The 71667-nt window shown below is 35.5% G+C and overlaps 7 protein-coding genes and 3 long non-coding RNA genes across 11 annotated transcripts; 5 read left to right on the top strand and 5 right to left on the bottom strand.

Annotated features, from left to right (window-relative positions):
• The first annotated feature begins 26501 nt into the window (after positions 1-26501).
• On the top strand, positions 26502-28909 carry LOC105278078. 2 transcript variants are annotated; one of them, XR_893724.3, is made up of 2 exons: positions 26502-27449; positions 28404-28909. It is a non-coding gene; the product is annotated as an uncharacterized LOC105278078 (long non-coding RNA). The 2 variants fall into 2 exon arrangements; XR_893725.1 differs by lacking the exon at positions 26502-27449 and adding an exon at positions 27456-28138.
• Positions 28910-37903: 8994 nt separating this feature from the next.
• Positions 37904-39586, top strand: LOC105278079 (translational activator of cytochrome c oxidase 1). Its single transcript, XM_011336896.3, has 4 exons — positions 37904-38084; positions 38311-38557; positions 38819-38978; positions 39123-39586. Exons 1-4 carry the CDS (start codon positions 37904-37906, stop codon positions 39321-39323), a joined length of 789 nt encoding a protein of 262 aa, XP_011335198.1. The 3' UTR covers positions 39324-39586.
• Positions 39587-39766: 180 nt separating this feature from the next.
• LOC105278080 lies at positions 39767-43024 on the bottom strand. The gene is made up of 4 exons (XM_011336897.3): positions 42673-43024; positions 42391-42513; positions 42132-42306; positions 39767-41854 (listed from the first exon to the last, which is right to left on the bottom strand). The coding sequence occupies exons 1-4, from the start codon at positions 42743-42745 to the stop codon at positions 40018-40020; spliced, it is 2208 nt and encodes a 735-aa protein (XP_011335199.1). The 5' UTR covers positions 42746-43024; the 3' UTR covers positions 39767-40017.
• A 507-nt stretch (positions 43025-43531) lies between these two features.
• On the top strand, positions 43532-47664 carry LOC105278081 (caspase-1). Its single transcript, XM_011336898.2, has 4 exons — positions 43532-43912; positions 44435-44694; positions 44858-45163; positions 45505-47664. Exons 1-4 carry the CDS (start codon positions 43836-43838, stop codon positions 45753-45755), a joined length of 894 nt encoding a protein of 297 aa, XP_011335200.1. The 5' UTR covers positions 43532-43835; the 3' UTR covers positions 45756-47664.
• Positions 47413-50587, bottom strand: LOC105278082 (ADP-ribosylation factor-like protein 13B). The gene is made up of 8 exons (XM_011336899.3): positions 50156-50587; positions 49999-50069; positions 49709-49842; positions 49423-49538; positions 49035-49211; positions 48753-48933; positions 48599-48629; positions 47413-48519 (listed from the first exon to the last, which is right to left on the bottom strand). Exons 1-8 carry the CDS (start codon positions 50212-50214, stop codon positions 48185-48187), a joined length of 1104 nt encoding a protein of 367 aa, XP_011335201.1. The 5' UTR covers positions 50215-50587; the 3' UTR covers positions 47413-48184.
• Positions 50588-52020: 1433 nt separating this feature from the next.
• LOC105278083 (pyrroline-5-carboxylate reductase 3) lies at positions 52021-53625 on the top strand. The gene is made up of 6 exons (XM_011336900.3): positions 52021-52268; positions 52356-52609; positions 52679-52760; positions 52821-52957; positions 53027-53238; positions 53332-53625. Exons 1-6 carry the CDS (start codon positions 52178-52180, stop codon positions 53399-53401), a joined length of 846 nt encoding a protein of 281 aa, XP_011335202.1. The 5' UTR covers positions 52021-52177; the 3' UTR covers positions 53402-53625.
• On the bottom strand, positions 53382-55058 carry LOC105278084 (pre-mRNA-splicing factor 18). The gene is made up of 4 exons (XM_011336902.3): positions 54902-55058; positions 54534-54812; positions 54021-54449; positions 53382-53906 (listed from the first exon to the last, which is right to left on the bottom strand). Exons 1-4 carry the CDS (start codon positions 54962-54964, stop codon positions 53670-53672), a joined length of 1008 nt encoding a protein of 335 aa, XP_011335204.1. The 5' UTR covers positions 54965-55058; the 3' UTR covers positions 53382-53669.
• A 7076-nt stretch (positions 55059-62134) lies between these two features.
• LOC105278094 (THAP domain-containing protein 4) lies at positions 62135-63108 on the top strand. Its single transcript, XM_011336910.3, has 3 exons — positions 62135-62399; positions 62505-62761; positions 62861-63108. The coding sequence occupies exons 1-3, from the start codon at positions 62326-62328 to the stop codon at positions 63004-63006; spliced, it is 477 nt and encodes a 158-aa protein (XP_011335212.2). The 5' UTR covers positions 62135-62325; the 3' UTR covers positions 63007-63108.
• A 152-nt stretch (positions 63109-63260) lies between these two features.
• On the bottom strand, positions 63261-65436 carry LOC105278086. The gene is made up of 2 exons (XR_893728.2): positions 63586-65436; positions 63261-63486 (listed from the first exon to the last, which is right to left on the bottom strand). It is a non-coding gene; the product is annotated as an uncharacterized LOC105278086 (long non-coding RNA).
• A 1292-nt stretch (positions 65437-66728) lies between these two features.
• LOC105278087 lies at positions 66729-67705 on the bottom strand. Its single transcript, XR_893729.3, has 2 exons — positions 67121-67705; positions 66729-66847 (listed from the first exon to the last, which is right to left on the bottom strand). It is a non-coding gene; the product is annotated as an uncharacterized LOC105278087 (long non-coding RNA).
• Positions 67706-71667: the final 3962 nt, after the last annotated feature.

The raw sequence follows: 71667 nt of genomic DNA, 5'->3' as shown, positions 1-71667 counted from the left end.
ACTGGAACGCCGTCAAGAGAATATTCAGATATCTGAATGGAACTCGAAGTATAAACCTAGAGTTCACCAAGGACGACGTGGATCAGAACCAAAGCATTGTTGGATACAGCGATGCAGACTGGGCGAGCGAAACAGACACTCGGAGGTCGACCACCGGCAACATTTTTGTTTCAGGGTGGACCGATAGTCTGGCAGAGTAAGAGACAGAACACTGTGGCGTTGTCGACTACGGAGTCGGAGTATATGGCTCTGTCAGCAACGTGCCAGGAAGCAATATGGCTTAGGACTCTGGCGGATGAGCTACGCTTATTTCCAACCGGAGAACCCACTGTCATATTCAGCGACAATCGAGGAGCAATAGAGCTAACCAAGAACGTGGGATACAGACCACGAACAAAACATATCGACGTGCGGCATCACTTTCTTCGGGAAAGAGTCGAGCGCGGTGACGTTAAAATAGAATATGTTTCTACCGATCAGATGATTGCTGATGCGCTTACAAAAGGATTATATAAGTTAAAGTTTATGAAATGTGTAAAGCGCATGGGTTTAGTAGAGTAGACCGTTTTTGTTTGTACGTTGCTTATATTGTTTCGTCCATGTGGGGGTGTTAAGTAGTGGGCGGAAAATATAACAAGGGACTTTATGTTTAAGTTGGCAGCGCGTAAAGTTTTCGCGGTTATTACGGAGGTTGGCCCCCTCTCTTTTATATGGTTAGATTCGTTCGTTCACTCTTGGCGGGATCATTTCGTAAAAGTGTATTCTCAGTTTTATATAATAAACGTATTTCTCAGTATTACAACTCTGCGTATTCAAGCCTTAACATTTATGACATCGTAAGGGTGTTCGATTAGGCGAGATGCGTCTTGACGTCGATGTTATTCGACAGAACCGGATGACTCTCGAGTGCGGCCGAACTCAATTCACCCGGAATTCAAATTAAGGCTCGATCTCTTTCGCCCCTCTTCGTCACGTACTTCCGCTTCTCCTTTCCTTCTTCAATTCTCTTCCTCTTGTTCCTTCTCGTCTACCTTGCTCGCTTTCCTCTCCTCCGCACCGATGAATTTCATTACAGTGCGTGTCTCAGCCGGAATGTATCTGCACACACGTCGCTGCATTTATGCATGTCCGCATATAATTCTTGATCGCTTTCCTGGCACATCCATTCTTGCACTGCTTATGCTTTCTTTGTAATGTTGACGGACCGCATTCGCTAAAAATTATTTAGAGAACGCTAAGATAGAAAAAAAATCAATATTGAAACGCGAGAGATGAAGCGTATATACAGGGTGTCCCAGAATTATGTATGAAGCTCTCTCGTGAGCGGATAGAATGCATCGAACTGAGAAGAAAAGTCCTTTGCCATTTTGAAATTTTCGCAATAGTTAACGAGTTATTAATTATTAAAAATCGCTATATTAGTCCGGCCTACCGCCGAATGCAAGCGCGCGGCGAGATGCGACCGCCTAGAGATCGAGGTTGCTACACTGAGAAAAAAATGTAATTGATCTTACGAAATGTTTTGTCACGGGCTGCCAACAAAATATATACTTATTTCAACAAGTTATATATTGAATGAAATATATAATTGTTGGATTATAATTCTCATATGTGTGATTACACATCCATATCCATAATCCAAGAACTACATATTTGTTTCAATATATAACTTGGTGAAATAAGTATATATTTTGTTGGCAGCCCGTGACAAAACATTTCGTAAGATCAATTACATTTTTTTCTCAGTGTAGCAACCTCGATCTCTAGGCGGTCGCATCTCGCCGCGCGCTTGCATTCGGCGGTAGGCCGGACTAATATAGCGATTTTTAATAATTAATAACTCGTTAACTATTGCGAAAATTTCAAAATGGCAAAGGACTTTTCTTCTCGGTTCGATGCATTCTACCCGCTCACGAGAGAGCTTCATACACAATTCTGGGACACCCTGTATATACGCTTCATCTCTCGCGTTTCAATATTGATTTTTTTTCTATCTTAGCGTTCTCTAAATAATTTTTAGCGAATGCGGTCCGTCAACATTACAAAGAAAGCATAAGCAGTGCAAGAATGGATGTGCCAGGAAAGCGATCAAGAATTATATGCGGACATGCATAAATGCAGCGACGTGTGTGCAGATACATTCCGGCTGAGACACGCACTGTAATGAAATTCATCGGTGCGGAGGAGAGGAAAGCGAGCAAGGTAGACGAGAAGGAACAAGAGGAAGAGAATTGAAGAAGGAAAGGAGAAGCGGAAGTACGTGACGAAGAGGGGCGAAAGAGATCGAGCCTTAATTTGAATTCCGGGTGAATTGAGTTCGGCCGCACTCGAGAGTCATCCGGTTCTGTCGAATAACATCGACGTCAAGACGCATCTCGCCTAATCGAACACCCTTACGATGTCATAAATGTTAAGGCTTGAATACGCAGAGTTGTAATACTGAGAAATACGTTTATTATATAAAACTGAGAAATACACTTTTACGAAATGATCCCGCCAAGAGTGAACGAACGAATCTAACCATATAAAAGAGAGGGGGCCAACCTCCGTAATAACCGCGAAAACTTTACGCGCTGCCAACTTAAACATAAAGTCCCTTGTTATATTTTCCGCCCACTACTTAACACCCCCACATGGACGAAACAATATAAGCAACGTACAAACAAAAACGGTCTACTCTACTAAACCCATGCGCTTTACACATTTCATAAACTTTAACTTATATAATCCTTTTGTAAGCGCATCAGCAATCATCTGATCGGTAGAAACATATTCTATTTTAACGTCACCGCGCTCGACTCTTTCCCGAAGAAAGTGATGCCGCACGTCGATATGTTTTGTTCGTGGTCTGTATCCCACGTTCTTGGTTAGCTCTATTGCTCCTCGATTGTCGCTGAATATGACAGTGGGTTCTCCGGTTGGAAATAAGCGTAGCTCATCCGCCAGAGTCCTAAGCCATATTGCTTCCTGGCACGTTGCTGACAGAGCCATATACTCCGACTCCGTAGTCGACAACGCCACAGTGTTCTGTCTCTTACTCTGCCAGACTATCGGTCCACCCTGAAACAAAAAAATGTTGCCGGTGGTCGACCTCCGAGTGTCTGTTTCGCTCGCCCAGTCTGCATCGCTGTATCCAACAATGCTTTGGTTCTGATCCACGTCGTCCTTGGTGAACTCTAGGTTTATACTTCGAGTTCCATTCAGATATCTGAATATTCTCTTGACGGCGTTCCAGTGCTGCTTTCCGGGGTTCTGCATGTATCAACTCGCAATTCCAACTGCGTATGCTATATCTGGTCTTGTTCCTTGACTAGCATATAGCAGATGACCAATTGCTTCTCTATAGGGAACTTTAGCCATGTAATCTTTCTCTTCTTGATCTGCCGGTTCCATTTCCTTGGTCAACTTTATATTCGGATCAGTTGGTGTCGAAACTGGATTACTGTTCTCCATACTATATCTGGTAAGTACCTTTTTAATGTAAGCTTCTTGGCTGAGCCATATCTTTCCTGCCGCTTTATCTCTGCGAATGTCCAGTCCTAAAATATGCTCCGCTTCGCCGAGGTCCTTCATCTTAAACTTCTGGGTAAGTATAATTTTAATTTTTCTCAACTTCTCTTCATTGTTCGATAACAGCAACATGTCATCCACGTATACTGCGAGATACACTACATCTTGTCCATCTTCTTTAACATAAGCACATGGATCTGCCTTGGATCTTCTAAATCCGATTTCTTCTAACGTCCTGTTTAATTCAGCATTCCACATTCCTGGCGCTCTGCTTCAATCCATACATTGATTTTTGCAGTTTCCATATTTTTCCTTCTTCTCCCGGTTTCACCAGTATCTCCGATGGTCTTACATATACCTCTTCTTGTATATTACCATGTAAGTATGCAGCAGTCACATCCATTTGATGCAAGTGCCAATTACTTCTAGCTGCTAACGCACAGAAGAGACGAATTGTCGCAGATCGTACTACAGGAGCGTAGGTGTCTTGAAAATCAACACCTTGTTCTTGTACGCAGCCCCTGACAACTAATCTTGCCTTGTATTGTGGTTTTCCCTGCAGATCTCGTTTCTTCCTGAATATCCATCGTGTGTCTAAAATTTTCTTATCCTTTCGTGCGTTAACTACCTTCCAGGTTCCACATCCGACTAAACTTTCGTATTCCCTCTTCATGGCTTTGATCCACTCTGGCTTATCCACCGACTTCAACGCGTCTTCAAGATTATTCGGATCTTCTATGTCACTACACAACGTCAGGTAAGTGCAGTAATCATCCATTTTTCTAGGTTTACGTTGTCTGGTAGACCTCCGAGGCATATTGGTCGTTTCTGCCGTTGTCCTTTCTGTATCTTAATGTACTTCACCTATACTTTCTTGATCTTCTTCATCTTCTATGCCTGTAGAACTTTTGTCATCTTCTTCTTGTAGTGAATGATACTCATCTTGTTCTTTTTCTTCTAACGTCGATTCGTCTTCAAAATGTATTATTTTTTCCTGTTGTTTTTCTTTGTACTCTTCTAAGAAAACAACGTCTCGACTGCTTATCACCTTTTTCGTAGATGAATCCATGAACCGGTATCGTTTAGAGTCTTCACAATATTCAACGAAGATGGACTCCTTTCCTTTGGGATCAAGTTTTCGTCTAAGCTTTTTGGGAATGTGAGCATACGCTCTGCAGCCAAAAACTTTCAAATGCTTCAGACTTGGCATCTCTTGCGTCCATAATTCTTCTGGCATTTTATTCTGTATACTGGAATTTGGAGATCTGTTTAATAAGTATACGGCTGTCGCTACCGCTTCCGCCCAATATTCCTTAGAAAGTTCCGCCGCAAACAGCATACTTTTAGCTCTTTCCACTAAGGATCTATTTTTCCGCTCAGCAACCCCGTTTTGCTCTGGGGTATACCGAACAGTTAATTGATGTCTTATTCCATTGTCACTCAAATATTTATCAAATTCTTTATTCATATATTCTAAACCGTTATCTGTCCTTAGTGTTCTAATTCTCATACCTGTCTGATTCTCCACGAGCTTCTTAAAGGTTATAAAGGTCTCGCAAACTTGGCTTTTTTCCGTCAAAAAATAAACAAAAGTCTTCCTGCTATAATCGTCCGTGAACGTTAGGAAATACCTTGAACCACCTATTGACGTGGTCTCCATCAGCCCGCATAAATCAGAGTGCAACAACTGCAAAATTTGCGTTGACCTTCGTTTGCTTGATGTGAATGGTTCCCTGTGTTGCTTGCCTTTAATACATGATATGCACGGCTGTACACTTTTGTCTTTGAAGTTTATTCCAACCTCTGGATTCTTGATGAGATCCTGCATGCTCTTGTAGTTGAGGTGTCCTAACCTCTTATGCCATAGTTCTGCGTCCTGTGGTGTAGATGCAAAATACACTCTTTCTTTTGGTGTGTCTAATTTAAAGATTCCATTTTCCATAGACATGGTTGCCAGCTTGCTTCCATCTTGATCGCTGATGTAGCTTTCCTTTGATGTAAAAACTACAGATAAGCCTTTCTTCACCATCTCGCTTACAGACAATAAATTAGCTGCACTTCCTGGTACATATTTCACATTCCTTGCTGTAATTTCTTCGATTCCACTCTCTGTCAATAGCGGAATGCATACGTCACTTATCGAACTGACCGATATAGCTTCTTTGTTAGCCACTGTGATATTTAAATTCGCACATTTGTGCTGATTTTGCAAATTAGATTCTTCATTAGTTATATGAGTCGAAGCGCATGAGTCTACATACCAACACGTGTCAGTAACTTGCTTCGAAGAAGACAACAATGTAATGAACGCTTTAGCCTTTTCTGTTACTTTATTTACAGGCTCGGTCCTGATATTACTCTCCGTTGTCTCTTTTTTCTTAACTTTGCTTCTACACTCATTCGCAAAGTGACCACGCTTATCACATTTAAAACATTTGAGACTCTTTTTCTTATTCTGAGCAATAAAAGCTGTATGACTATTCGTACCTTTTCCAGCTTTGTGATTCTTAACTTCTTGTAATATCTTAATCTTGATTAAATCCGCTGTGACACTCATACCTGAATTCTCAATGCCCATTATCATGGGGCGGTACTCGTCGGGAAGTCCTGCGAGCAGCAAGGTTCCTACTCATTCATCCGGAACTAGGAGGCCGAGTCCATTCAGCTTGTACGCAGTCGTTATTATTTCGTTCACATATTCCTCTACAGAGCCGCATTTGTCGAGTTGAGTCGTTACCAATTTCCGAAGAAGACTTACTTTTCTTGTGAGCCCGTTATCCTCAAACACCGTCTGTAATCGCTCCCAGACTTCTTTGGCCGTACTCGCTGACTGTATATGTGAATAATTGATCGGATCCACACAAAGAATTAACTTGGATTTTGCTTTCGCCATCTTTCGTTCGTCGGCTTCGGTGCCTTCTACGCACCCCCACATGTCCTCATGCTCGAGGTACGCTTTCATAGCGAATTTCCAGGCGGGATAATTTTCACTCCCTTTCAATCTGTCGATTGCCGGGATTCCGTGTGTTGATGACTGTGCCATGGTGTTGTCTTTCTTCTTATACTCGTGCACGGTTTGCCTAACCTCTACACGCGACCGTCTACCGACACAGCACACAACTCTCAGCTCACGTAACTTCTCGTACTTGCAATTACCTTGCTCGACTTCACCCTGGGCCCATAACCTGTTAAGGCTTGAATACGCAGAGTTGTAATACTGAGAAATACGTTTATTATATAAAACTGAGAAATACACTTTTACGTAATGATCCCGCCAAGAGCGAACGAACGAATCTAACCATATAAAAGAGAGGGGACCAACCTCCGTAATAACCGCGAAAACTTTACGCGCTGCCAACTTAAACATAAAGTCCCTTGTTATATTTTCCGCCCACTACTTAACAATAAATCAAACAGCTCGTGTGTCCGCCTGGAGCTTGATAGTGCAATCGCGCGACAATTCTATCAATCCGCGACGCAGCTTTCCAAATGGTCGTCAAATCATCCGCTGCAGAATTTTTAGAATTTAAAGTTTTATAAATAAATAATCGTTCGATATATACATATATCGGTCCAAGGGTCAGCTGTTATTAATATCCTCTAAAAATAATTTTAATTTTATATACCTCTTCTGTTTGCTCTGTATATTTGCAGCGATATCGGACAGCAGCATTCAATGACATGATTAGCAGCCATTCTCGCGCGAGGGAAAATTCGATATTAAAGCAAACGCGACGGCTAAAACTCGCGCATTTCGCCAGTTGGAAGCTCGTCAGCGCAATCTCTTGACATTGTGACACACGAATTTGCATGTTCTATTCTCGCGGTTGTGCCCGATGACTAACACTCCACCCGCGTGCATCTATCGATCCACGAGCGCGCAAGTTGGCCGTGGTTGTTTTGCTACGTGAATTCATCATTAATCCTTGCAGTTCGATTATCCTCGCCATAAGCGTGCTCGTCGCTTCGCTTCAATTACCCTCAATTCCGATATGTTCACCCTATTGCACGTCAGCCGAGAGGTCGGATTTCTGGAAGCGTGAATCTCGCGTTTCTTTCGTGCTCCGCTTTAACGAGAAACCTCAACAGTTTTCCGGTAAATAATTTTCTTATAGCGCGAATAAATAAAACTGTAAAAATTGCAAAAAAATTGTGATAGTCTCGGTTATTTAAATTGTTTCACATTTGTGCTACAGTCATTGCAAATTTAGAGAGCACTTTTTACAGCTTGTCGATATATGTGCATGTGGATGTGTACGCGGATATACACACTCGTACGAGTGAGAATTCTCGGCCAAATAACGCAGACCAGAGTTATAACAGACAGAGGAAGAGGAAAGGCTACTGTTGTCGGCACAGTCGCTCGACTCTTCCCCTGCGGACCGCGGCGAAGGACGAAACTACTTCAAAGACACGAGTGCAACACGATGTCGCAAATTAAAGCGGAACGACGGCCAAGAGGCCACGTTCACCTCCTTGCTTCCTTGTTTCAAGAAACCAGTAGACTGGCTCTCTCTTCTCGTTCACCCCTGCACCCGCAACCCACTGGGATTTTCCGGAGAAAACGCGTCTCGCCAGGCGCAGTGGCAAAGGTCAGACTTGCGTCAGACTAGAGGGAATACCGTGACCAAGTTGGTTCTGTGATTCACAGAAGATCGATGAACATCCCAGTCCGTGGAGACCGATGGTTTTTTCGCGAAAACAGCTCGGAGAAAAGCCCGGGTTAATATCAGTATTGGGGCGAAGAAAATTGCAACTGTTCTACTTTGATTCTCGCTAAATTATTATGGTTATTTAATAAGAAGAATTACGAACTATACACTACACACACACACACACACACACAAACACACACACACACACACACACACACACACATTTTATTCGTAACATATACGATTGTATTCACTTACTAATATATTAATATTGGTTTTAAATTATAAAATGCTATTTAATAATTTAAAACCAATATTAATATATTAGTAAGTAGAATCATTAAAATTAAAACCGACATTAAAACAGAGAATGTTTTAATTATAATTAATTGAAAATTTGAATTATTATGATCTAATAACAATTTTGTTCTCGAATCTAGAATCCAGTCCAGTTCCAGAAAACACCAACCCTTCACGTTTTCTTCCGTAGTATCTGTTACATGTGCAGCGTGGAATATATCTAGCGGACACGGAGATGACCAGTCGGGTTTTTCTTACGGGTCTTCTTCCTCTTTTCGCTCTAAAAGGAGAAGTCTATGGAGACGGAGGAGTCTCGAGGCAATGCGGATGCAAGTGGCGGAACGCCATGGCAGCGATGCTGGACGAAGGCTCAACTGATTACTTACACGACAGTGGGCGAGACTGCTTCAAAGAAGACGAGTGCACACTATGTCTCAAATTAAAGAGTGACGACCGTAACCTTCTTTCTCTACCTTTCTTTCTGTTCCTCTTTTCTCGCTACTGCCGTCTACCTGCTGCATCCGCGATGCAGCCCCGAGGATACCGCAAGCCTTTAGCCCTCTGCCGGGACCCGCCCTATCCCTGCCTTCAAATGTAAGTTGCGGATTTTGCCGGGACGTAAGTTTTAAGTGACGTACCTTTGACTACCATCTACCTCGACTAAGCTTACGAGTACAAAGAGGTAAAGAAAGAGAGAAAGAGAGAAAAAGGGAAGATCAGCAAAAGGATCTAGATAGATATCTAGAAGATACCACAAATTAATACCATGCTATATGGCAGATAAAGTTTTTTCCGTACCGATCGCATCTTTCTCGGACTTTCTAAGATAAATTGTATCGTTTACTTGAATTCCGGATGTCGGAACGGTACGCCTCCGTCTAGAGAGATAAAAGTTTACAAAGAGATAGGAAAATAGGACACAGATTATGCGAAAGCGGAGACAGAGAAAAATATATAAATATCATCTTGGTATATTATCTTCTTGTTTCTTGGAATTAATGTACGTGAACGTTTTTCTCAATAATAATAATACGATAATTAAAATCGGAATTTTAATCTACTAAAATAAAGCTCCATCAAAGTTTTGTAATAAACATATAAAATTTTTAATTGTTTTAATAATACACAATCTTTTGTTATAAATGTGTTGTTTTATTTATCAGATTCCTTCATACTTCTTTCCTTAGGATCGCTTGGATTAAGTCAAACACAGTTAACCTTTAACTAATCATTATTTGTTCAAATCACTACAATATTAAGCTAGATGTTCTCCATTTAGGATTCCCTATAATATTATGAGAGTATAATTTCATACGGATGTAACATCGTTTCAACGAGAACGTGTCAAAATTTTCGCCGCGGTCACTAATTATACGTTTATGCGAGGCTGTATCGACCGTTTAGATCGTCTATGATATGCATGCGATGCGAGGCATAATCATTCTACAAAGTAGCGTAACGGTTGCGATTATCGTATGGTCACGAAACGCTATTAAAAGTATAACGTGCTGATTTGGTACTAGATAAGTAATATAAATTAGCAAAATAATGCATTAACTGTTGTTAACACACGAAAAAAATCACGAAACAAAATGATTTCTATCTAATAGAGCTGAGTTTTAATATTGCCAAGTATTATTAGCAAACCTGAAGTATGCATAATATTGCAATGCAATGCTGCCTGATAAACAACAGTATCTGAATTAATAAAATAAATAATAAATTATTACGACAAACATTTCCACTGCCAGTTTATAATGAAAATATTAAATTAATAATATACGAAACACTAAATTTAATTTACGCTTTACTTGCTGTTTCTTTGGCATTCCCTCAAGATAGAACTTCAATAAAAATTTTCAAATTAAAATACGAGATATAATGCATTCATCAACCATTTACATTATAAGAACAAACTGCATCAAAGAAATAATTCAGAAATATTCATTTTCTTTTATCTCAATCGCAAATCAATGTTTATGCGAGGCATGTCGCAACTATTATCGCAAGGAAAACATTTCTAAGAAAAATACTACGCTCGATTAAAATAAAATCAAGCAATTTCTCGTCTCTCCTTCCACGGGAACATCAAAGACTCGTCCATGTTATTTAACAATTAAGATCACACATACACAGCATCTTTTCCAGATATATATATATATATATATATATATATATATATTTTAAACTATATCTCTCGATATTAATATTCGGTATCCGTAAAGTTAGTTCATCGACACTCTTTCCTCCCTCCTGCCTCCGTGCTTTCATTACTCCTTATAGCAAAGCGACGACGCGGAACGATCGATCGGTTGCTCGCTCGTTCGGCCGCGCTTCGGTCGCCAGCTAGCCGGGATTTCCGAAACGAGACCGCGTCCAACAAAAATTATTCAACGTCGCTGGAAAGACTGCTCTTTCTAATCGACGGTGAGAACCATAAATTCGTCAGCGGCGCTTTCGCCGTTCCGCGCGCCACGAAGCGACATAACGATAACGCGACCAGTAAAACGACCATCCGCTGCACATTGCGGTGCCATTATCAGCGCCAGTACACGGTACGTGCGCTGACGATTTTCATTTCCTCGTTTTTATTGGCCCGTTAAAAGTTACGCCCCGCCGTCATTTATGCCTGATTAAAGTTTAACTTGATTCGTTGCGCAACCCCTGCGCGAGCCCTCCACCCTCCTCCCATACGATACTCCAAAGAGTTTTGCCATGAAATGCGAGCTGCATATGTGTCACGTAACTTTGAATTGTTCTTCTACAAATTTCTTTAAACTTCGCTACATTCTTTTGATAATGATAAAACTTTTAATATTGAAATTTAAAGAGTAAGTAAAAAAAGTATAGAAATAATAAAACATTAATAGCGGTAGATAATTCGTAATCCGAAGAACTTGAGTATATCTATATTTTATAGTTCACCATGCATATGTTTTGCGTATCTAAATGTGCTAATAAAAAGTAGCGGAATTCGAAAATGCTCTCACATTATTTCACCACGCCCATCGATTTCAAAATTTTGGCAAGACCGCTACGCGGAAAGCGCATTAACTCCGTTGTTTATGGCAGACTTTGGAAGATGATGGAGGCTATTAAAACTTTCGACTTTTAATACCCGGGGTATTTCGGGGACTGAGTATTCGAGATAATTTTTGTGGAACTAGGCTTCAAGTAATTTCACCATCAAGCTCATGAAATATTGAATCGAATGATAATGTTGCGATGTTAATAAAACGACGTAAAAATTCGAGAAAATAAAATTATGTAAATTTCTTTCTGTCTTTTAATAACGTTATTGTAACTTATATCTTATATCATTTTTAATAGCCGTTTCTAAAATGTTCCATTAGCGCACTTATAAATATTTGAAATAACAAAATTGCTGGAACGTGATAAGGAAATCGAAGATAACCAGAACTAAGGTAGCTTCCGCGTCGTTGAATATATTTTCCTTCGTTTTAGCGTCAAACTCACGTAACACGATAAGCCGACATTATCGGGCGAAGATTCTTGCACAGTGGTGTTTAGTTTCGGAAATCTTATATCGAACATCGATGATGCATTATCCGTTAAAATCAGAATTGCGCTTTAGTGAGTTGGACGATCGGTGCACTCAATCTCCCGATATGCCGACCCTTGAAATCCAGTTCTGGTATGTCGACGATGTTTAAAGCTAGCAACGAATTATGATAATAGCGTTGAATCACACACACACACACACACACACTATCAACGTTAGCTTGTACAAAAAATAATTTACACAATGCACTCATGTCGAAAATAAAATGGTCTCGTACGGCAGAGTTGGGATTTTGTTAAATTGATTGAATGTCAGTGGCGTCAGTTTGACGCGTGTACAAACGCGTTCAATATTTATCATTAGAAAGAGATAACGTGGAAAGATATTTGAATACGGTTGATATTGGAGCAACAGGTAAAAAGCTCTGGAAATTGGTTAGGCAGGCAAACTCAACAGGCACGACGATGGCACGTATACCACGGTCCACGAAGCGATCCCTATAAATATGTATACGCTCCTAGACAAGACTTCTTACACGTGTGCAATAATTTCAGCAATGCAAAACACACGACACATTAGACTTCTCTCGTCACGTGAATATGTGAAAATTCCGTGCGCGAACGTAATTTCAAGACATATTCGGTTACGTATCCTACAGAGATATTTACAAGTAATGATATAAACATTCTCTCAGTTTGATAAATATTAAATGAACGAAAGTATAAGAATACTTTTTGTATAAATTTATTTTGTATAATTTTCCTGCTCGCTTATTAAGTACAACAAGACTACGATCCGTCATACATGACATCAAATTGAAGGTCTCGTACAGGAAACCAATGAAGCAATATCATCGCAATCGTGAGTGCACACCGCCGAACAAAGTGCAATAGCGCACGTCGCCGAGGCTTTCCGCAACATTAAAAGTCGAAAACGTCGAGGTGATCGAATAGAAAAAAAGAGATTAGAAACTCCGGGAAACTTCAAAGCGGTAAAAGAGTACTCTTGCTGGGCCTTTTTCCATTGACCTGAATTCTTTCGGCGAGCCTGCGTGCGTTTCAATACCGCATCCCTCAATCCACCCACCTCCCACCTCACTCCTCCAGAAAAGTTTTCACCGTCTATTGTACCTTTTGTGTTCCACCACCATTTTCGTCGCTAGTATTCCTTGTTTTTTTTCTGAAAGCTCGCTCGTACATGCAGTTTTACTCGGATAAGAAGTTCTTATTAAGAACAGCGCTGGGCATCGATACACGTGTTCCTCGACTTTCACTTGTGTGCAATCCTTCACTGGCTATTTAAGCCACATCCCAATTTCAAATGTGCATCGATTAGTTCTTAGTACACGACATCGTTGACACTGCGGTTTCCATTATCCCAATTTGCGGCTCTTCCAAAATCGCAAAACCGCTGTTTGCATTTAGCAGCGTTACGTATTAGATGCATTTATGATGCAGTAAGTTCTATCGATTAAATACATATGTATAATTTCTACTCCAATGTACTCCACACGGACGAACTAATATTTAACTTTCAACGATTCAACTTGATATTTAACTTTAGTCTCGTATTCAGTGAGAGATACGAGCTTTACATTTATCATTTGTAATCTGCCGTAATAATCAATTATTCATACAATAATAATAATAATTCTCTTAAAATGCTAAAAATTAAGTTTTTCATATGTGTCTCTCGTAACATGCAAATCAGACCATAGTTATATGGTTGACATTAAATTCTATCGCGATCAATATTAACGCTCGTAAATCAGATTTTTAATAGCTCCAGCTATAAGGCTGATCCACTTTTCCCATGATAAAACGGTCGTCTGCTTTGGTCGACTGATGCACTGCTTTTTACGCCCGGTATGCGCTCAATGTGGTTCGCCCCAATTTGAGAGATAAAGATGAGTCACGTAGGAAATAATGATGTCATATATCCTGGAGCATAGCGTGGTATGCGCTTGAGGGGTGTATTTGGCAGGCATACGGGTGCCAGCGGGTAATATATATGTGCATGTGCTACCACGTTATATTGTGATGCATACATTTACGTTGAGAATGCGAACTGGTATTGCACAACGGCAATGAAAAGCAGTATTGCGGAATAACTGAGTGAGTAAAACCACGTTTCTGCAAAGACTGTACGTAGATAATTACTTAGGAAACATTATTTGTTTATCTAAATGGTCGTCAAAATGAAAAGTTATTTCATATATAAGTGATCTGGATACAGATTTAATTTATTGTACGTGTACTGTAGATGTAATTCGAACATGATAATAACGATAATCAAAGCGTTAAGGTATCGTAAAATATAAAATTCATTGATCTGATATTTAACATATTTCATGCGTACCACCCTAACGCAACAAACATAGTGAAAACGTACGGCCGACAAATTCTAATAAATTAGTCGCATGCAATTTACTCTCCTGTCGATTGACGCATTTCGAGCATCGAATTTTATCGAGCGGCGCGATTTCCGCACATGGACGCAAATGGATATGAACGTGCGAAAAAGAAAGAAAGAAACAACGAGAGAGAGAAAAAGAGATGCGACGACGGGATCGTTCTCACGGCAAAACATCGCACCGGCATCTGAATGCGTCCGTAATCGAGCCGATTGCGATTCTGTTGAAATGGATGGAAAAAAAAGAGAGAAAAATCATGTCGCCGCTAGGTGAAATTAACCTGGCGCTATTGTTATCCGCGATTCGGTTACGCCACGTGCATACTACACCGTCGTTATTAGGGCACAACAGTCGCCAAACAGGCCGTGTCCCGTTTTGCGCGTTGCATTTTGTGTAAGCCTCGAACCGAGCGGCCGACCGGCGACGATCAAAAGTGCCACCAAGTAGATGAACCAATTCCCCGTCGTCTAATTCGAAATAAATGCCTAATCTAGTCGCGCGCGATCTGCATTTAAATCGCGGGATATTCCGGAAACCGCATTCGAGTTCATCGGTGAAACGTGACTGCCGAATCTAATGACAATTTTATCCGCAATTCTAGGAACATTTTCTGATCTTCTACATTTACTAATTTCGGTATAAGGGAGCGTTTCCTCTAGACGGATTGTAAATCAATTATGTGATCTAAACGTCATTCCTCATATATTATCGTTAGAAAATGTCCGAATAGTTTACAATTCCAAGCATCTCTATGACTGATTTTAATGTGTATCAAAGAAAATCAACATTTGGAAGTTCTTCTCGATCGAAGCCGACCAGCCGTGCCTGATCTCGAAAGAATAAAGTTAATCCGGAGAATGCAAATTGAACGGCGAACGGTTTCACGAGCGAAGTAATAACTCTCTAAAATGTAATGCAATTTCAGCGTAAACTTTACGACTGGTAAGACGCCCGTCTTCCATTACTCTTCGTCAATTAACTTAATTATCTAATCGTATAATGAATTTCTCCGGTGAAGCTCCGTCAAACGACCAAGTTAGCGTAAGGCGTGGTTAGTAATCGCTCCTTTGGTATACGACGTATACGGAATGGTCCGAACAATCATGACTTTCGCAATTAAAGCTTTATCGTCATTTAGTTTGCAATACCAGTGGCTTTCGAAAATTGAGTATAAAAGTATATGAGAGTTTGCTCCCATGTCTCTTATTTGTCTAATAATAGCAATTTGTTACAGTAGCTATACATTATTTTAAAATATCAAGATCATATATAGATTAGATGAAGAAAAAGTAAAAATTAGCAATAATTTAGTAGAAATAATGTTTAATAGTATAAAAAGTAATTACGACATTAATACCTTAATATAAATTCTATAAATTTATAGAGTTTATTTGGAATTTCAAAGATATATATAAGATAATATTATCTGTAAACAATTTATATAATATATATATATATATATATCTTGCTATGTTCAAGATCACTTTATATCGAATGTAGCCAAAAGCTTCTTGTTTCTTTTTCTTTTATTGCGAACAAGATATGTAAGGATTCGATATGCGCGGAAAGAATATCTTGCACGTGAATATCCTTATTCTTCTGTACTTCGCGATTTTTATTCTTTCCACGCTTAAAGCTTTCAGCGTTGCCACGAGATCATCGTAGCGGCGTATTTTAGCGGTAACGTATGACATACATTATGCAAAAGGGGTCACCTGTAATGTGATTCGTGAAAATCACATATGAGGTCACGCTCCATTTTGGCTACTTTCGTATGACACATTACAGCCATGTTCAGGACGTCATGCTTTAAAGATTTTTAGCTCTCTTTTTCGGGCTTCATACATTTTTAATTTCATAAATCTGACTTACTTCCTATTCATGATAGAATAACTAATCATTCATATATTTAAAAAAATATTTCTTTTCATTTTTTCTTTTAGAAAATTTCTTACAGAGATAAGATTCTTAACACAGTGGCTATTGTATATTGCAATATTTTTTGCATGTAACATTTTAAATCTAAATAAGTATGCATGCATTTTTCCTACTCACCGAAATTATCGTGGTCTTCGAGAATGCTTGATGATAAAATGCTTGTAATAATATTTACGATGACAGAACGCGTCACGATTATATCACAATCGATAATTTAATTATTGCAAAAATTAGTGATGATCACTAGTTTAATCCCGAAATGCGAGTTTGTCACGTCAAATTCTGTCCATTGTATATAATACAATAAAGTTATTTAACATGATAATGAACCGACAAAATAATCAAAACACACAGAAGATGCCCAATGTTTGTATTAAGAAACATGTGTAATAAATACAGAGTCGCTATCTTCATACTGCAACAGTTCATCTTTACCATATAAATAACCGAGCAACATCGCAACTATTGTTCAAACTTGCCAACGTCAATGGCCGCCGGGCAATTTCTGTAGTTTACGAAGCTAGTGTCAGACTTGACAAACAAAGTGAAGTACGAAGATTGACGGAAGAAGCGCAGTTTGCGACGTTTGCTCAAATTTGCCGATTCTATGATGCAACAGGTAGCGGAAAGTCACAAGTCAAAGGAAATTGTTTAAATGTTCGACCGAGACGCAATGCATTTTTCTCTTTTTTTCTCTCTTCCCTTATCTTAAATTAACGTGCAACAGGTGCGCCAGTATGCGTCTCCGTCACGTAAGTTAGACAGAGTAAGTCATCCCGAAGTTTCTCACCGACGTTTCTTGATGCGTATTTAAAAGCTACCTGCTGACGTGCATTTACTGGCAAAGAATAGACGTCTTTCTACCTGTATAGCGAAATATATAGATATAGCGAGTATAGTATAGAGTATAGACTCAAGTATAAAGACACTAGCTCAGAAGTGAACAGGAAATTCAAGCCTTGGTTACTATCAGTGAATGTATATTGCTAACAAAGGCGCTCTCAGAAAAGATAAACCAGCATAAAGCTCGCCATATCTCAAGTATATAAAATATTGCAGATCTCGAAATTTTTGTCAAATGAATATAGATACACAGGATACATGAAAGAAAACGATAAGTAGAAGTAATAAGATCCCGTCACACATGCAAAAAATTAGGTTGTTGTTTCGAAATATTGAAATAGGATTAATTCTTTGTAAAATTATACAAAAATTGGTAAAGAATCCGGAAGATCGACAGTTATGAGCAACAAATTACGCACCTAAGAACGTCCGTATCAGTTCTAACTATGATCTACCTATAGGCGCGTAAAATTTTTCGTTTGGCACATCGCAGCGTCTTTCGTCGCGCTCCTGATGTGCTCAAAACGCGATCGTCCTATCACACGGTGCAACAGGTAGGCACTTAGTATCCGTCTACGATGTAGAATTAATTTTACCGACATGCCGCACTTGCATCGCCGCCACCACTCTGCAGCTTGCATGGACTAAATATTAATGACGCACGAGGACGATACACATTCTGCACTATACGACAATGTAACGGCAATGTAATTGAGTTCACTTTATCGCAACATATGGCGAACAGTGTAAAAATGTACCAGAAAGATTGAATTGTAGGTAAAATACATGATATTCTACTTTCTTTTTTTTCTCTCTCTTTGTTTGATATACTGCACTAAATCTATTCACAAAAAATATTAGCAACATAAATATTTCATTTATTTCTTTTGTGAAGTAATGGAAAATTTTTTAATAATATGCATATATCTATATATGTTGATCTTATATCTATATTAATGTGATGTATTTTATTTATTATTATTTTATATGCAATTATTAATTTATATGCAACTCAGATATTCTATTACTGGCCGCTACGAATCCATTTTAAAAAATTTATATAATTATTGGCTAAAATTTATTGATATAATCGTCAAATCTAAGATCTTATTCTCGAAATAATAGTCTATGGTGGATATTACTCTTGTTCGCGATTACATCTATTTGCTAAACGAAAGAGAAACGCAAAAAGCTTCTATAACAGTTACATGATGGATTGATAAGCCATTTATAGATGGGGTGATCATATATGAGAAAAAGGGTGTCTATTAGATCGATATGGTCTTCCTACAGGAAAGTAATGCGCAACAGGTAGCGACACGATGTAACTTACGAGATGGATTCCTAATTAGCAGGTGCACTGTCACCGGGAATCTATTTGCCTGGATTACTTTCGGATTTGCACGAAAATCGAAAGATAACTAAATGACAAAGTGCAGTTCGTGAATTTTAACGTGGCGAAAAGGGATGTTTGTGCATCGAAAATCCTGGTACGATGTCGCTATCGTCGCGCTTGAAAAATCGATATTACAACCGTGCACTATCACCAGCGATATATTTTACACATGCTGTGTTATTTTCACGAAATTCCGTGTACGTTACAGTATATACAAACACGATGCAGAGGTAGAAACGTCTCACTTAACATTGCACATTATTTTCAGCGGTTGCAAATCCCGGTTAATTAAAAAAACAGTATGCAACAGGTACGTGTAATTTTTACACATACTTATAAATAAATTAACGAGTCGAAAGGAATTTAATTCAGCGTGATGCGTTTGTTACAGACGTAATTATTATTTTGTCAACGGAAAACACAGGTAATATTCTGCCATTTTTGAAATACGTAATAATAATGATATTATATTATAATATTGACCATTCGCGTGTAACATGACCCATTTTACAACAAATCCTACGCAACATCATTGGTGCAACAAATAATACACGTTACTTGCGTACTTTCGAGAGATCTATAAAGTGCATCCATTCTACCCGAAGCTTTGACGTGTTCTATGACTCCTTAAATTGACGTCCATTCCGTATAACCCCGTTCGCGATACTCAACCCTTAAATCTTCAAAAGCGCTCGCCGAAGATGTCACTTGAAAAGCGTGAGAAAAGAGAAAAAGAGAGAAAGAGGAAGATAGATCGTTTACAAAGAAGCACGTCGCACCGTTTCGGCGACACGCGAAATAAGACTTCGTCGCGTCTGTGACAGTCGAGAGAAATCGAGGTGAACCGCAATGAAAAAAAGATGTGGAAAAGCCGCGATCTCGCTTGCCGCAGGAGCAGCTCCTGATGACGTCGTAGGTCTGTCTCTGTCTCGGTAAGTACTGAAGCGCTGTTCGATACCAGGAATGGTTATATTATTTCCCCACCACCCCCACGCGGCACCGCGTACCTCGTACCCATTACAAGATGGCCGTCCGTGTTTGCAAAATGGCGCCTGCGCCGAGTAATTCGTCCACCCTGCCTCCCTTCGTTACCTTCCCACCGTCGCGCTCATCCCTCTCGATCTCTCAACGTCTCTCCTTCCTAGGCGAGGAAGAACCGCTCGCCTCTTTACCCTTTCCTTCACCCCGTTCCAAGATTTTTCTCCCTCCGCTGGCTCGCACGACCATCTTCGTCGTCCACCAACCCTCCCGCCCCTTCGTTAGATCATCCCGATCTCCCATTCCTTTCGCTCGACCACTCAGACCGCTCTCGGAACAAGTGCTATCCACACCTCCCTCGTTTCCCCTTTTCTCAAGCGTTACCTCTATGATTATTTTGCGGCTCACTATCAACCGCGAGAGATAGGGAAGGGCTATTGGTTGCCGCTTCGATCCACCGCTTATGGACGTTCTATCTGTCTATTAGATACAAATCCCACCTTTGTTACATTACGTGAGACGAAAAGTTTTGCGATCTCGCGTAATAAAAAGTATGATCAAATCACAATTTCTTTTTGTTTGCATCATCTTTAAGAAATAATACTTTTTCATTATTATTTGAAATATTTTTATTAAGAAGATATTTCAATAAATATCCAGAGATAATAATAATAACAACTTATATGCAAACTGATATTTGGAAAATGATCCAATTTATCGTGTAATAATAGTTATATTATTTCTTATGATTTCTGATGGACAAATATGAATTTCTATATATTAATCGGCTTACAAGAACGTATAGCAAGGTATTTTCGGAAATCGATGGAATCAAGAAGATAAGATCTAACTTGAGTGTGACATAAAGATTAACACATTATTGTATTATCATTGCTCTTATTTCGGTAGAACAGAAAATTGCGGCATCGATAAACGGAATATTCCACGCAGATAAACTGACCTACATCTTCATGGCAGACTATTCCGCGCAAGCTAGCACTACCCATTCCGCCATAGTGATATGAACCCATTGCCATTCATAGCCGGATGATGCAAATGTTTAATGCTATAGCCATTATAAAATGTGCTCGAGCGTGGAATGTGTGCGTTATCTAACAGTGCAAGAAAAATTATAAATATGCATATAATAACGTCGCGCAATTATACTGAACTGTTTCAATACCTTTGTGTTTGTTACATCAATATTGCAAAAAAAACACTTGAACTTTAAATAAAGATTCAAAGAAATAGATTGTTATTTTTAATAGATTTATTAACGGTAAAAAACTTATAAAGTTAATTAAAATATAAACGTAATTGTAAGAGCTGCTTATCATAAGAGCGTTGAGACACACAGACTTTATTATCGTAATTATCGCAATTAAAACAAGATAAAAAGTTTTCATGTCAGGATTAAGATGAAGATTAATGCGAAAGAAGTTTATCGATCGGCTTGTGTGTTAATATCGCTAACGACGATGTGGCTATGCTTCCACTTGCAAATGTATTCGCACATGTATCCCTGTGTACGTGAATGTACACGTTTGCATGCAGATGAACCGCAGGAATACTCTGTGGACAAGAGGATTTGTCAAGGGTGCAAACCTGCGTATGCGCCTCGATAGTTTGTCGTGGCGGGTGGTCGTGACATTATGATTAACGTCGTTGAATTTCGTGGAAGTTTTATGCATCGCGCGAATGTCAGTACTCGCAATATATCTCACAACCAGTCGTAGGATTCGAGGCCTTCACTGTCCAAACTAGATAAGACGGGATAACAACAATGGCTTTTGCTACAATTCTATGCTTTGGAAACGGCTTCTTTTGTTGTATCTTGATAATAATAAAAGAGATTTTTCGAACAAAATTTTACTGATATTCTTGTGGAATATTTTGTGAGGTATAGTTTTGCACAAATTAACTCATTGACAAATAACGTCGGCAGGTCTTTATAAGGACTATAGCATTATTTCGAAATTTTTTAAAAATAAAATCAACTACGATTTAAATAAAATTCTTTATATTCTGTATATAATAACTATACTCTTTTTAAACAAATAAATTAAGCATCTTATGGTTTACCGCGTTTTGTAATATTATACAAAACAGTTTTGTATTTGCTATTTATTTTATTACTATTATGACACTATCATACTTTATTACCTAATCATTAATTTGTGCAACGTGGAACATAATTCATTCGGAACCATCCACCGTTATCCATTTTACGTGATATAATTTATTTCCGCGATAAATCAATACAATATTTCATCATCAACCATATCACATAATCATTTCGCATCTACTACTAGAATACAACACGCGCGCGCGCGTATTATTATGTCTCAACAATTTTCAATTAATGGTACTTACTTGATAATTGCTCCGTTGTCGCCCGATCACTTCTAGACTTGCTCTTCCTCTGTCCTTCGAAGATTGCTCCTTCGTGGCATTTACATATAAAAATATAACACTTCCGATATCTAATTCGCGTTAATTCGCGCGACAAGATACGGCACTTCCGATACGACACTCATTTGCAAAAATGCAGTTAATTATGATGACGTAAATCAGAAAAATATCAATCGCGCGGTTAGAATGGCACTCCCGACATATCAATTACAAATAGTAAGCGAACACTGACAATCAGTCAGCCATTGCCACTGAAAATATAAAAATAAAACAATATTTCTCTGGAAACAATCATACTGTTTCAATTCTTGCTTCAAATAAATAAACGAAATATTTATTTTGTGGAATAGCTATCATATCGATGCGATATTACATTATTCGCATTAGTCAATTAATGACGCATATGTTGATAATAATCGTGAAAAATAGTAGTATTTAACAATCCCTTGAACTTTTATTACGAGTTAAAATTTAATAAGATACAATAAAATCACTGTTGTAAATAAGAGTACTATATTATTTATACAACGGTTATTTTGTTATCACATCCCTCGGACTTTCCTCACGACTTAAAATTTAATGAGATACATAATAACAAGAAAGCTACCGTTATAAATGATAAGACGATGTGCTACATTATCAATGAGTATTAATAAATGATTAGTTTGTTGTTACATGTCACGAAGAAACGAATATCAAGTATCGTGTGCCAAATCATTTTTATCACAAAAGGTTTAATGTACAATAAAACAACATTTAATATAGAATATGAAAGAAAATAATAATTTATAATTCCTATTCGTGATCGCTTCATAGTTACATACCGCTAATAAACATTTTTGTTATTTTCACAATCCATCGATCGTGTTACCACCTAATGAACACATGATAATCTCAGATAGTTATCAGTCCATTCTATTACCTACGTTCGTCGTTCTTTCCTTTCTCTTTCGCGAGCCATTACACCAGACCGGATATCCACTCGGAGAGGATCTCGGCAGAGCTCTTTCCGGAACACAATTAAAGCCCGGAAGCGCGAGATCCAACCCCTACGACGTAGCTGCAACGAGAGGAACGAGAGGAGGCAACCGATGGTACGGCGCTCGGGGGTGTGGGAAATAATGGTACAACGCCAGGGGTGGCTGACCCAAGTTTTCTCGACCCCTTAAATTTCGGCTGATACCACTTGTTGGCGGTCCAACATGCGGAGCAACAGATGACACTACGTTTTCATTCGCTGGAAAACCGAATGAGTTCTCCGCTTATCTCTTTCTCTTGCAATTGAATCCGCTGCTCCAACTACGCGGTATACATACACACTGAAAAAAAATTTTGTTCAACGATCTAAACACATTTAGTTGTTTGAAGATTTAGTTAATGCAACAACTTTCTAATCAACCGAACTTAACTGTAGTCTACTTAACAAACTGTTCAATGTTAGTTGAAAAAAATGGTTCAACCATTTCATTTAGTTGACGGGACTATCATCATTTGGTTACCTTTAAGAAAAATCAGTTACCAGCATCGTTATATTTATTTCAACAGTCTCACGAAGTTAACTAAATACGTTTATATCAGACATACAAATATTTCATTGTTTTTAATGGGAGAATTTGTTTAAATGGACTGTGTCTTTATTATATGAGATAATGACGTTTTCATAAATTACATATATTCAAGACAACCAAATATTTTGTTAAGTAAGTATACATTCTGCATTGTATAGACGAATTCTTAGGTAAGACTGACCCAATCAATTATTACTTGAAGTTTATGATAAGCTTAAATATTTACTTACTTTAACTGAATGTACATTTTGAAAGGTAATATATTTCAAACAATACAACTTAATTGTTTGTTGGAAAGTAAGGTTGTTAATATTTTGAGTTAACAAAATTTGGGACTGGTAATGTTAAACGTATTAACAACGTTAAATCAACATTTATTTAGTTAAAGTGAACTACTCAACTTTCTAAAAGTACTAAGTAATTCTGACCATATATAGTGTTTATTTAATTCTAACTCATCTTTAAAATAAAACCAAATTTGTTTGGTTTAACATTGTAATATTCAGTTCTTTGAGAATATATATAGTTAAAGGCTTGAGATCTAATTTACATAGAACATAGTTAACTGCCCAGTCAGCATCGACCGATAGATGGCCAGGCCAGGCGTGACGTTCTCGCAAGAAACATTGCGTTATCACCTTACAAATAACCATCCGGAAAACCGTGCACGCGAAAATAATATAAAGTCAATAATAATATAAAGTCGTGGTCGAAACGTTGTGCTTCACTATACGTGTGTGTAACCAACTTGGTCGTAATAAATTAAAGATTATATAAAATATAAAGTCATTCGAATCAAATATTTGGTTACCGTATTTTAATAGCTAGTTATTCCAAAAAAATGTTAATTCCAATTAACTAAATATTTTTTCTTGTTACCTTTCATTTGATCATAGGAAGTAAACTTTGATATCATGAAATGCCTAAATGGTTAATCGAATAAATTCGTTAGCTTTCAACAATACTTTTTATGTTACATGAATAAATGACTTTTCTGAAGAAACAAATATTTTGTCGAACTAAGCCGTCTTCACACTTAATATAACTCGTGAATGGTTTGGACTAGCAAGAACGATAGTTCATTCAATTTAATTTATTACAAAATAAACAAAATATTTCACTTCATTAAAAGGATATTGTGTTGTGTTAAATAAACATAAAGTTCGTCCTACTCTACGTTTTGTCACTATGACTATATCCTTGGTTAAATGAAAAAATATAACGTTCGCGGTAATATTGATTTATATAGGTTTCAACTATAATGAAGTCGAACGAAAAAACTACATCCTTATTTTAAACATAGATTTTGTTGTTCTTTCATTATTTTTTGTTTGACACACACATCTTTTTGTTATCTCAATTAATGCTATTTTATGAGTCATCAAAACATCAAAACAACAATTTCTCTTCAATTAAATATACTGTAGAATCAAATAAATATTTTGTCTGCAATAACTAATTTTGGTTGGACCAAATTTAAAAATATCGTAACCATTAAACAAAATATTTAGTTCTTATTACATTGACATTTATTTGAACGTATCCGACCGCAGCATTTTGTTAAGTCAAATAATTTTTTTTTCGTTGAACAAATTTTTTTTTTCAATGTATGTATTGAGAAGAAACGGATATTCTGTCGGCCGCTAGCGCGATCAAATAAATACACAGGATTAACAAAGTATCACAGATATGTAATATAAAATAATATTTTTATTGTTCCTTGTCCAACATAAATATTTCAAAAGAACTTTCTTCAATCGTCTAATCGTCGCATTTTATTTCTGGAGACTATGGACTCTCGCGGCACAAGTCATGGACTAACGGACTAACGCTTAGCAGAGAGTGACTTCTCATAGCTCCTGAATATTCAGAGCAAAGTTCCCGGCAGCGGTAATTATAACGACGTTATCGTTACTTGCCGTTGAAATACACGAGGCGAATTAATATCCACAAATTACCACGACGTTTCATAATCCCAATTCTATCATGCTTACCCGATTACGATTAGATGTAACTGATAGATAAACATCTCTCAATTTGACGAAATAAAAAGTACATTTTAAATTATTGTGAGGTGATTATTAAAACGAAAGCCCAAAAAGGATTCTACAATCGTATAGTAATGTAAACGTTTAATTGATTTAATTGATTTAATTAATGAAATAGAATTTCGTTTATGGCAACATCTACACAGAAAGATCTTGTAACATAAATTAACAAAAGAATTCTGAAATAATTTTATGAATTTCATCAGAGAATAAATTTTATGATACATATAACAACAGGAAAATTAGGGACATCTTTCCATACATTTTTATTACACAATAATTATAAAGGCAGCAAAGTAGTATAGGCAATTATTGGATAATCAAAATTATTGGAAATCAAATTATAAAACAGTAAAACAATTTCGCTGTGGACGCTAAGGTTACTATTGCTGCGAAGATTGAGTAAACCAAAGCATTGAATACCGCATAATACAAATTCTCTAATTCAATTTCACCAAACTAATTATTACGGTCGTTATTATCGCATCAAAACAATTTACTGATGTGTATTATGATTATCCGCCTCGTTAACACTGAATTAATAATCGGGCGACAACACGTCTGGCACAGATTACGCGTGATTCAATACGAGATAAGCAAACAATTCCAATCTTGCACGATCGTCACAAGACATTACTTAGCTTTCTCTACGTACGTACAGAATGAATGTATTTACAACGATGAATGCCAACAGCAGATTTCTAACTTGTTACAACGCTTACTACTATCATTTGCTAAATCTAAAGAAAATTCAAAGAAATACAGAACGTTATAAACATTAAATATTTGTCAATAACTAAACAATTCTGTTAATCAAGCTAAGTAATTTGACTAATTATTTTAATCGGAGAAAGTTGGCATTTTTTTAATAGAAAATGTAATTCAGAATTTTTTCCAATATATAATTTCAAGAAGAATGAATGTAATTTATAAAATAATAAATAATGTGAAAGGGCAATATTATATTAACTTATTAAAGTGCTTCTCCATTGTGATTTCATTCATTAGAGCATATATACGAGTTCGATTACATTCTAAGTTCAAGTAGCATATTAAGATTTATGGATATGCCAATTTAGCCTAATATCAAACCTATTACGATCCAGTCAATAGGACCAAAGCTATTACAACCGTACAATGTTCAGCTTCGTAGATCGCCCTACATGGTAGATGCGCATACACGAGCATCCGTTAGACTGCATGTCCGTTAGACTCAATAGAATATCATGGAGAGATAATAGTACACCATGGCTATACGGGCATTAGGTTGGATCAAAATTGCAAATCAACCAGATCTTCGCCAAGTTAAATTACTTACAATTAGTCATATCTCAAAACGACTTGTTTAAAATAATACTGTAAGCAATAAAAAGAATGATCATTGACATCTCGGAAATTTTGCAGATACATAAAGTTTCGGTCAGATTTCCCGTGAAATTAATCGATCGATGAAAATTTAATCGCGAAGAATATTTAAGATCACGATGATTCTCGTAAATGAAAAGTTTCTACTAAAGTTAAATTGTAGCTGTTTTTCTCGAGTAATTGTGATCTGGAAGGAAAAAGACTCCCGGTAAGCCCTTTACATACTGCAAGAGCGGTATCGCGGCACCTCGAATAATTATTTTTAAAGCAGGCACAACGCAGTTATGCAAAGGAGGCCACGCAAGAAGGGACGAGGAGAACGAGGGACGCTAAAGAGGATCGAAAGCTTGAAGTAGGTCAGTAACGCTCGACGTGTATGACTGCCTGCCTGTTGGGCTTTTCCCTCTACGGTGTCTACTCCTGCGGACGTGCTCGTCCTTGATCCCGGCGCGCACCCTCCGAGAACGGGAGCGAGAATAACGTTCAACCGTCCGTAGAAGGTGCGTGTGTGCGAGTGACATGCGTGCATCGTTAATCACTGACGTCCCATGACCTCCGTGAGGAACATCGGCCCGAACTGCACACCCTTCATCCCTATCCCTATCGCCTTACTACGCCACGTTTCTCCTCTCTCTATACCGATGCACCCTGCGCGCGCGCACACGCGTATGTACAGTACACCTCTCGGTGCCACCGCACGACATGCGTGCACCGAGAATGTCGATGTGAGAGAGCGTCTGCCCCCGGAACTGCTGCAATCAATACCAACTGATGTGCACACATTTGTGCCTGTAGAGCTTTCGTGCATGGACGTTCCCGCGCAGTGTCCACGACATGTCCCGTATTTCGCGATATTTCTTCTAGTGTAAAGGGCTACCGCGGACTTATGGAGTTTTTTCAAAGTAGTTAGAAATACAGCTAGAAATTAATTTTTATACTTATTTCAAGACAAAAGACTCTTTTTTCATTTTGCATTAGAATTATTGATTCGTCTTTATTTATCTTAACTAAATATTCTGGGAATGTTACATATATACACCGAGAATATAGAATTTATAATTGATAGAAATTATCCGACAGTCTTAATGACATATCAGTTAAAATTATCATTGCTAAAATAATTAAATATCGAACCATTTACGTGAATAAGTTACATCCAAGTGCTTCTTTAAATATAAGTTTCTATTTTGTAAGTCATATTATCTCTCGTATAAGAACAGAAATCAGTTATTGCATTATTAATGAAACAATTGAAATTAATAATTTCAGTCATTGGAAATCTAATTTTATTTAATTAAATAAAAAATAAAAAAATTTCATTTAATTAAATAAAAAACGAGTAAGCAGTTGCAAAAAATATAATTACTATATAATTAGAAAGAAATTTGAGATATGAGGAAAAGTAAAGATATGACAAGCTTTCTTGACACTAATGTAGTTTTGCATTTTTTTAGTATCTGCAATGTTACTTATGTTCTCACCATGACGACATCGACACGCTATTGACGACTCCACGTGTGTCTTTTCCTATCAATAAAAGAATCCATTGTTCTACGCTACTTATGGGGCACCCCGGGGGCTGCTTCCTGATCCGGAAGGAACAACGAAAGGAGAACCGATAACGTCAATGCGCGCACCACGCAGCTTTTCTCGCGTGTTTCGGTCGGACCACACACTGTGTACTGAGTGCCTCTAAATGCAACCTATTTACTCACCGCACCGCCTACAGGATATCTCGGGGAGAAATGACTACCACTCTAACAAGACGTAATGTATACGTTTTCAGAAGATTGTTCTTTTCCGCTATTGTAACCGGTCGCGCCAAGGGACGTCTAGCACTTGCCTTTGCTCTCTTTTTCTCTTTATCATTTTACTGTTAACATTTTTTTACGATAACGTTATCGATATATTTCGCATCGGATTATCGGATTAATCACTGATCTTTTAAAAATAATAAAAATTAAATATTAAATTCGAAAAATATTACTTTTATATGTTACGGAAAGAAAATATCGAAAAAGATATTTTATAGTCATAGAAATATCGTATGTCAATTTAAAAAATATATTTTGAAGATATATTATAGTTTTTACTAGATGTTTAGTTTATTAAACTTATTAGTTTATTTGAAAGCTTTAAATCAATTAAAAGTTAATCAAGATGAACACAAAATACCATATAAAATAGTCATAATGTTCGTCGTTAATAGTAATAGTATTAATATTGAGATTGATACAGAGTATCACTTGCAATATATCAATTATACATTAATTATATATCGTAATATTTGTAAAACTGGAAATTATAGATATAGGTATACCTATGTATACATAGTATATATTTCCTACGCCTATCGCTATCCCCGCGAGTACCATTGTTTTTCCGTCGTTATATCGAATAATCCATAAATTCACTAATTAAGCGATAAACGAAATCTCTTCACCATATCAAAAACTCTCATCAATTTGAGCAAAAATATTTTTTAATAATATTATTTAAAGAAAATATCGATTTGCATAAACAATGTCGTATCTCTATTTCAATAGATCAGAAATATGCTTAGTATAAAACATTTTTAAACGTAAAATATAAATTAAGAAATTGATAAATTGAAAATAATTATTTTTTAACTTATCGAACAAATTAAATAGCAATGTTGCATAGAGATATCGTGAAAGAGAGTTGAAAAGAGATTTCTCATTATAAAAATGTGCTTGCAACAAATTTTCTGCAACGAGTTGTATATCATTCTAAGGTACCATAGGAGGAGTCGATCAATTACAGCACATTCAGATAATGAAGCTTTGTGGGTTCTCTATAATTTCATCAGTATTATCAACGCCCAGTGATAGACCCATACAGAATCTAAAATCATCAAAGATAAAGTATACGGCGTAAGCACGAAGAATATAGGGTAAATTGCCATCGAAACTGGAATGTCATCCATGAGTAAATAACACATTACCACAGTTATCCAAATGAAAAGTCTTCGCGACAGCTCCACGGCTGCTGAATCGAGCGGGACGATGACTAAAGAAGCAAGGTAGGTTGAAAACGGGGCAAAGACAGAGAGGGCAAAGATCAGGGGAGAGTACGCAATGTAAAGAAAAGGTCAGAAAATTACAGATGAAAGTGCATACTATCGTTCGGCCGAGTTCACCACCGGTGCTATTTCTTTCCCTTTCTATTGCTCTGACTTCTTCTCTCATTCCTTCTCGCTCCTGTCTTTCTCCGAGTCTTGCTCGTATAATCCGCAAATTACTAACCCAACCCGCGAGCGCCTTAAAGATCAAGCCTTGTTCGAGGTAGATTCAAAGGAGGTAATACCCGGCCAAGACTTGGTAGGAATCCGCTGCAAAAAACCTACGAAAGAACGATGAAATACTCACCTCTCCTAGGAAGAATCTTCGTCTTCCTCTTTTTTACCGTGCGAGCTGTCTGCCTTTGGCTAGTCATGCTTTTTATACAGCATCGTGCACTGGCGCTTCACATGCTGTTGCGTTTGATATATAGAACGAATTTACACTGTTTCTTGATGAAACTTCAAAATTGCGAATAACTACAAAAAGGAGAGATATACTTGAACTCAGCAACGCTAACGTTTCGGCAAGTAACTATATTAAATGTACAGCGAAATATCAAAAGTATGGCAAAATTTCAGCAACGAGCGGGAAATCTTGCTCTTATTTTAATCTTTTCATCATGTATGGATATAGTTGATACATTTTACATCTCGAATAATAATCCGCAATTGCGCGTATGCAAAACAATGCGAATAATGCGCAAAGTATATGTATATCGCAAAACATATATCGAAGAAGAAACTTGATTTTCAACTTGAGTAATCTGCAAGAAATGTAATTGTTCAAACTGAATATTTTTTGATAACCTAAAAATCTGATACTCCAAAAAATTATAAATAAAATGTTATGTTATCTTTTAAATGGCTACTATCATGAACCATATCACATAAATACTTTAAATATTGATATAAAAATATTTGTTCATCATATTTCTTAATAAAAGTCACGCTCCATCGATTTTTACGGTCCTATATTTCTATATCTAGTTCTAGTAATTTTCTTCAATTAGGTAAGGATCGATTTAATTTCATTACGAAATTTGTGCTTTGCCGTCCTATATTTTTAACGATATGGCACACATTATTTTTAGAATTGTTGCCATGAAATCTTTAGAACATAAGACAAACCGTTGGAGAACAACTAGCATCTCAAAAATGCACTTTTTTCATGACTTATATTTTCTATGAGTTTTTAAAGAAACTCTTAAGGAAAGAGAGAGAGAGAGATTCGAAATTCCCAAATTGCTTTTATAACTTTTACCTATAATGATTTATGAGAGAAGAAAATTAAAATTATCTTTTTCTTTATTATTTTTTAGTTTGTAATGATCTAATATCATTAGTAATTGTAAAACATATTTATCTGTGATCCAGCACTTCGTTTAGTACTTGTGTTTAAATCCATCACTATTCCTCTCTCATCCATGCTCTCCCAAAAGCATCCAATAAAGGTGAGCTTCACGACTGATCGTTAACTTAATAAACGATGGGAACATGTCGTTAAACCCGCAACCGTACGTGTTGAGGATAAAACTACGTCGACGAAGAACTACGATCGACAGACGACACTGTCACCATCGTCGTCGACGTTCACGATAATGAGGGTCTGATATCTGCCTGCGCGGTATCCATGATCTGCCGTTACTGACGTATCCACCGATTTGTACATTATCATTTACAGTATAATGTACAGTATCAGTATCATTATTATTTCGCTTGTAATAATTAAATTGTAATTGTAATAATTGCATATCTCTACGGAATGCACGGCATGGTAATACTGATACGCAATTATTTGTAAAGCTGATCTGAGAAAATCGATTTTTACGAAATATTAGGAGATAAACGATAAAAAAATATTTTAAATTGCAAATCAACGTTGTGTGCGTGCACGTTATACATTTGTATGATAAACAATAATCCTATGAAAATAAAAGGGTTAGAAGATGAAAGGGTAGATTATAAAAATTAAAATACTTATACAATTCATGAGATTATATAACTGCAAAGTTGTCGAAAACATTTTTTCACTTGATTATATTGTCAAGTATATGGTCAAAGTATTTTTAATCCAATGTTGTTTTTTGTTGATCTCACAAGATGCGAGAAGGAAATCATGAGAGAGGAGTGTGGACGAACGCATTTATGTGATCGTTCGATAAAGGCGACGTTCATTCGTCGAACCTCTCTCCTCGCTGCCAATATAACCGATTTTAGTGCCTCGTGAAACCAAGATCCTTTTCATTAAAGCTTTTACTGCTGACTAAATACGGTGAACTGCGGCGAAGGGTCGGGTAAAGCGGGGCAGAATATACGAATGAGAGTGGGTGGGAGGAAGTTCTAATCTCCCGAATGTTAACTTGGATTACGTGCAAACCGACCGACCTTCTCTTTACCACTGGCGGCTAATAAAGTGCAGAGAAGTGTGCATAGTATCTATTCAATTGAAAACACAGATATACCGGGTGATCGAGCGAACGTGCACATGACGAAACGAAACGAAATACGACGAAGAAAATTCAATTGCTATTGGATTGGATATCTGTCGAGCTAAGAATTGCATCATCCATAAGGTATAATACTAAAGATATCTTTAAAATTTACGAAATATCTATTGCTCGAAAAATACTTAAACTTAACTAACAAAAAGTTATGCAAAAATAATATTAGAATATCGCATTTTTCTGGGGAGCACAAATTTTAGTATTATAATTTTAAGTTACCTCTCTCTATTTTATTTACTTGATTTATTACACTCATGTTGATAAACTTATTATTGCAATATCATCGTAATAGTTTTGCTTTCTTGCATTTGCTGCTTCGAGTTCGAGAAGAAAAGGGAAAGCTATTGTTGGAAATCACAGAGAGAACTCTTCCTCTCAGCTTTCTAATTTTTCACGTTAGAGCACACACCATCCCTCCGTTGCATCATGCGATAAAACGAACAAAACCCATGCCTTTTAATGGTCTGTATTTATTAAATTCGTTACTTAGCTGCTCTCTCTACGTGTATCAATATATACGCATCAACTAAGCGCCAAGTTACTTTATTTCGTATCATTGGCTTGTTGTTTAAAGAAGCATCGTTGGCACGTCAGTATGTGCTTTAAAAGACGAGGTCGTCGGTGCAGAACGTCGAGAAGAGACTATACGCGTCCAGACGGCGACGTCGTCGCCGGCGCCAAGCGCCGTGCTAACTAGCACCCCTAGCACATACACATACACACGCCTACGTCCTTTATTAAACGACGCCACCCCCGTCGGCACCCCTACATGTTCTCCTTCATAAAATTGAACACGACGTGTACACCTATACGCATCGACAGTGACGGTACACACATAGAAAAAGAAAATGAACGGAAGGGCCGGACAAAAATCAGAACGAAGAGACGAAGAGATTCGCGCGGTCATTAAGCTCGAAAGTTTTCATTCCAATAAAACGACAAGCCGATTTGCGAGAACTGGAGTATACCATTTATCCGCGTAGCTTTTCACCGAAGCAATTATGCGGTTGTTAATGAGAAAAAGAATTTTATTAATTTTGGAAAGTTTCATTCGATCACGTTTTTCAGTATTTAATATATCTAAAAATTATATATTTTATAGATAGATATATAAAATATCTCACTGGAGTATATAAATAAGTGAATAAGTATACATGTACACGTATACAATGCATAAATATTTATACTATATCTTGAAAAATATTCTGTATCATCACTATTTTGCAGTGAAAAGTATTACTTTATACATTGAGAATTTTGTACATTTTCTCTTAATAAAAATATTTCGAAAGTACAAATATGAGAGCATTATAATCGTAAATATTATTTTTAATGTATATTTTAATTTTATTATCTTTCGTGATAATTTTTTAATGAACCACAAAACATTCTCTTATATTACATATTAATTAAACATAAAAGCCAAGGATGAAGTATCTCTCTCATTCTCTCTCATTGATTCATTTATTAATAGTATATTTTATCAAAATTTTAAATGACTATTATCGTTATCTCTGCATAAACAATGAAACAACCGATCGCTTATTTTGATTCGACCGTTATTATTCCATTAGTCGTAAGTTCTTTGAAGACAAACGCTGGACTCGTAACCAGAGTCGAGTACTTGTGTGCCATCTCGAATGGCTAACGATCTGATGAAATTGAGGATGATTGATTGGATTATATGTATGCCCTCTTGACTGTTAATTAACAATACGATGACGGAAACAGTACACAAGTACTTGCAATTCATTAATAAAATAAGATTCACTATTATTAAAACAGGAAAGTATATAAAAATTGCAAATAATTATGACCTGATGACATTTGCCATGAAATAAATACATGATTTTTCGTGACTACAGGTTATTTCAATTTTGTTTAATTATGTAATCATACAGTGTGTCTATTAAAAAAAAATATAATATTCAAGCTTTTTTTTGCGAAGTAAACTTCAGATATAGACTTGTAATAAAATTTGGTCCTTCATTTCATTATATGTAAATTTAACCGATGATATATAATAATTTGTGAACTGTCATTATTATACATATATAACTTGCACAAGGGAGAATATCATAAGCATCATAATGTGAAATATTTATATACGCCAAAAAGCATCTATATGCTACTATGTATATTTATTACGTGAACACGTTCAAACATCATCTTGGAATCTCTACTGCAATACATCAATCATAAATCTCGATAACTTATGAAGGACATGGAAAAAAATTATATACCGTTGCGTTTTTAATGACTTTCGTATTATAATATCCTTATTTTATTATGCATTTCACCCAGTAATTTTTCAGACCTTATTGCGACCTTTAAGACGAAGATCGTGCCAGTTACGTATCGACCCTTTCTCGGCTCGTTAAGCGCCTTCACCCTCGGCTTTCTAAATTTAGTCGACTCGTTCGATGCCATTCTTTTTACTTACCCCCGAGCAAGTCCACGCCGTCCTAATCGTATTAATTTTGTAGCCGCTGCCTCCTTTGACGCTTGGCTTATGTAGACGAGGTCTGCCGCATCGCCGCCTTTGACTTTCGTCCCATACCGCCAGTGATTAACCTGACACAAAAGAACATGTGGATATACTTCACTTCATGCAGTCTTATTTCTGTGTTTGTTGCGGCTACGTCGTAATCTGTGACATAAATCCTTAGACGCTCTCAACACAACACGCGATTTTTTTACGGAAAAATTAAGACAAGAACGCCATGCGTTCAATAATTAACTTAAAAAATAATTAATATTTTAATATATAAACTTTATGTCTAACTCTGTGTGTGTATTTGGAAATAAAAAGTGTTATGGAACATTTTAAGGCAGACATTCTAATTATGAAAATGTCTGCCTCTCTCTCTCTCTCTCTCTCTCCATCTTTCGAAGCTATAACAATTTTTAAATGGGAAGCGATTAAAGTTCTCCAATAATAGACCTGTAATTTTACGTGCTCAGATATGTAGAAACGTCATACATACATATAAACGTTATTCCGTAAACAAAACTTTTCACAATACTGAAATTGTACATATTCAAAATATCTGAGCGCGCGGAATTTCAGCCGACACCCTGTATGTTGTACATGGTATTGTATTTCCAGTAATTAATTTTATGATACATCACGTCTTTATTATAAAACATTACTATCTCATTATTTCTCATTATCATTAATTGTGCACTTACTTCAACTTTGTGCGGCTAGTGTCCGACATACTCGATTTCTTAGCCTATTGCAGATACTTGACTTTCTTCGACAAATTCGAAAACGTAATAAACACAATATCGAATAACGCGGATCACAACTGGAATATTGCGTTAAATCACGATTCGGCGTATATTTATACACAATCTCTTTCTAATTAAATACACGAGACGCGCAGGACGATTTGACTTCAAACTCGGTACTTCAAAACCAACCCATACAGCACAAAAGTTTGCAGCAACATTGCTGCAATATTGCAATATCGCACATTGCAGTGCAATGTTGCAGAAATATTGTATAGTCATGAATTTGCAATATAGTTTAAACAACGTTACAGCAACATTGTAAAATATTATGAAAATAACATGTACTTTTATTGTGTGTTTGTGTGTCACTTACAATTAGAGTAAGTATTAAAAAATGTTTAATATTATAATAATTTTAATACACATAGGATTGAAAGCATTTTTATATTAATTATATATGTATATAAATTTTTCTATTACCTCCAAACCCTAAGATTAAAATAAAATAAACTTATGCGTTATTATACTTACAAGTTGGCATGTTAATCTTAATACATTAAGTGGTTTTTAAACTTTTCATAAAAGATCCATGTGTTCTAGAATGGTTTTACTTCGTGTTAAAGCTATTATGCCAACTTGTGTATAATCTAAAATAACGTAAAATAATGTGTGTATTTATATTAATGTTAGTCATGATTATTATAACAATCAAGTAAATGTGCCAATATATCGTTGGACTGGATCTTTTGTACCTAATAATATTTTTTACATGAATTTATGTACAGTCTTCGCTTAGACTTCGCTTAAACTACGATTCAACTTGAGACTGCGTTTTAAGACCGTTTACTATCGGTCTTGAAACTCAGTCTCAAGTTGAAGCTAGAAGAAATCACATAATTAAATTTAATTACGTGATTGCATAGTTTGTTAAGCGAAAAATATACATAAATTAACGCGAAATATATTATTAGGCACAAAAGATCCAGCTCAACCATATATTGGCACATTTCCACAGTAGTTTGCATGTATATTTTACTGCAATATTGCTACAACGTTTTGTAGCAATATTTCTGAAAGCGGACATTTTACCGTTGCTGCAATCTTACAGTACTCTTGCAACAACATTTCGCAATGATTCTGCAATGTTGCAATCTTGCCGAAAAATGTTGCTGCAATATTGCGGCAATCTTGCCGTGCTGTATGGGAACATGGCTGCTACATGTTCCTAACAATCCTAACGCCCAACAATAATAATCGCGATTCCACGCGTTAATCTAGCACAAATAACGTTTCATAATAATCACGCGATACTTTGTTCGACACTCCCGACATATATTTACGCATATAATCCGCTTTGTTCCGATAAAAGACGCGGAGCAACTTATTAACTTCGACTTCGATTTTCGCACGGCGCGAAACTAACCTGGCTGCCACATTTCGAACATGTTTTACCAACAATGCAATTCGGAAATGGAAAATCACCACAAACACACGCGTTAGTTCCGATCCGATAGAATATTCTACGATAATCGCGCGATACTTATAAAGCACATTTTACATACAATTTGTTTTTAATAAATGTTGCGAAAAATACGGAATAACTTTGCTTCGGTTTAAATTTCTTACGGCGCGAAACAAACATGGTTGCTAAGCAACCGATTTATCCCATCTATTTAGCTACACTTTTACACTTTCTTTAAAGATTTGATATAAACGACATCACAAATACTTTAGTAACATGAAATTGCAATACTGCCTTAATTTCGGGTGTAATAAAGATATATGCATCTTATCTATACATTCTTGTATCATATAACAGTACTTGATAGTTCACAAACAGTAAGCATTTGATATTGGGCGAAGAATTAAATATAAAATTAAAAGAATTAAATAGGAGCTCTCATAATAAATGAATTAACAATTAAAGGTGTAGTTTGGGATGTTTAACGAATTAATTACTGTTAATTTAGGAGCATTTTTTATTTACACCTGAATCAGAACAGTTGTATATATGTACATCCTAAAATTTAGTATTTGATGAAAGAAAGGCAAGAAATAAAGTGCAGATAGTGCTATAAGAGAGAATACTTATACCGTCTGCTATACGATAGAACATAACCTCTTCCGAAAAATGACACAATTATCGAGTAGACTTTTACTTAACAGATACCTTTACTCTTTGTGTAAAGATAGCAAAAGATTCGCCGGTCATAGCAAATGGGCGAACATAAAGCATGTGAAAGCGGAAAAAGATCACGAAAGAATGGTACTGTTTCGTGATGTCATGATGAAAATGCGAATTGCTATACGAGGTATGTAATATCTGTTGTAACAGTGTTATAATGTTTATTGGATAATATATTTTTACATGTAAAACATATTGGATTGTAAATTAAGTTATTTATATAGTTATAGTTAAATATAATATACAGGACATACATTTTATTTATGTGATTAATATATGTATATGTTTGCAATATCACATCTTTTGTACTGATATTGCAATTATTACAAAGACAGAAATCAATCTCTTTTCAGAGGGCGGCAGTACAAAGCCCAGCAACAATATGAAATTAGCAAAACTTGTTGAACACGCTAAAAAGTTAAACATGTCTGCCACAACGGTAACAAGTTTTCTGGAGAGAATGGAAGCACGCAAAAACAAAACTCTCAAAGGAATAACGGAGGTTCGTGGACCGAATGGTTACGTTATGCTGGTATCTTATCTAACGGACAATCCGAAAGCTTTTGCAATTGAACTAAATACAAGGCTGAGAAAAACCAGGTATAGTCAAATATTTCTTTATGTCATATAATATATATCTTTAAAATATGTTACGAATGTATGTCTTAGAACAGATGGGAAAACTTAGATTTTTCTCTATTAATATTCGATAATAATAACAAAAGTAATAAGAATAATTGAAATGTTGTAGAGTATATGGATACCAATATTGTATTATTTACAAACTGGAGCATATTTCCAATTAATCAATTTTGTTTAAAATTATTAACTATTCATTTCTTTTGTTATATGCTATGTTAGTGGAAAAGTCACGGATACTTCCGCTATAAAAATGTTTACTCATATTGGCAGTATCATGGTTGAAAAAAAAGGTGATTTAGAACAGGCTATGGAAGATGCTATTAATATTGGTGCAGAGGACGTAGAAGAATTTAAAGAGAATGATAAAGAATATTTCCAGGTATGTAATCAAAATCATGTTTTATTTGTTTTATCATATTTTATTTACTTTAAAGTTTTATATTATAATTCTTTTTGTTTTTACATATTCAATAATATATAACATAAATACAATAAATAAATTCAATGTTCTCTTTTGTTACAGTTTAAGTGTGATCCAAATCTGGTAAACAAGATAAAAAATCTTTTAGAGAATTATCAGTATAGTGTGCTATCAGCGGAAGAAACTTACATACCAAAAACTGTAATACAATTAAATGAATCGGATTTAGAAGCTATCTCTAAAATTCATGACAAGATATCAGACTTAGAAGACATCACCAATGTGCACGATAATTTAGCATAATTTATAGTACGTTAACATCAATGTATATATAACGGAAAATCAATGTATATATTTTTATTCATTACATTAAAAACAAAGAAAAATACACAAAGTTGTATAATATATCGATTATTCACTTCACGAAGGAATTGCAGTTCTAAAGTGACATGTTAAAATCGATCAACATTTTATAGCCCTTTAATATATTTTATAAATGTTTTTATATAATTGTATATGATGTACTGGTGTAAGGAACAAAATATACAGAATTATTTATATATAAGAAACCTGATTGGAAAACTAAAATTGTTAAAATGATGTCATCTAATTAGAATTTACATGTAATAAAATTTAGTTTATACCATTTAATAACGAATTTAGTTAAACAAGTTTCTTTTTTCAGATTAAAGTATACATATGTTCTATCACTCCCACATTACATTAAATAATATAAATTTTAGATAAGCTTATATAAATATATAGATATATAATTTAGATATAAATATTGATTGAAGTTATATTAAAGATTGTGCTTGCTTGTAGAAATATATATATGTATGGACATTTTTAAATCATTAAGCATTAGATACGCAATCTTCATCACAAAGTATCACATACTCTCGCAAATGATACGAAACAATTGTTGTACTTATTCTAGCTAGCATTTAGTATTCCTTTACATGGTAGACTTAGAATCTGGAAAACCTGACCTGAATTATTGTGGAAAAAGAGTCATCAACATTTTTTTAGACACTCTTGCTTTTACACTCGACTGACTATGAATTATGCCATCAATAGCGTCAATTATTTTATTTCTTTTTGATGAGGTATCAACAAATTCCGCTTTTTCTATTTTTTCCTCTTTGGTAGTGTTTACATCCGCGACTTCTATGTTACAGGAGGAATCTCCGATGTCGGATACATTCATATCTTTCGATTTCTTACGTTTCTTATCTTTCCTCCCTAATTTTTGCGTAACTTGCGGATCTTGACTTTTATCAGCATTTTCCTTATCAGAAATTTCTCTATCAACATTACGTACGCGGCTCATTTCATTCTTCAGACAATCTTCCGTGTCAATGCTCTTCTTTTTCTTCTTTCGTTTGATATCTTGTGCTTCAAGTGTAACAACTGGTAATGTTTCAATTCCTGTTGTATTCTTGTCTTCAATTTCGGCTGAATGATCAATCTGTTGCTGTTTCATGTTCGGCTTCTCTAATATATCGATATTTATTTTATCAACACTTATTTCAGTTTGTACGGTAGATTTGAATTTGGCTTTGCAGTTTTCTTTATTACATTTGTCTTTCTTCTTTTTACATTTTTTTGAAGTTAGTATTTCTCCTTCCTTGTTCTTATCTCTCTTCAGCTTTTTATTTCTATTTGTTTTTTCAATTTTTATATTTGGTTCTTCAATTATTTCTTCAACTTTGACCTTCTTCTTTTTCTTTGATTTTTGATCCACGATATCTGTTTTCTCGTTTTCCAAAGTAATAACTTCTGGTTCCGTTTTCATGTCATTTATTTCCTTTTCCTGTTCCGGTGATTCCTGTATTGTTTCTAAACGAGATATTTTACAGATTTTTCTTTTCTTAATCCTTTTACTTCGGTGTTCATTCAATTCGTTATCATTAATTTCGTCGCAAAAGGTTTCTATATCTAATGCTTCGTTAATACACCCATCTGAGACAGGAGTCGCAATGCTCTCGTGTTTTCGTTTCTTCTTATGCCTTTTATTTTCAACTTCAAATTTATCCAACTTAGTTTGTTCCTTCTTTTTCTTCTTGGAAGAATCTATGTTGTATTCGTACATCATAATGTGATCACTAAATGTTACTCGTTTCTTGTCGCTTTTCTCATCCGTCAGATCTAAGCCACAATTCTCTAAACCAAACTCCGATCTAGATATTTCGAATTCTTTGCCGTTACAATTTCCTTCAGATTCCGTATCTAAATTTAAAGCTGAATTTGTGAAAGCATTTTTACAGCCACTATCAGTAATTTCAGCTTTTAATTTCTTTCGTACGTCGTGCCTGTTCGTTTCGTCGAGGTGCAAACCAGCATTTTGAAATCCGTTTTTTCTTTTTTCCCCAGATTTTTTGGTAGTGCCATCAGTATTAAATGTAGAGTCTACAGGACTATTCCATCCCAAGCAAGGATTGTCAAAAGCATAATTGCTTCTCTCATCAGAGTCTTTCGATACTTCACATTTAGTTGACGTTTTATCTATTTTCGGTGCAAATCCAAACCCTACTCGTTCGTTCCCATTTTGGGAGTCAGTCGTTTCATTATCAGTCATATTACTGGCCAAACTCTTATCGCAAGTTGGTTTGCCATTTAATTTAGATTTAAAGTAATCAGTCATACTACCACCGTTAATTGTGACAATTCCATATTTATTATTTTTTGTATCAACAGCTTCCTCTTCATAGGTACTATTATTTTTTTCTACACTGGCCTCTATATCAGTTAGTTCTTTCCGACCGAATATATTTGCTAAATCTTTCGATTTATATGTGGCTAGATCTTTACCGCGTACAAATTTCTGACAACTGCAAAGAAGTTAATACTTTCTTAGGTATAAAATTAGCAGAATATTCAGCTAAATTCATACTTATATAAGTATCTTGTATACATCTATACACTATATATGTAACAGTAAGGCTGGTATTCATAGTTGAATCTTATATTTAAGACTGTCTTAAGTTTATCTGCAGATGTATAGATCATTTCATTGGCTATGGAGTATCTGAAGATACACTTAAGATGGTCTTAAATATAAGATCCGACTATGAATACCGGCCTATGAGCACTGATTTAAATACTTACTACACACGTGCTGGATTTTTAGATTTCAGTTCCGTTGACTGTTTACTCAGGTCATTTTTGTTTTCCAACTTCTGAACCATATCTTGATCCAGATTTTCCTGTAACTGCTGCAAAAAATCTTCGAATTTATCGTGATGTTCGATCCATGCCTCTGGATTCTTATCATATCCAATACCTTTAGGAAGATAGTAAAAATTGTAAAGAAGAATGTTTATAGAACAATTAATCTCTTATATAAAAATGATAGTCTTTTATCTACCAGTTGTATTACTCTTGTATGGTATACGACAAGGTTCTGGATTGCCTTGTTCGTTAACACCAAGACCTTTTCCGCTTGTCCAGCCCATTTTCTCCAACATTTTTTGACCGATTTTATTCGAGTCTGCCAAATAAATAATGAAAATGAATAATGACAGGAAAAAAATGTTAATCAAGCTCACGTACTTGTACATATCGGAAGCATGAATTCATGATAAATTAAACATGAAAAATACGTCGAAAAGTTTTCATATATAAAAGTTGTAGATTCTAGGTGTTTTACCATCAGTCCAATATTTTCCTCGTGGATTAAGAGTCCATTTCTGTTTTCGCCGGCGTTCTGCAAGCATGGCCATGTTTCTTGACTTACTTTAATAGTCTTTAATCTTGATAAACTCGCAATTAACTATAATTAAACAAGGCACAGTATACAGATATATAGCATATTTATAAAAATAATTCTGTTAATTATTCTTTTTTTCTGGGACAGATAATGCCAGATCACAAATAATTCTGTTAATTATTCTTTTTTCTGGGACAGATAATGCCAGATCACACTTTGAAAGTTTAATAAAGCTGCTCGTGGCTTCGTGCTAAGATCAGGTTATAAGCAGTGCCGCCAATTCGTGGCCGCGACTAGTGTCCCTAGAATACTATATTCTATATGTATTCTAGGGACACTAGCCGCGACTAGAGAGCCTCTCTAGTTATAATAGACAATATAGGAACATAATATATAGGAACTTTTCTATGTTACACCAGAGAGAAGCTTGAGAGCGGTCACGCTCGCGTTTTAACCAATGACATATATAAATAGACCAAGCATTCCCTCAAAAACGTGAAAGCGGAAGTTGGCAGCGAGACTGAAGGACAGAGCTACTTTGCGTCTACTGCTCTCTCACTTCGATGTACGATGTAGAGTGAGAAAGCAGTAGACGCAAAATAGCTCTGTCCTTCAGTCTCGCTGCCAACTTCCGGTGAGGGTCTTCTGTAGAGAGAATGCTTGGTTTATTTATATATGTCGTTGGTTTTAACTGTAACGCCTCAAACGTGGACATATGCGTTCCACTTGACGCTCCCAACGCTCGCGGCGCCATTCTATCTTTATTCAATATTCAGTGAGCAATAAAGACAGAATCACTTCAATCACTTCAATGTCCACGTTGAGGCGTTACAGTTAAAACGCGAGCGTGACCGCTCTCAGGCTTCTCTCTGGTTACACACGTGTCATGGCAAATGTATTGTAAATGGCATCTTATGTGTATGAGTCATTTCGCGCGTTCTACAGACGCGTCTCTACTTTGTGTACGTGAAGTTGTGGTTGGAACTTGTTTTCCGACGCGCAGTCTAGATCACACTCACCACTGGACTCTGGAGTGCGATTAGGCGAACTGCGTTATAGAGTTATCTTCCTCATTGTGATCAGACTTTTGTGAGCTGAACGCCATGTATTCTACCGATTCCGATATGAATAACGGCGTAAATCGTGGTAACGACGTCGGTGACGCGTTTGGATGCACCAGGTATGAGAGGAGTCTTGTATTGAACGCACATGTATTCTGTGTTTGTATCGTTGCAACGTGGATTATTGTTTCATTTCATGATGATCATATCCATACTGACACAAATGGAATGTTAGGATACTTCCCTCTTACAAATGTTCCCTAATTTTACAATATTTGCATAATTAAAGTATACGATGTGATGGTTATTCATATTGTAACAATGGAAGGTAGATATCGTAAAGATTATTGCTATCGCGACGAGAGGCATGGTGCAATTCAGGTGATACGAAGCAACTGTTCGATGATACTTAAAATGTTGCTCAATCGTGTAAAATTGATTCTCTTATCTGGTTTTATCATATTGCGAATTACTCATGTGTTCCAAGTGAACTAAAACTGAAATTAAAGACGTTAGATGTATTATTGAGATATACAATTCACTAATAAACCACTCAAATAACACATTAAATATTTAAAATAACTTATAAAAAAAAATTAAACAAAAATACTTGGTAGAATGCAATAAAATTATTCTTACAGGAACAGTGTAGCTCCTAGTATAGCACCATTACAAACGGCACCTACTGAGCGTTATGCCATGTACTACAATATGAGTCATTCCAAGCGTGGTTTGGCTCTTATTTTTAATCACGAATTTTTTACGATTGGACATCTTAAACCTCGCTGTGGTACTAATGTAGATTGTGACAATTTAATTAAAACATTGAAGAGCCTTGGCTTTGAAGTAAATGATTTTCACAATCCAGATCACAGAGATATAGTGAAACAATTAGAAAGGGGTAAGCGGGACTTCAAATTACACATTTATTTCATCATTTCATCGAAACATCTTTCCTTTTTGTTAATAAACATTTTTTAAAGAAGTAAGAAAGATATTGTAAGACATCTTATAGCATTGCGAGATGTAATAAAAATAAAGCGATAACATATTCTTCTTCACAGTCGCGAACATGGATCATTCCCAACATGATTGCTTGATAGTGGCTGTATTGAGCCATGGTGAACTTGGTCTTCTGTATGCTCATGATACCGCGTACAAAGCAGATTCTCTCTGGTATCACTTTACCCCTGATAAATGCCCGACACTTGCCGGCAAACCTAAGATGTTTTTCATACAAGCCTGTCAAGGTGATAAACTGGATGCTGGCGTTACTCTTAAGGAACGTACCGAAACAGATGGACTACCATCTGCGACATTCCGTATTCCCACTCAAGCGGACTTTTTGATTGCCTACTCAACGGTACCAGGTATTATCGTTTTCTGTTGTTACTCAATATCAAGTATAGTCATATTTATATCAATGAAATACTTTTATATTCAAGGACAAAATGCATTATTATGTAGTATTTCACATTCGAAAATTTGGGTTTATGTAGATTATTATGTAATATATTTATATTCTGACTTGAGCATGAGACTTACTGAATACAAACTTTGTCAAAAAATTAGATTATTAACGTTCCGAAATTAATTATCTTTATTACCACGGACTAACGTAATCATCTCAGATAATACAACAATTTGATCGTCCACTTAGCAGCTCATGTGAAATATCTTACTATGCAAGGATAATTTTTAAAATCAACAGGTTATTATTCCTGGAGAAACACCAGTCATGGATCATGGTTCATGCAAGCGTTATGCCTGGAATTACGCGAGAACGGTACTCGCTATGACATGTTGACTCTGCTAACATTCGTGTGCTTGCGTGTCGCGCTCGACTTCGAATCCAATACACCCGACAACATCACTATGCATCAGCAGAAGCAGATCCCGTGCATCACGTCCATGCTGACGCGCCTGGTGAGATTTACAGCGCCAAAAAATAAAGTTGCATAGCCTGCAGGATAAAGGAAATTGTTGCATTTATATGCATTTATAGTAGGTACGTAAGCCATATTATATGGTTAAGGCTGATGCATATATCAATTTATGCACCACGGTACTCGCCGTATATCATGGCTACCGTAGATTAGATTTTAAGCGTAATATTTTACATTATCCATATCGTTTTAATGATCTTATGTAGATGATGTTCGTGTTCCCTATAAGTATTTACATTCAAAACAGCATTATGATATAGTTTCTTTTGCCAGTGACAAACTTTTATACGGGAAGAGATTTCTCTTTCACTTTTTTTCTTTTTTTACTTTCTTTTTACTTTTTTACTCGATGTTGTTCCTCCTGAATCTGTACCAGGAAAAAAAAACAGATACAACTACTGCCATAATCGTAATGAATTGTGTGCTTAATTATACTCAATCTTCATCCATACATGACAGAAAAACATCGCACGATGTAATGAAAAAGATTGCATTTCTATTTATTTTTTTTCTTTAACGTATCAGCACAACTATTTATGATAAGCACTAAAGTATAAAATATGAGAAATGCCGAAGCACTTATTAAACTTCCGACATTCTCATGTCTGCAATTAAGGTACATAATAAGTACAAATGAAAGATTATCAATTACAGTAAAATTATATATATATATATATATATATATATATATATATACTATATACAGCTATTCTTAATCATATTTTCAACAGTAATTCATATAAAAATACAAAACCTATATATAAATATATATATAAATATATACATATATATACTATAAAAAAAAATCATAAGTATTTCATACATTCTATTACAATAGCATTGATGTTAAATAAATAGAATATTTTTTAATCGTATATCTATGATTAAATATATGTATATATGATGTGTGACTGTCCTAATTTTTACAAGTGCATACATATATTTTGTACGGAACTCGTAAAAGCAATGTGTGTACGTTCTCTGCAACAAGCAATAGCCTGGCATCAATAAAACAAACAGTGTTCAATGTTCGACTTTCATGATGCATAATAGTAATCTGCCTGAGATAAAGTAGTTGTGATTTACTGTAAGCTGCAGTTACAACGAATATTCGAATGTTACATGAAAAATGTTTAAAAAAAAAGAAAGTACGAGATAAGCTGCATCCTATACATATATTATAATTAGATTATTAAGATTGGTTACCTGCAAACACCAAAATCGCCAACGGGTGTGCAACGGGTGTCGCCAGGTTTGGCCGATATAACGGATAGATAAGAATTTAAAAAGGGTAGATGAATTATTAATGTATATGGCGGAAATTGCTGTATTCGCAAGAGAAATAGTAACGAGAAGAAATTTGCGAAACGTGATACAGAGTCTTTCATAGTAAAAGTAATCGAATTCATATGCCTTATACACTCGCAATTATTTGATAACTATATATATGTAAATTGCATATATAATATGCATGACGTATATTAAGACATTTTCTATATACAATGGTAGTTCTCATTTATTGTTCCTCGTACGATAAGATGTTTGCAATTTATCATATTATATAAACGCATTTCGTGATGTGAGCATCTTGTCTAAATGACGTTACACAGTGATTGCTCAAGGATATAAGATGCTGCTGCAAATTTAATTTGCGCAATGTCTCCCGCATTGTCTTTTGCATTGTGATAAGTGTGTGCTGAGAGTAGTCACTACGTGTGACACGTTAATCCATTTTTCGAAATTGCAATTTTTTCGTATCGATGTTACCGAAAGATTTCGAGCAATTTTGCAACACCTTTATATATAATATTACTTTTAGTGATACATGGATCTTAAGTGTGTGCTTTGTACCGCATATGTACTTTGTAAAATCTTTCTATACACGAACTTGTATACAAATTTACAAAATAAATTAGTAAGCTAAACCAACACGTCGTAATTTTTTCTTTTGACTAACTCGTATGCGTAAGTAAAATATATTGCAATATGTGAGGATCATCTCAGAATTTGAGAGAAACTTTTCCCTTTGAATAATAAAAGATATATTTTATGTTGGCTGTATATACCTAATATTTTAATTATACATAAGTTTTTATGTTATATTAATAAATATTGTCATCAAAATTCACGAAACTGTAAAATTAAAATCATTTTCTTATTTCAGAAGTGGTAACTTAACAACAGTAACAATATAAAATATTTTTTGTACAAAAGGTATTAATTAATTTAAGTAGTTAAACTATGATAATTCACTGAAGATGACAATGAATGTCTGTGTGTGTTACGTGTACACGCACGTGTGTATATACGTTATCATGTTACGCGGTTTCTAGATATGTAATGTCGTAGAGCCAATTTTTCTTGCGGTGATACACTTCGACTTTGCATACGTCTTACAATAATACAATGTATGGTCCCTTAAGCAAACACATATAGTTACATATGTCATTGAGGCACTTGTCCAGGCATGTTGATTATCGTCACTTTAGCTGGTAGTCGTTGCGACCTCTCTGGCGCCGTATATGGACGGATTAGCTTTGTACTCGCGTTACTTCCATTATGATCAATATTTAACGGACTTTTATAACCATAATCAACATTTAAAGGATCAAATATCGTGGTCACAGTTTGTGTGCTTTTCTCTCCAGCGATAGCCTCTACGTTGAGCGTAGAATTATGCGAGAGAGTCTCACATTCAACGGTTGATTGTTCAACTGGAAGAGGGGCAGTCTTATTTCTCCGTACGAAAGCTTTTATGATGCCTTTCCCTTCGTTAGTGCCTAGAAAAACGTTTCATATACGTGCGACATATATAATCACGTGCGATACGCATTTACTATATCTGTAGGTAATACATACCATTACAGGACTCACTTATTGCAACTTCATCCTGCAATTTTTGAAGAGCTTTTATTAATGGCAAGTAACGCAAGAATTTATATGGAAATATATTTTTAAAATCATTTTTTTCACAAGCATTTTTTCGTAAACAATTAAAACGTTTATCCGTTACCTTTGTTGCCAACAGATCTTTGATGGGTTTGAAAGGATTTGAGTGTACGGATATCCTCGAAGGCGTATTCGACGCCACGGATTGAGATTCTTGGATCCTCTCACGCTGACTAGAATTCTGCGACTGTTTGATTCTACCATTCAGAGTAGCATAATTTTTCACTATAGTATCCAACAACCACCTGCACAGAATGAGATCTGATCATCAACATGGAAGTACATGCTGTTGAACCCTTGTTATGCGCACGTATGTAAATCTTTTTAACTGCGTTTACGAGCTTACTTGTACCCGTTCCTTATACCCATGGTACTGTTTTTCGATTGTTCCTTGTCGTAAATGCAGGAACAAGTTTCTACTCTCGTTGGACATCTTGTAGCATTGACTACGCGTTCCACGTCTAAACGTTCGACCAGATCTAATTCATCGATAGCTCCGTTTAGGTCCTGTTTGTTGGCGAGTCTGTGCAAATGTCACAAAACTTGGAATGAGATCTTAATATTAACGCGCAACGCAGTTGCATTGTGTCATCGACAGAATTTTCTAGTACATATTCACGTAAATACATGACCCTAAACAGCTTTTCATGGGTTGCATATTAAAGACACGTGAAGCGAATAGTGCGCAAAAATACAAGTGTGCAGACAAATAAGCATAAATTCAGATCCCTTACAACAACAATGGTTTTGTTGAGATATTCTCGTGTGTGATTAATTCGTTAAACACGACTTTATTTTCTGCGAGACGGGAAATATCGCTAGCATCCACCACGTATATAAGACCGTGTATCTAGAAGACGTCAAAGTGGACATAGAAATACTTAATTTCTCATTGCACCATAATTGATGCAAATAAAACAAATTGATAATTGAATTTACTAATGATCTCATTATAATTATTCGCTTATGTACAATTATATATGTTGTTATTCTTTAAGAAAATTCGCACGCATCACTTACATCGTTGTAATACTTAGGCCACAGTGCCCTGATTTGAGAACTGCCACCAACGTCATATATTTTTACCGAATAGGACTTATGCTTCAAGGATACTGTGCGGAATCCCATCGTAGGCAATACATCCTGATCCGGATCTACGACACAAGAATTTATGCAATAGGAAAGATTATCTATAAGATAATGAGAATAATTGAATCATAAAAAGAATAATGTACAATTTTTCTATAATTTCTACATTACAAGACATTTAATCTCCAATTTTCTTCTTTTAATTTTTCCAAGATATTTACCGCCACTGATGTGATTCAATATCAGGGATTTCCCAGCGTTATCCAGCCCCGCAACGAGCAGAATAATGGTCCTGTAAAATGTAAAAGGCGAATGTAAACAGAAGAAGGCTTCCCGGCACACGGCGTGCACCGTTCACGTGTCATAAATAATGCATACTTCTCCGCGGGGCGATTCCTCCGCAACCGCCTCCACATGCTCCTGATGCAATTACCCATCGCGGAAGGAAAGAGAAAATCCGCGATATTGTGCGTCGCGCTCTTAATTGCGCTTCAACAACCGTTCTCTGTCACTCATCGCGTTGTATGATGAATCTCAGGTAACCCCGCATGATCACCCGTCGCTGCACACACACTACCGCACGCGTGACGCACTACAAGCTGCGATAATGCAAACGTATACCGGGTGTCCCAAATGAATCACCTTACATCGACAAGTCATTCGTCATTTTCTCTCTGGAGAATCTTTATTGCAACAATATATCATAAATATTAATATGAAAATACGAGAAAAAGAGAGAAAGATGCGTTGAATTGTATTTTAGAAATAAGAGAAGCAAGCGTGCTGAAGTTAGGTGCAAAAACGTTCGATCGACTCGTCGTTCCTAATCTAATAAAGCGCGCGCGCGCGCGATAGCTGCACATCCCACATTAACGTATTATCTCGTCTGACATTTACAACTAACGTAACTGTCCGGGAACTGTCTTGTCTCTTGAGTGCTCTTTCCAACGCTCTATGACAAAACAAATAGAACTAGGAATTGAAATAAAAGCAGAGACTGTGTATAAAATATATTTTTAACATTATGCACATTATGCCCTTGAATATATAATTATAGACCCTGCACTTTTATTTGTATCATAACAGAAAAACTTGTTAATTGATTCAAATATAATCGTCAGTCCTCCAGGGAAACAATAATCAATTAAGATCAATCCGACCACTCTGGCAATCTTTATTATTAACAAACCAACTACGTTTCGACCCCGTTTTGGGCCTTTTTTAAGTCTACCTGTTACATCCTACAAATACAATTTAAATGAATTACAACATACAATTTAAATAAATTACAAAAATTAAGACACGATGACATATTCTGTACGCAAAAATGTCGGTTGTGTTACAACAATTGACAATGAAGGAACAACACTTACTGGCTGGAAGTAACAATTTTAATGTACACGAACGGAGACGAACGATCAGAAGAGCGTCAAACTCACGACTGGGACAAATACATTTCAGAAAAATAGTCAAGAATTTGTCAAAATAGAATCGTAAACAGAAGGCATGCTTATGGAAGTTTCCATAAACTTACAGAAGGACACAGAAAGCGTGCCTTCTGTTTACGATTCTATTTTAATAAATTCTTGACTATTTTTCTGAAATGTATTTGTCCCAGTCGTGAGTTTGACGCTCTTCTGATCGTTCGTCTCCGCTCGTGTACATTAAAATTGTTACTTCCAGCCAGTAAGTGTTGTTCCTTCATTGTCAATTGTTGTAACGCAACCGACATTTTTGCGTACAGAATATGTCATCGCGTCTTAATTTTTGTAATTTATTTAAATTGTATTTGTAGGATGTAACAAGTAGACTTGAAAAGGACCCAAAGCGGGGTCGAAACGTAGTTGTTATTGAAATATAATATTCATTGTTATCCTAATATATAGAACTGTAATTAAATGTTATTCGTAATAAAAAATAATTATCGATTATATGGGAGTTGCTTATGTATTTTATATTTTACAATGGCACGCTTCGTGATTTCAAATTAAAATCGGTTTTTCTGTCGAGTGCATATGTTGAGGAAGATTTTCATTTATTGCAATTTTTCAATTAAAAGAAAATCTTTATTAAAGAATAAATTTCTTTTATTGGCTTTTTTGACGTATCTTTACGAAAGTAATTGAACACTATAAAATATTATTTCTTCCTTTTCAAACTTATATCAATGGCAAAAAGCGTTTCTGCGTATTATAAAAGATGTCAGAAAAGTCGATTCAAAGATTTGAATATTATGCGCCCGTATCTAATCTACATCTACTTGATTCATGGTTATCAGAAGAAAAACTGATTATTGTGTTGTATAGCCGGCCGTAAACCATATGTACAATTGTTTGTTATTTCAGCGTAAGGTAAAGTTGTTCGATTATTTAGAAGCTATAAGATTATAGCTAGTCAGCTATGGCAGAACAGTGCTTAAAGTCCATCAAAGTCGGCTTTATTGGAGGCGGAAATATGGCTAGTGCTATAGGTGCTGGCTTAATTCACAAAGGTAATTGTGTTTCTCTCTATCGATAGATTCGACTAAACTTTTATCTTTCAGAAGTAAGAGCAAAAATAAAATTATGTTTTCGCACAGGTATATTAAATCCGGCTAACGTCTGGGTATCTGGACGTACGGACAGAACGCATGGGTTTTGGAATGAGCTGGGTGCTCATCCCACATTGAAGAATAACGAAGTCGTGAGCAATTGTGACATTATATTTTTGGCAGTGAAGCCACACATGCTGGACGATGCACTTAGCAGTATCATAGAAAACAAAACGGACAAGTTTCAGGACAAACTTTTCGTTTCAGTGCTTGCCGGGGTATCCCTCGATACCCTGTACAATGTAAGCAAACTTCGAATAACATGCAGTATTGTATCTATTGCGTTGTCACGCTTTAAAAATGCTTTTTAGAAACTGTCTAAGATTGTGGTTTTACCGAGAATAATTAGATCCATGCCAAATACACCGATGATGGTTGGAGAAGGAATCACAGGTACATCTGAAATGCAAATCTGCAGATTGACTTACACATTAATGCAAATGTAATTTTTAGTTTATTGCAGTAAGTATGTCGAGCCGGAGGATCTGGATCTGATAGATACATTGTTCTCGTACATCGGTATAAGCCAAAACGTCCCGGAGAGTCTCATGAACGCTATTAGTGGTCTGTCAGGTTGTGGCCCAGCATTTGTGAGTCGTCGTACAATGTCGTAGTCAGAGGAATAGTAAAACCGGTTACACATCAATTTTTTTATGTAGGTCTACCCTATTATAGAGGCGTTGGCGGACGGTGGTGTGAAGATGGGTATACCGAGGCCAATGGCGACCAAATTCGCGGCACAAGTGTTGGTAGGCGCTGGAAAAATGGTACTCGAGACCGGGCGACACCCTGGTCAGCTGAAGGATGAGGTCTGTTCGCCCGGAGGTACCAGTATCACCGGTGTTCATGCCATTGAAGTGGGAGGAGTCAGGTACGTTCCAAGTTATTTCACATCTCGCTGCCTATGTGCTCAACAATGTGATTTCCAAACGATATCGTTTCATCCTAAACTTAAACTTTGTAGGGCATCTATGATGAATGCTGTCGAGGCTGCTGTGAATAAAACGAACGAACTATCGTCTAAATTCAACTAGTTTTCTTCGATATTATTATTAATATCTCGAGTTTACATTAGACCATTCTTATATATACATTGTAAGTGCATATCTGCACTATAGATTGAATAATTTTTTTATACGCTTCTTTTGCACTTGAGTCGAACCATAGCATTTTTCTGTAACAGATAATCTGCGTGCGTATGTGTGTACAGTTTAGGATAATTTGTTAAAAAATATACAGATAAAATATAAATAGTAAATGTAGATAACATATCGTCTTATTTATACATTTTATCAGAAAAACCTAATTTTTTGAATATTCCACACAGCGTGAGGGATCCGTAGGATAGTACTCTTGGCATTTAGTCATCAGTCTCTTGAGTGCTTGAATGTACTTCCTCTGAGTTTCATCGTTCATCACGTGTGCGACGTTCTTCGAGAAGATCTTTTCTCTACCGGTACGTGCGTGAATACCGACCATAGTTACACCAATGGGCCATGGGGAATTGCCTATAGCCATTTGCAGATAGGCATCGCTAGCCTGAAATGGAAATGAGTTTTGTTACAAGACAACTGACACTGTCATCAATTTGCAGTGATTATATTTATAGTTTGACAACTAATATATATTAGAATTCATAAATCTCGCACTTACCAAGATGTAATTACGCTCTAGTAAATGTTTAACAATTTCGGTCAAACTGTCTGTTATGTCTTCGGGAAGAGATTTGTTCTTCAATTTCCGTAAAAGTGGCTTCAAGTATTCTCGGGTTTGAGCATATGTAGCACTGTTCATTTTTCCCTTTGTGCCCATTTTTTCAACAGTCGACCGGCTGTTTAGCTGATTGCCCCAGATCTGGACTAGATACTGTACGAACATGGTGATGACATTCATATCGAAATCCTTATCTCCCTTGTTCAATTTCGTCGACATTTTCTCTATGTCTTCATAGGTGACACCTTCATCCGGCACATTCACATCTCCCTTCCCATCCAGACTTTGCGACTTGGAAGATGTCAAGATCTCATTGAGATATGCTTGATCCACCTGTTCCATGGCTTCTTGAAAATCGTTTCGGAAACCCTGTTAATAAATTATGATAATCTATAATTGATAATCAATAAGACTTTAATTTTTCTATTAATTACTACACGAGAAATACTTTACCTTGTTTACTTCTGGTTCAAGAATCTCACATTTTCTTAGTCTCTTGAATGCTTCTATGTGAGATTCACCAAATAATAATATTGGTTCTGCCCGTTCGCGTAATCGCCTGATCACTTCTTGTCTAGATAGCAGATGTTCCGAACTACTATCCATTATGCATTCCTCTGATTCTTGGCTTGCATTCGAAGGAGCAGCTTCGCTCTTTCCTTTGTCAGTTTCACATATCTCCTGCTCCTTCGATATTAATTGACTCCTCTTGAAATATTTTTTATTATTTTCCTGCAAAAGATATCAAAATATTGCAATTTCTTATTATAACACCGAGGAAGGTTAAGTATGGAAGCAAAGGAAAATAAAATGTTATGTACCAAGATATGACTGTCCTCTAATTCTTTACGCTTTCTCATTATCTCTGCTTTCAAGATATCCATTTTAGTACTTTATTAGAGAATTATATGGATTAGTAAGAAAAGATGTACACTGAGGTGCATAAATGAAGTCCCTTTTCGGTGTAGATAGGTGCAAATAAGCGCGCGCCATCTGCAGACTGCATGGCGCGCCTACTACCCAAAGACCGAACGCATGTCTGCATACTATTAATCATAGCCAATAAAGAAATTAAAACTAATACAAATAACTGAGACAATTATATATTAATGTTACAATTTTTAACTTAACAATGTAACTGCAATAATGTTATACATATAATTACAACTTTGTGTGTACTGAAATAATTAATTATATAGATACATAATATATAATAATTATATTACAATACATAATATAATAATTATAATTATATAAATTATTACAATAAATTATTTTTATATAATTAGACAGGGTGTCCGGTAAGTCATGACTCACCCTGTATAATAATTCTAATTATATAAAAGTAATTTATTGTAATAATTGATATAATTATAATTATTATATTATGTATTGTAATATAATTATTATATATTATGTATCTATAATTATTATTTCAATACACACAGAGTTGTAATTATATATAACATTAATGTTATATTTTCCCACTTAATTCATAATGTAATTGCGATATAACAGGCGTGTATGTATATTGCAGTTACATTGTTAAGTTAAAAATTGTAACATTAAGATATAATTGTCTATAAGTTATTTGTATTAGTTTTTTATTAATAACTTTTTAATAAATAATTAGCAGCTAAACTTTTTTGATTACTCAGGAGAGGGACTGTGAAACATATGTTAAAGTCAAGACGATTCACCGTATGATTGTCCTATTCGAAACATATTTATCGTATTAATATTCCGAAAAATTTTTCTCTGTTAATTAAATTAAATTATAATGCGCAATATACAAAATACAAATATGAAAAAAATCAGAATTATTTATAGGGTGCGAAGATTTCTTCTCTTTATATTTGTGGTTCTAAAAAGATTGTTTTGTTTGGCACTATGGGATGAATTTTAATTTTGATCCAATCACTCGTATGCACAATCACTTGTTAGGTGATGATCATGGGTGTCCGCAGGTGGAAGGCAAGACTGGCCATTTGCCCCTATCAGCAAACAATTAAACATTTGTCCTTGCTTGAAATAAAAAAAGAAGATACCATATTACAAACGCAACGCACATCTACCTTATCGTGATGAGAAAGTTTTTACTACCAAAATTATAAATTTTAAATTATAAATATCTTAATTCTACACTGAGAAATTTTCCATCGGATAAACTGATTAAACAGTGTGTCCGATTGTTAATTTTGTTTTCTGATTAAATGATGGCTATGTCCGATTACCTTCATCAAATATGTCCGATTATATTCTTTGTTGAATATACAATTCAATCGGATATATTCATTTGTTAATATGTAATTAGATTATCCGATTAGATAGGCCATGATATGTTTCTCAGTGTGGAAGTAACATTTTGAATCATGTCCCCCCCTGAAGAAAATCCTGCGGACGCCTTTGATGATGATTGTCTTTTGTCAAATGAAACAATGATATCGCGCCTAATTGCCTCATAGCTTTCTTTCTTGCGACATTTGGTGCAGTGAGATAATGATTAGTGAGATTAATCGCGGCCGTATAATCGGTATGTGGGAGCACGGTGCAAGTCTCGAAGAGATTTGTAACCGTATTCCATGTTCCGTAAAGACGGCAAGAAGGTAGATACGTGCATGGCAACAAGGTGGTGAAGAAGCTTTGCGCGATCATCGTAAGGATAATCACCGACCACGGAAAACAACTGCAGAAGACAATGACGCTTTAGTCAGACAAGTAGATGTCAATCCTTTTGCTCCAGTATCGAATGCCATTAATGAATTGCAGTTGCCGATTTCTCGGTGGATAGCACGACGTTTACATGAAGCTCATGTAAATTGTTATCGTGCTACACGAAAAATCGCGCTTACGCAACGACATCGCGAAGATCGCGTTGCTTTTGCGTTGCAAGAGTTAATGACATCCGAGGAAGATTGGGATATCACTATTTGGACTGATGAGAAAGTATTTTGTTCTGCAGTTGATCGCCGTCTTCATGTTTGGAGACCTGATAATCGCAAATTTGATCCGAGGTATGTTATTCCTCACGAGCGAAGTGGGCGCATCACTTGTGCAATGTGGGGGTGGATTAGTTCACATTGTCCAGGCGATTTAATCAAAGTGTTGGCACACATGAATGCTGTAGAGTCCTAAATAATCAGAGAAGCGCAATCGGCGTCTCACTTGCTGATTGGCTGACCGCCATGTTGAGCCCGTAATACATTCTGTTGGGAAACTAATTGCAATCGGTGTACTATAAGTGAGAAAAAAATATATTTATAATATATTTATAATGTTATTTTCTAAAAAAAATATTTTAGATATCCCTGAGACATTTTTGAAACATATTTCTATTAAGAATAACCAAATGGACCAGATACATAAGCTACGTTGTATATAAATAAACAGCTGCGGGCCCAACATGGCGACCATGGGAAGCATGGAGGGGGTAACGATTGCGCTTCTTTTATTATTTAGGATTCTACTGTAGAGTACATAGATATTTTGGAAAACGTTTTGCTTCCCCGCGTCCGAAATATATTTACAGCAGCAGATGTGCCGACGTTTCGATTAGTTCAGGACAATTCTGCCGTTCACACTTCCCGCATTGTACAAGAATGGTTCGCACAACATCTAGAGATTGTGGTTCTTAATTGGTCAGCTAAATCTCCGGATCTTAATTTGATAGAAAATGTTTGGGCTAAAATTGTGAATTCGTGGGATCCTGGTCATGAGAGAACCAAACAAGCTCTGTTTGATCACGCGAGGAATGCATGGGAAGCACTTCGTGATGAACCTGATTTCTTTGCCAATTTGCGACAATCCATCCCTCGACGACTGCACCAAGTTGTCGAAAGAAACGGGTACTGGACGGATTATTCAAATTCATCCAGTACCAAAAAAAGCAATCGGTTCTTTTCAGAACCACCAAATATTAAAACAAGGAATCTCCACGTCTAATAAACATTATCAAAAAAACAATCGGTTCTTTTCAAAACCAAATATTAAGACCTGCAATAAGAAGCAATCGGTTCTTTTCAGAACCACAAAATATTAAGATAAGGAACCACCGCGTCCAATAAATATAATATAATAATTATAATTATATAAATAAATTATTACAATAAATTATTTTTATATAATTATAATTATGTAATAATTATAATTATATAAAAATACTTTATCGTAATGATTTATTTGATACGAAGAATCGATAATTATATGATTTGATTTTAATACACTTTCATACAATTAATATTTATGACATGTTATATATTAATTATAAGTAATTATTTTGCAATTTTAAATTAAATATAAATTATTAGAATAAATCATTGTTATATAATTATATTAAAATAATTGATTGTAATAATTTATATTTAATTAAAAATTGCGAAATAATTACTTATAATTATTATATATTGTATGTCATAAGTAATAATTAATAGTAATTGTATGAAATTGTTTTAAAATCAAATCATAATATCGATTCTTCATATAAAATGCATGGTCGGGCAATATATGTGCTGCGGGATTAGCCATTTTTACGCGTTTTAACTTATTTTATTGGCTATGATTATTAGTATGCAGACATGCGTTCGGTCTTTAGGTAGTAGGCGCACCATGCAGTCTGCAGATGGCGCGCGCTTATCTGCACCTATCTACACCGAAAAGGGACTTCATTTATGCACCTCAGTGTACATATGTCCTCTTTATGTAAATTATAGAATTTTATGAAGAGATAATTTCTTCCGAAACATTTTTAGGAAAACAATACCATCAGATGACGAATTATGAGAGGTAAACATTGATAAACATCGAGGCACAACATATAAAAGACCAAATAAAGGCCATGGTTTAAGAAAAAAGGTGGAACCACAGTATAAGGATATACAATAGGGACAAGCACCCGTTTTCGAGTCAGCCGCGCAGATTTGCTTGCGCATCCCAAGCGGCCATGTTCTTGGGCGGCTTCCAATCCCGTTCAAAGTAAAGAACGCACATTATCTCCGTAACTGTGATCACATATAGATAGAGAAACATAACCAAACATAAAAATTCGTATATTGTATTGTATTGTTTGTTTTGTGCTTTTGTTAAAAACAATGTCTAAGAGAATACATCGAGTGTGTGCGGTGCAAAATTGTTTTCACAATGATTAATGATGATAATATATCATTTTTTCGTTTTCCAAAAGAGAAAGAAAGGTATGCATTACTTATGTATTTATAAAATATGTAATTTTTTTAAGAAAACACATTAAAAATATTTGCTGATAGCGGTGGTTTCTAATATTATTGATACGCTACTTGCCGCCCGAAGACATGGCGGATCGGCTGAAAAAGATCAAAGGTGCCGACGCTCTTTGTCCCTACTGTATATCATTATACTGTGGTGGAACGTTCCCGTGGATGCGCAGTAGTTTACATCTTGACTAGAAATCCTATAATCAGAGTTGCTCCAAGCAGGGTTCCGCCATCATATTTCATCGAGATTGTGCGAGAGAGAAAGAGATATGTGCGTTCTCTCTCTTGCACTTTTCGTACTGTTCGCACTGTGCTCGAGTGAAAAATGCACATAAGAGAATGCACATATGGCAATAAGCAAAGAGAATAATTGTGATAATTGTATAAAAAAACGTAGTACCAACAATTTGTGAATATTATCTAAAGACGAAAGTGTTATTTGTGAATCAAAAGTCTGATATTGGTGAAAAAGCCGTGTGCGAAGACCAAAGTATTATACATAATAACCAGGTACAAATGATAGATTATATGGGCCATATTTTATTTTTTTTGTTATAAAAATGTCACTGTGCAATAAAAATGACAATTGCTTTCTATATACCATCTGTTTATTTTTCTCATTTTCCTTGACTTCATTACATGATTTAAATACTGCCCGAAACGGATGAAAAATGGCGGACCAATCAGCAGAGGATTTCGAAAGGCGCAACTCTGATTATAGGATCTCTAATCTTGACCAATCACGTTTGGGTCCAAATGCTTCAAACCAATATGGCGGCAACGCGAATATAACCAAAAGGACGTATTAAGCCTATTACATAATGCAAAGGAACAGGCAACAGGAACAGGGAATAACCAATCACGTTACACGATTTGAGTACGGATGACCAAATCGAGCAACGCGATTGGCTATTCCCTGTTCCTGTTGCCTGTTCCTTTGCATTGTGTAATAGGCTTAACACGTGTAGGAAAGTGAATTTAGAAGTGAGTTAAAAACGGACTTTTAAGGGCCCAGATACAATGAGAGGAATAAAGGCAGGAGCACAGACTTTTGCATAAGCGCATAAACAGATGCATAAGGAATTTGATTGGTCCATTTCCTTATGCACATGCTTATAGACCAATCAAATTCTTTATGCATCTTTTTATGCGCTTATGCAAAAGTCTGTGCTCCTGCCTTTAAGAACACAGAATAGAACATAAAGAATAAACAAAATTTCGACCAATGAAAAGCCATGCGTGCGTGAACTGGTGATGCATGTATGGTTTTCTATTGGTCGAAATTTTGTTTATTCTTTATGTTCTATTCTGTGTTCCTTATTCCTCTCATTGTGTCTGGGCCTTAAAAGTTTTTTAAATTGTAAGATAGGTATTATAGTGTTTAAAGCAATATTTAATGTAGCGTTGTGTAGTATTATGTAAACATACCATTAATATCGACTTTTGGTATGTTTACATAACACTACACTACGCTACATTAAATATTGCTTTAAACACTATAATACCTATCTTACAATTTAAGAAACTTTTAACAGTCCGTTTTTAACTCACTTCTAAATTTACTTTCCTTCACGTGTTATATGTCCTTTTGGTTATATTCACTGAGATATAATAATACTGGAGGAGGCACTGCTATGCTTCGACCGTAAGCGGAAAGCGGCCGTGAGACAGTAGATTTTCAGATCACAGTCTGTCCTTGTCTGATGTACGGGACGTATGCGCAATCACTCACAGTACAATCCGGGCCAAAAGTTAATGATAAGATTCGTACAATCTGTTCAATAATACCATAGACATAGAGATATGGACTGCGCCATCCATAGCTGTATCGTATGGTCAGGAAAAATGAGAAGGAGAGGACATGAAGACGGCCAATCTCTCTCTCTTTCTATTCAACGCTTAGAAAGAGAGAGAGATTGGCCGTCTTCATGTCCTCTCCTTCTTTTTTCACGACCACTTTTACATATGGATGGCGCAGTCCGTATCTCTATTCCTATGAATAATACATACTCGAGAACGTTTGAAGTCTTGAACGTGACTGTACAGTCATAGGCACAAAGGTTGCGACACTTTTTTTTAACTGAGTTTATGAACACGCAATCAAATTCAGGATGCGAATCACTGTGACGCGCACATGTAACTGTGTTACACATGTATACGCAAATTTGACAACTTCATGATCGTTCATCGAGTAGGCGTGCGTTACAGTGATTCGCATCCTGAATTTGATTGCGTGTTCATAAACTCAGGTAAAAAAAGTGTCGCAACCTCTGTGCCTATGACTGTACAAGATCTGAATTTCACTATCTCACTCGGGCCACGCCAGGCGAGCCAGTGCCTCCCACAGACATCTATACAGGGTGTCCGGTAACTCACGACTCAATGCTCGTGAGTGGATAAAGAGGACTGAACTGAGTGGAAAAGTCCTATACCATTTTGCAATTTTCACAATAGTTAACGAGTTATTAATTATTAAAAATCGTGCTATTAGTCCGGCCTACCGCCGAATGCAAGCGCGCGGCGAGATGCGACCGCCTAGCAATCGAGTGCCTAGCGATCGCAATGGCAATGGCTAGGCATGCCATTTGTAATAAACAACTTCTCGCGCCTAGCAACTTTGATCGCTAGGCGGTCATATCTCGCCGCGCACTTGCATTCGGCGGTAAGCCGGACTAATATAGCGATTTTTAATAATTAATAACTCGTTAACTATTGTGAAAATTGCAAAATGGTATAGGACTTTTCCACTCAGTTCAGTCCTCTATATCCACTCACGAGCGTTGAGTCGTGAGTTACCGGACACCCTGTATATACACTAGACTGCTAACTTCTTTATACATCGTGCATAAAAGTTGTCTCCACCCGTTATGTACTACATAGCGTGACGTAAGGGGGACAAATGGTCATGTGACGTGATCACGTGGTGATATATGTAATATGGCCGATGCAATCCGTGATCGATGTGATACACGTGTCGAGATATTAAAGTGAAATATTAAATATAACAAATATTTACAATGCCGGCGTGTTGCTGCATTATACATTTTAAAAATATGAAGCGGAAAAAAAACTTAGACATAATATATCATAGGTAAGTGTAATCAAGTTAGCTTTATTATACAGAAGTAACCTCGAAACATCAAACAATGGTCGTGATTCCTTTCCTTTTCTATTCTGTATTCTAATCTAATTTTAGATTTCCATTTAAAAATACAAACATCATAAACTATTGGATTGCGGCAACAGGACGAGATAATTGGATTCCATATTCAGATGCTCGAATAAGCAGTGTGCATTTTACACATAACGATTATTATAATATAAACAGCAATCCACAGAAACGATATTTAAAACCGGATGCAATACCAACACAAAATGTATGTGCAAGTATATTACAATTATTACAACAAAATACTGCAAATGCTAATGATCAAGATGCATCAATATCAAAAGGTGTGTATAACCTTTTCAATTTAATTTACCTTGTACTGTGGATTAATACTATATGTATGCGTGTAATGTTAAACAATATAAATAAAACGTTTGTTACAGATGATCAAAATAACGATATTTTCAAAGAAGAGGCGACTCATCGGACAACTGACCTTTTAACTCTTCGTACAGCGTCTGTAGAATCCTACATTCGAAACCTGAAAATAAAACAAAATATTACAATTACTAGAATTGTTTTGTATTAGATAATAATCACTAATCAATCAAATATTATTAGTGAATCATTATTAAGAATGATAATCTGTTTAATAATTTAATAATTTTACATAATATATTAATATATACATGTAATGTATATATATTATTTTTAATACATGATTTTTAATATATTATTATTCTAATATATTATTGTTTTTAAATATGACTTTGTTTGTTATAGCTTTCAAAACAAAAGAAAGAACCAAAGAAATAATCGAAAAAGAATAAAAACCATTACATATTATTTACAAATATTTTTATTCGAATGTATAGAATAAATTACGTGTACTGATGCATACATAGATTTATATAGGTGTTTGTGGTATGTATATCCTGGCATATTTTTTGTTTTAAATTTGTCTCTCACGGACATGCATCGTCAACCTATTCGTATCGGATGCACAGCATCTATATATATACACATATACACATATATCTATCTATATATATGTGTGTGTATGTGTGATCTGTGATCGGATATAAGGTTATACAAAGGCACACGCATATACATATACATTTACTGGCGTCCCCCTTGCGCCACGCATGCGCAAGAATTCTGTACATACTTTTCAGAGCCATGTATTTTGCCGGAGTTAGCAGTCTAGTGTATATATAGATATCTGTGGTGCCTCCTCCAGTATTATTTCTCAGTGGTTATATTCGCGTTGCCGCCATATTGGTTTGAAGCATTTGGACCCAAATTTCATTGGCTGGCTTCTATTGTGAATCCGTCTTTATGCGCAACGCTCCACCTTTCTTCTTACATCATGGTGCCGCCATGGGGTAAAACCGGATATGATGGTTTTGTTGAGCCTTTTGTATCTATTTGATTTGAAACAAAAACAGTATTGGACTTACTTTTGAGCTTAGATTAATAAGTTACTGTTAAGGCTTGAATACGCAGAGTTGTAATACTGAGAAATACGTTTATTATATAAAACTGAGAAATACACTTTTACGTAATGATTCCGCCAAGAGCGAACGAACGAATCTAACCATATAAAAAAGAGGGGGCCAACCTCCGTAATAACCGCGAAAACTTTACGCGCTGCCAACTTAAACATAAAGTCCCTTGTTATATTTTCCGCCCACTACTTAACAGTTACATTAAAGTATTGATAATGTAAAGTGAAATACATATCTTATTCTGCGTTTAAACGTTGTTTTGACTCGTTTTGAAAGACAGTTAAGCCTATTACACAATGCAAAGGAACAGGCAACAGAAACAGGGAATAACCAATCGTGTTGCTCGATTTGGTCATCCGTACTCAAATCGTGTAACGCGATTGGTTATTTCCTGTTCCTGTTTCTTTGCATTGTGCAATAGTAAGAGTTATCCCTACTCTATACCCATCACAAGCTACCATACAGCGAAGTTTCTGGAGTCCCTTGCCTTACAAATTGCTCATTGCTCTTTCATTTGATTTTCGGTACTTGAGTGGTAAAGACTATAAACCAGCATTCGGTTATACATACGAATTTCGTGCAAATATCGTAATATATTTACTCATATTGCTTTTCTTGGCTTTTTTCGCGATGGCTACGATATCAAATCTTCCCGAAGAAGTGATAAAGTTTATTCTGTGTAATAACAGTATTGATATACAAGATGTTTTAAACTTTTGCACCACGTGCAAGAGTTTTAACGAGATACTCGAAGACAACGTATTTTGGAGATGGAAATTTTATCTAAGGTAAGTTCTATTTTTTTTAATAAGTAGATTTATTTGAAAATTTTATTCACATAACATATTTAAGACACGAGTTTAACGATGAATAAATATGTTGTTCTTATACTATCTTATTCCCCTCACAAACAAAGTCCATGTTATTAAATCTTATTGTTAGCTTAGAATCGAAGTTTTTCGTAAGCTAATTCGTGCGTCTATATAATGAAACAATAACGGATTTAGAACCTGGGTGGCCAGACAGATTCGCCTGCAAGCAGCCACACGGCGTGTATCGAGTGCGCTTGCCTTGTCAGTGCCCGGTGTTTTTTTCGCACCACGTGGTGTCGGTCGATATCTGCAGTCGTCGAGAGTGTGACTTGTTGGTCGTCTACACGACCCTGAATGTTTTAGTTCGTTATTACACGCCCTACTGGGCAAATCTTTCGCGTCGAATCATCGCCCAAGGCTATAAGCACAGTATACTGATATAAGGCAGGAGTACAGACTTTTGCATAAGCGCATAAACAAATGCATAAGAAAGTCGATTGGTCTATAAGCATGTACATACGGAAATGGACCAATCAAATTCTTTATGCATCTGTTTATGCGCTTATACAAAAATCTGTGCTCCCGCCTATACAGTAGGGACAAAGAGCGTCGGCACCTTTGATCTTTTTCAGCCGATCTTTTAGGTTCCGCCATGTCTTCGGGCGGCAGGATCCTGGAGTGGCCAGTGAACTCCGTCGCGGCGTCTGTGTTACCGGCGGAATCGGTGATTTTCCTGCATTTTTCCAGAAATGGATCTTTTTATTGAATTCACAGAATGAAAAATCCTTTTCCACGATGAAAGTACACACAATAATGTAGTGTGAAAAACAGGACTTAACTTTCCAAATGGAAAAAATCAAAAATTGTGATTTTTTTTCCATTTGGAAAGTTAAGTCCTGTTTTTCACACTACATTATTGTGTGTACTTTCATCGTGGAAAAGGATTTTTCATTCTGTGAATTCAATAAAAAGATCCATTTCTGGAAAAATGCAGGAAAATCACCGATTCCGCCGATAATACAGACGACTCCAGGATCGCCTTAAAAAATTACATATTTTATAAATACATAAGTAATGCATACCTTTCTTTCTCTTTTGGAAAGCGAAAAAATGATATATTATCACAATTATTGTGAAAACAATTTTGTACCGCACATACTCGATGTATTCTCTTAGACATTGTTTTTAACAAAAGCACAAAACAAACAACCCAGTGAGAAATCAATTTCGAATCGATATCAAATTGACGTCGAAACCATTTGTCAAAATCACATCGATTTGAATATCAATTTTGATTCGATCGTGTCCACAATGTCAAACATTTTTCGATGTTAAAAAAATTGCTTCTTTAATCTTCCAATATTCGTCGATATATTTGTAAAGGAAATATTTTAGAAATCTATACTTTAGTTAAGTAACATTAATTATCAAAGCTGTGATAATTTATCAAAGTTTCAGTTAATCTCAAATCGAATCTGCATCGAATCGATATGGATTTGATATAGATTCGATTTTAGATTAGATGAAACTTTATGATCAACATATATACAATATAAATAAATAAGAACCTTTTGTCTTCTATATTAGACATTATCGAATACTGTAATAAGTTATCTAAAGCTTTGATAAAAATGTCTTAGCTAAATACAAATATAGAATATAAAAAAAATAAAATATAAATTTAGCATATAATATATAGTTTAATTATAATTTTATATATTAATATTTTACAAAGTACAAACAAATTTCGCAGACTTTAACTATAAAGTTAATACAATACAGAAAAGTAGCTATACTTCTTTCGACATGGAAAGTCAAATAAAATTACTAATACAATACAGAAAAGTACGCTATACTTCTTTCATGAAAAGTCAAATAAAATTACTAATACAATACAGAAAAGTACGCTAACTAAAATAAAATTACTAATACAATACAGAAAAGTACGCTATACTTCTTTCGACTTGGAAAGTCAAATAAAATTACTCAAATAAGTTATCCAATCAGTATATTAATACTGTATGCGTACTCAAAGTACATATATGTATATAAATATCTGCAGCAATGAGAAATAGTTTAGGTTGCGCTATAAACTTTCTTTATAGTGATCCTGCAACATAAAGAGAATTGTACATAAATATCAGATGTATATGTGTATGTTTTGCATGTATTATATTAGTCTAATAACAATATGTAGATATAAATATGCTTTACTTTTTTGTAACTTTCATACATGCAATTTTCTAAAAACATAACCTCAATCTTGTTATAAGTGTTTCATATATTTGAAAAGTATATTATTAAAAATATATACGAAAATAAATTAATATATTAAACTTTATCCTATGTTTAATTAAGTATAATGAAGCCAAGAAAAAAGTACCTTAGATCAAAGTGATGTGACCAGAGACACGCAGCAACATGTACGGCCGGAGACACAAAAGTGAGGCTAGTACAAGCAAATACCTCACATCGATTCGACATCGATATGACATCTTTTCGATCATCATTTCTCGCGAGATAAACACTTTTTTACTTGAATTTATGAATATTTTTGAATATAACTAAGCAAATTTTGCAACAACTTGTTATAATAATTGGTAATGACGTTTGTAAAATCAATTATATTTTTGAATGTAAACCTTTTAGCGGTATATCTCGAAGAAAGATCGAAATTTTTAAATCCGTCAATGTTTCCACGTTGTATATATATATATCTGTCGATATATTGTGATGGCATTGATATCGATTCGATATTGAATTGATAACAGCTTTCTCACTGGGAATACAATACAATATGCGAATTTTTATATTTGGTTATGTTTCTCTATCTGTATATGATCACAGTTACGGAGATAATGTGCGTTCTTTACTTTGAACGGGATTGGTGCGCCCAAGAACATGGCCGCTTGGGATGCGCAAGTAAATCTGCGTGGCTGACTCGAAAACGGGTGCTTGTCCCTACTGTATATCAGTATACTGTGTTATAAGGAAGACTCCATCCCTACAAAAACCTTTTCAAAAAAAGAAAAAAATATTTACGCCAAGTACATAAAACGTATCAAACTTTCTAAAACCAGTGTAATTATTAAAAAACCTTTCTAAAAAAGTGTATTATGAAAATTTATTTCTTCAAAAATATACATGAAATCAATGCAATTAGCCAAGTATATCATTATTTATTGAAAAGTGAACTGTTCACAAATGGATATGAAATCAATGCAATTTATCTAGTATTTGTTTAAAAATGGATGTTGTCAGTGCAATATCTAAACATTATATACAAGATTCAAAATTAATCCGAAAATTATATGAAACAAGTTGTATACATTCAAAAGTATATGCAACACAAGCTTAACGCATCCATTGTCTCTTCACGCAAATTCTAAGTCACATAAAACGGGCTTAAACTGACTTAAATGATCAACGGAATCATAGTGAAGCAAAAAACTTGGCGTGCCCGGATTGTATTACGATGCAATAGCTCACCATACAAAATACAGTACAAATCAAGATACTGTTACTCAAGTTTATAAGAATTTTGAAAGACATGTCCAATGCGATCCGGGCACGCCAAGTTTTTTGCTTCACTATGATTCCGTTGATCATTTGAGTCAGTTTAAGCCCGTTTTGTGTGACTTAGAATTTGCGTGAAGAGACAATGGATACGTTAAGCTTGTGTTGCATATATTTTTGAATGTATACAACTTGTTTCATATAATTTTCGGATTAATTTTGAATCTTGTATATAATGTTTGGATATTGCACTGACAACATCCATTTTTAAACAAATACTAGATAAATTGCATTGATTTCATATCCATTTGTGAACAGTTCACTTTTCAATAAATAATGATATACTTGGCTAATTGCATTGATTTCATGTATATTTTTGAAGAAATAAATTTTCATAATACACTTTTTTAGAAAAGTTGTTTTTTTATAATTACACTGTTTTTAGAAAGTTCGATATGTTTTATGTACTTGGCGTAAATATTTTGTCTTTTTTTAAAAAGGTTTTTGTAGGGTTCTCACTCCGTATTGTAAATTTAAAAAATTTTGATATCATAGAATTTCAATATTCAAAAAATAAATTATTATTTAGAGATTATTATTTTTATTATTAATTATTAACAGATTGACAGTTATTAATAGATTATTTTTCTAAAAAAATATGTATGCACCCTTAGCATTTCGAGGCCAATGACATGTCTCAACTTTTAAATCATTTACGGAAATCCATTTTGTACCCTTAGCTCGCAACATGTTCGTGTAATGTCCATTGTTAAGGCAGGAGCACAGACTTTTGCATAAGCGCATAAAAAGATGCATAAGGAATTTGATTGGTCTATAAGCATGTGCATAAGGAAATGGACCAATCAAATTCCTTATGCATCTGTTTATGCGCTTCAAATTATAAATAATTGAATTAAAAATATAATGAAATATAATATGCGATTATTAACTTTAAATTAGTCATCTGCTCACTGGGACTCTTCGGGGTCCGCAGTGTTGGTTGAAGGTGGAGGAATAGTAGGAGGTGGGTCTGGAAGGAAAGACGGAAGGTGCGAAAACAGTGGATAATCGGCCGGGGATAAATTCTAACTGGGATGGTCAGCGAAAGTTTCTAGATCCTCTAACGGGATAGGAGAAGGAGACCGCGAGATATAACGCACGGGGGAGTGTTGAGATAGTTCATCTAACGGGATGGGCGAATAGGATGGAGATGATGGTACGGATGGAGGAGGGAAAATGACAGGGTCACTCAAAAAGGCATCTAGCTCTTCTAGAAAATCTTCAACTTCCTCGTCTATGGTCACCTCTGGTTTCAAATGAGGGAATATTAGTCGGTGTAGCGGGATGTTAAACTCGCAAGGTGCCACTATATTAGTCAAAGGTGAAAAAAATTTTAAAGAATGAAAAAGATCTCATTTCATATGCATAGATCAAATTAGATCTTAATACGTAGATCTCATTGGATCGCTATTTTGCCCTGATCAAAATGGATCTACTTATATCTAGATATATATATTTCTATCTCATTAGATATATGATATATTGCGGGGGGATTAATTCAATCGATCTAATTACAATATATATTTAAATATATTTTTTAAGATTTATTATGCAAAAGAAACATTATTGTTATTATAATAGACATTATAAATGAATGACAAAATATATATACTCTACTATACGCGTATAAATAAATCTTATGAGCGACAGATAAATTATTAGTTGCAGGTACAAATTACTAAGTATTTTATTACTGTTCTCTTGCACGAGCCTCCTTTATTTCTAATTTTAATTGTCCAAGTTGTTGGGTCATGCTACGCTCTATGATTCGTCTGTCTGGCACATCCCAATTTTGTGAAGTTCCCATTGATATAGCATAATCTATAAATAAATAAGATCGGAAATGGAAAGTGCAAAGAACATATTATGTATTTTTAATTTAAAATAAATACTAACCAATAATTGCATTTTTTGCCTTTCTGTCAAGACACTCAGTTTCTTCTTTTTGTCGCTCTTTACCTTGTGCTCTGGGTGTCTGACCAGTGAGAGTACATTTTAGAAGTTTTTCCTTCTTAAACACACCCACAATCAATCTACGAGCAAGATGTGTCACTGCTTTAGAAGAGCCTAAAGCTGATATCAAACTTTTTTTCGACAGTAAATATCGTTCATAAGTAGTACCATCTGGAAGAAATATATATAAATTTTTAAAAATTGTTCCTGATGAATGTACACTTAAGCCTATGTACATGTACAACATAACTGAAACACGTCAAAACAAGCGTACAAATTAACAATCTTTAATGACTGCAGTATAAATATAATTATGAAGAAAGAATCAATATATGTACATATAATAATATATAAGTAGTTTTTAATTGTTCATTTGGCCAATCTTTTCTATAAAGCTGATCAGTTTCAAATAACTGATCTGTTGTCGCACTAGTAACGGGATTATGTTTCTCTTTATAGTCTCTATCTATGACTTTGGAATCTTCATCAGCCGAACTGTTCGAATCACTATTGGAAAACTCACTTTCTTCATTATTATTGTCCTTAACTTTCTTATTCAGTTCATGATGGAATTGCAATGGTTTTCTAATTGAAGACGATGATGATTGATGTATAAAACTCTGCTGTGAATTATCCTGACCTATTACCCCTGGTCCACAACCTTGCTTTAAGCTTTAAGCCGTAAGAAAATTAACCAATCACAGAAGAATATGTAGAGAATAATCGACTGTGTTTGGTCATTTTCTTACGGTTTAAAGCTTAAAGCAAGGTTGTGGACCAGGGGTTAATTAAAACAAAAGCAAGAAATTAATCATTAATCTAATAATCCCAATAATGGGATCCTAATAACAATAAAGTAATCAGAATACACGAAAATAATTAAGTGTATAATTGAAGAACTTATACTTACTATTTCTTTCTTGGATACTCCATTTGCTCGATAATCGTTTATTAGTTACATTCTTAGTATTGTATGTTTGCACGTTTTCGGAATTTTTATTAATGTCTCTCAAGCATCAATATCTCGATGCTTATTACGTAAATAATCCTGAAATATAGTTACCACAAAATGACTTAATATAATTAGAAAAGAAATGTGGATTGCAATTGATATGTTTGAAATAAGAAATCTCGCTGATAAATTACATGTTCCACCTCATGACAACAATTTGATATCCGATATCACTGATGGAACTGAGTATATTAGAGTTAATTCAAGAGATAATAGGCTACAATATGATTTGACAGTAATACTAAATACTGATGGTCTTTCCCTTGTTAAAAGTGCTAAGAGTCATTGCTGGCCACTGATGTTCATGATTGTTGAGCTACCAGAATATCTTAGAGAGTCATTTATCGTTATTATAGGTCTTTGGAACGACACAAATTCCAAGCCATTAA

This window comes from Ooceraea biroi, chromosome 3 (assembly GCF_003672135.1).
Source record: "Ooceraea biroi isolate clonal line C1 chromosome 3, Obir_v5.4, whole genome shotgun sequence".
Classification (NCBI taxonomy): domain Eukaryota; kingdom Metazoa; phylum Arthropoda; class Insecta; order Hymenoptera; family Formicidae; genus Ooceraea; species Ooceraea biroi.
Note: the sequence above shows the minus strand (reverse complement) of the source record. Positions and strands in the feature narration are given on the sequence as shown.

What these genes read in the sequence shown, in the direction of transcription:
- LOC105278079 (XM_011336896.3), top strand. Translation starts at nt 37,904, where the DNA reads ATGACACAATTATCGAGTAGACTTTTACTTAACAGATACCTTTACTCT. An exon ending in ACAAGGCTGAGAAAAACCAG is followed by an intron (nt 38,558 to 38,818) that starts GTATAGTCAAAT and finishes ATGCTATGTTAG; the next exon opens with TGGAAAAGTCACGGATACTT. An exon ending in ATGATAAAGAATATTTCCAG is followed by an intron (nt 38,979 to 39,122) that starts GTATGTAATCAA and finishes CTTTTGTTACAG; the next exon opens with TTTAAGTGTGATCCAAATCT.
- LOC105278080 (XM_011336897.3), bottom strand. Translation starts at nt 42,745, where the DNA reads ATGGCCATGCTTGCAGAACGCCGGCGAAAACAGAAATGGACTCTTAAT. An exon ending in ATACAAGAGTAATACAACTG is followed by an intron (nt 42,307 to 42,390) that starts GTAGATAAAAGA and finishes ATCTTCCTAAAG; the next exon opens with GTATTGGATATGATAAGAAT. An exon ending in AAAAATCCAGCACGTGTGTA is followed by an intron (nt 41,855 to 42,131) that starts GTAAGTATTTAA and finishes ACTTCTTTGCAG; the next exon opens with TTGTCAGAAATTTGTACGCG.
- LOC105278081 (XM_011336898.2), top strand. Translation starts at nt 43,836, where the DNA reads ATGTATTCTACCGATTCCGATATGAATAACGGCGTAAATCGTGGTAAC. An exon ending in GACGCGTTTGGATGCACCAG is followed by an intron (nt 43,913 to 44,434) that starts GTATGAGAGGAG and finishes TTATTCTTACAG; the next exon opens with GAACAGTGTAGCTCCTAGTA. An exon ending in TGCCTACTCAACGGTACCAG is followed by an intron (nt 45,164 to 45,504) that starts GTATTATCGTTT and finishes TAAAATCAACAG; the next exon opens with GTTATTATTCCTGGAGAAAC.
- LOC105278082 (XM_011336899.3), bottom strand. Translation starts at nt 50,214, where the DNA reads ATGGGTAATTGCATCAGGAGCATGTGGAGGCGGTTGCGGAGGAATCGC. An exon ending in GGCCTAAGTATTACAACGAT is followed by an intron (nt 49,539 to 49,708) that starts GTAAGTGATGCG and finishes GACGTCTTCTAG; the next exon opens with ATACACGGTCTTATATACGT. An exon ending in AATAAGTGAGTCCTGTAATG is followed by an intron (nt 48,520 to 48,598) that starts GTATGTATTACC and finishes ACGTTTTTCTAG; the next exon opens with GCACTAACGAAGGGAAAGGC.
- LOC105278083 (XM_011336900.3), top strand. Translation starts at nt 52,178, where the DNA reads ATGGCAGAACAGTGCTTAAAGTCCATCAAAGTCGGCTTTATTGGAGGC. An exon ending in CCCTCGATACCCTGTACAAT is followed by an intron (nt 52,610 to 52,678) that starts GTAAGCAAACTT and finishes AATGCTTTTTAG; the next exon opens with AAACTGTCTAAGATTGTGGT. An exon ending in ATTGAAGTGGGAGGAGTCAG is followed by an intron (nt 53,239 to 53,331) that starts GTACGTTCCAAG and finishes TAAACTTTGTAG; the next exon opens with GGCATCTATGATGAATGCTG.
- LOC105278084 (XM_011336902.3), bottom strand. Translation starts at nt 54,964, where the DNA reads ATGGATATCTTGAAAGCAGAGATAATGAGAAAGCGTAAAGAATTAGAG. An exon ending in TTGAACCAGAAGTAAACAAG is followed by an intron (nt 54,450 to 54,533) that starts GTAAAGTATTTC and finishes ATTTATTAACAG; the next exon opens with GGTTTCCGAAACGATTTTCA. An exon ending in TAGAGCGTAATTACATCTTG is followed by an intron (nt 53,907 to 54,020) that starts GTAAGTGCGAGA and finishes TTTCCATTTCAG; the next exon opens with GCTAGCGATGCCTATCTGCA.
- LOC105278094 (XM_011336910.3), top strand. Translation starts at nt 62,326, where the DNA reads ATGCCGGCGTGTTGCTGCATTATACATTTTAAAAATATGAAGCGGAAA. An exon ending in TTAGACATAATATATCATAG is followed by an intron (nt 62,400 to 62,504) that starts GTAAGTGTAATC and finishes ATCTAATTTTAG; the next exon opens with ATTTCCATTTAAAAATACAA. An exon ending in AGATGCATCAATATCAAAAG is followed by an intron (nt 62,762 to 62,860) that starts GTGTGTATAACC and finishes CGTTTGTTACAG; the next exon opens with ATGATCAAAATAACGATATT.